The sequence below is a fragment of the Amaranthus tricolor genome, chromosome 15 (assembly GCF_026212465.1).
Source record: "Amaranthus tricolor cultivar Red isolate AtriRed21 chromosome 15, ASM2621246v1, whole genome shotgun sequence".
Classification (NCBI taxonomy): domain Eukaryota; kingdom Viridiplantae; phylum Streptophyta; class Magnoliopsida; order Caryophyllales; family Amaranthaceae; genus Amaranthus; species Amaranthus tricolor.
Window position 1 is genome coordinate 547,619 of NC_080061.1, and position 67,289 is coordinate 614,907.

The 67,289-nt window shown below is 31.5% G+C and overlaps 7 protein-coding genes and 1 non-coding gene across 16 annotated transcripts; 3 read left to right on the top strand and 5 right to left on the bottom strand.

Moving 5' to 3' along the window:
* Positions 1–3,506: 3,506 nt before the first annotated feature.
* LOC130801575 (calcium-dependent protein kinase 1-like) lies at positions 3,507–9,681 on the bottom strand. 2 transcript variants are annotated; one of them, XM_057665449.1, is made up of 8 exons: positions 8,905–9,681; positions 6,103–6,246; positions 5,799–5,951; positions 5,467–5,582; positions 5,202–5,369; positions 4,868–4,995; positions 4,642–4,741; positions 3,507–4,015 (listed from the first exon to the last, which is right to left on the bottom strand). In XM_057665449.1, the coding sequence occupies exons 1-8, from the start codon at positions 9,560–9,562 to the stop codon at positions 3,932–3,934; spliced, it is 1,551 nt and encodes a 516-aa protein (XP_057521432.1). In that variant the 5' UTR covers positions 9,563–9,681; the 3' UTR covers positions 3,507–3,931. The 2 variants fall into 2 exon arrangements, with proteins under 2 accessions (XP_057521432.1, XP_057521433.1); XM_057665450.1 differs by lacking the exon at positions 5,799–5,951.
* A 1,168-nt stretch (positions 9,682–10,849) lies between these two features.
* LOC130801424 (aluminum-activated malate transporter 9-like) lies at positions 10,850–15,592 on the bottom strand. Of its 2 annotated transcripts, none has more exons than XM_057665284.1 (6): positions 15,246–15,592; positions 13,977–14,120; positions 13,210–13,479; positions 12,483–12,619; positions 12,242–12,388; positions 10,850–11,554 (listed from the first exon to the last, which is right to left on the bottom strand). In XM_057665284.1, exons 1-6 carry the CDS (start codon positions 15,553–15,555, stop codon positions 10,973–10,975), a joined length of 1,590 nt encoding a protein of 529 aa, XP_057521267.1. In that variant the 5' UTR covers positions 15,556–15,592; the 3' UTR covers positions 10,850–10,972. The 2 variants fall into 2 exon arrangements, with proteins under 2 accessions (XP_057521267.1, XP_057521266.1); XM_057665283.1 differs by having other exon boundaries at positions 13,210–13,494.
* A 2,130-nt stretch (positions 15,593–17,722) lies between these two features.
* TRNAG-UCC (transfer RNA glycine (anticodon UCC)) lies at positions 17,723–17,794 on the top strand. The gene has a single exon. It is a non-coding gene; the product is annotated as a tRNA-Gly (tRNA).
* A 1,279-nt stretch (positions 17,795–19,073) lies between these two features.
* LOC130801782 (uncharacterized) lies at positions 19,074–24,040 on the bottom strand. Its single transcript, XM_057665662.1, has 3 exons — positions 23,854–24,040; positions 23,255–23,340; positions 19,074–21,665 (listed from the first exon to the last, which is right to left on the bottom strand). The coding sequence occupies exon 3, from the start codon at positions 21,383–21,385 to the stop codon at positions 19,409–19,411; it is 1,977 nt and encodes a 658-aa protein (XP_057521645.1). The 5' UTR covers positions 21,386–21,665; positions 23,255–23,340; positions 23,854–24,040; the 3' UTR covers positions 19,074–19,408.
* Positions 24,041–31,707: 7,667 nt separating this feature from the next.
* LOC130801783 (GDT1-like protein 1, chloroplastic) lies at positions 31,708–42,436 on the bottom strand. 5 transcript variants are annotated; one of them, XM_057665664.1, is made up of 13 exons: positions 42,164–42,436; positions 40,761–40,845; positions 40,219–40,521; positions 39,694–39,747; positions 39,266–39,327; positions 38,929–38,997; positions 38,176–38,227; positions 37,988–38,062; positions 37,451–37,580; positions 36,783–36,853; positions 36,268–36,315; positions 36,108–36,177; positions 31,819–34,871 (listed from the first exon to the last, which is right to left on the bottom strand). In XM_057665664.1, exons 1-13 carry the CDS (start codon positions 42,292–42,294, stop codon positions 34,852–34,854), a joined length of 1,170 nt encoding a protein of 389 aa, XP_057521647.1. In that variant the 5' UTR covers positions 42,295–42,436; the 3' UTR covers positions 31,819–34,851. The 5 variants fall into 5 exon arrangements, with proteins under 5 accessions (XP_057521649.1, XP_057521647.1, XP_057521648.1 ...); XM_057665665.1 differs by having other exon boundaries at positions 31,823–34,921; XM_057665663.1 differs by lacking the exon at positions 31,819–34,871 and adding an exon at positions 34,940–35,774.
* Positions 42,437–44,252: 1,816 nt separating this feature from the next.
* Positions 44,253–45,030, top strand: LOC130801784 (dirigent protein). Its single transcript, XM_057665668.1, has one exon. It carries the CDS (start codon positions 44,286–44,288, stop codon positions 44,862–44,864), a length of 579 nt encoding a protein of 192 aa, XP_057521651.1. The 5' UTR covers positions 44,253–44,285; the 3' UTR covers positions 44,865–45,030.
* Positions 45,031–46,599: 1,569 nt separating this feature from the next.
* Positions 46,600–58,441, bottom strand: LOC130801706 (cation/H(+) antiporter 18-like). 2 transcript variants are annotated; one of them, XM_057665588.1, is made up of 4 exons: positions 58,279–58,441; positions 50,555–50,807; positions 48,211–49,212; positions 46,600–48,125 (listed from the first exon to the last, which is right to left on the bottom strand). In XM_057665588.1, exons 2-4 carry the CDS (start codon positions 50,744–50,746, stop codon positions 46,917–46,919), a joined length of 2,403 nt encoding a protein of 800 aa, XP_057521571.1. In that variant the 5' UTR covers positions 50,747–50,807; positions 58,279–58,441; the 3' UTR covers positions 46,600–46,916. The 2 variants fall into 2 exon arrangements, with proteins under 2 accessions (XP_057521571.1, XP_057521570.1); XM_057665587.1 differs by lacking the exon at positions 58,279–58,441 and having other exon boundaries at positions 46,601–48,125; positions 50,555–50,990.
* LOC130801708 (uncharacterized) lies at positions 52,445–55,826 on the top strand. 2 transcript variants are annotated; one of them, XM_057665590.1, is made up of 2 exons: positions 52,445–53,455; positions 55,373–55,826. In XM_057665590.1, the coding sequence occupies exons 1-2, from the start codon at positions 53,275–53,277 to the stop codon at positions 55,468–55,470; spliced, it is 279 nt and encodes a 92-aa protein (XP_057521573.1). In that variant the 5' UTR covers positions 52,445–53,274; the 3' UTR covers positions 55,471–55,826. The 2 variants fall into 2 exon arrangements, with proteins under 2 accessions (XP_057521573.1, XP_057521572.1); XM_057665589.1 differs by having other exon boundaries at positions 52,446–53,572; positions 55,373–55,823.
* Positions 58,442–67,289: the final 8,848 nt, after the last annotated feature.

Below are 67,289 nucleotides of genomic sequence, written 5' to 3' on the forward strand. Positions count from 1 at the left end.
TCATGATGCTTCTTCTTATTATTTCACGCCTGATACTTGCATATGCTTCCTCTACTGTGGGAAGAGGATCATGAAGAAGTAGGTCTCTTCTATCTTTGTCAAAGGATTCATCAATCCCTGCTAAAAATTGATACAACTTGTTTTGTTGTGTAATAATTTGGTTGTAAATGATGATGTCTTATGGATCTTTCATGGGATTTGGTTGTCTTCTGTCTATTTTCTTCCACGGTGTAATTAGTTTACTGTAGTAGGTTTCAAAGGGGTCATTCCCTTGCTGGATTTTGTTTGCCTTGACAATAAGATCAAAGATCTGTAAACCATCTCTTCCACTATTATACAGAGTCTCAATCCCTGACCACAAGGCCTAGGCTGTTGGAAAATCAAGAATTTGATTAACCAAGTCAGTGTTTATGTTCTCCAGTATCCACGAAATGACAATTGAGTCATATCGGGCCCATTGGTTGTACTCTGGGTCGTTTTTGGTTGGTGGATCAACGATGATGTATTTGAGCCGTTCACGACCACTAATGGCTGAGTGCATCAACCTGGACTATCTGGTATAATTTTGATTTGTCAATTTCTCAGATATTATGGGGGTTTGGGTGTTGGTTACAAGTTCGGTGGGCTGTTTGTTGGGGTTTAACTGTTGAAACAGTTGCAACAACTGTCCCATTGTTACGGGTTGGTCTGGTTCTATAATGGCTTTGGATTCGTTCTCCATTTTTGGTTTCTTGATTTTTGACACAGGTAAGGTAAAGGTAAATGATGAAGCCGCAAAAATGATTCAGAATCGTTGCTGCTCTAATACCATGAATTCAAGTAAAAAACACAAATTTTCTGTAATTCTGTATTTAATTATCTTAATTGGCTTAATTACAAGAGGTTATGAGCTGTTTTAATATATACATCAAGCTACCTAGGGTTTCTTAAAAAAGATTACACAATATGAAGTTCCCCTAATTACAATATTCTAGTTTCCATATTAAACTAAATATTCTAATTTCCTTATTCTAACAAATCCATTCATGAATTTTATAAAACTTAGCATGTCAACTTTCATGTAATACTATATTAAGATGGCTTCTTAAAGTACGTACAACTCTTATGTATGTGAGATTGCAGATGATATTTGCTATCAAGGGTCAATCGAAAGCAATCTCTTTGCTTTCACTAATAAGAGTTAGGTTTTGTACATCCGACCCCCCAAATCTCGTTTAGGTGGATGCCATTTACGGACATTGGAGTAATGGAATATTGGTTGTATAGCACTTAGCATTTCAACTTTTATGTACATTCCAACACTTTTTATATGTCATAGTTCTGATACCTCGGTTGATCACCCATTCATGTCTTCAATCACAACAACAACAACAATGCGGAATAATTCAAGCATTTCTAAGTAACCGGGGAGTTTCTCTATATCTTCAATCACAACAACAAAAACAACGATGTGAAAACATTAATCCTAGAAGATTAGGGTGGGCTAATAGATCAATCCCATAGTCGATCACATGAAATCTCCTTCTCCATTCATTTTAAATATTCTACCATTTCAACATGTAAATCAAAATCCAGTTTCTCTATGTCTTATAAAACAAAAATTGTCAATACAATGAAAACAAACTCACCATGCTTTAGACCCTTGTCATGAGCTTTAAGTCCTTGAAATGATGACAAAACTGTAAAAAACCAAGTATCAATTTGCTGACTTGGTGAAATGACATGGAAAAGTATCAAAACATTATTAAAAATCATATATACAAGCATCAGAAAACAAAAAGTTTCTAAGTTGTTACAAAATATTTAACATTTTTTATCACCAGAAAGACCGGGAGTAAACACACTAGCCCCCATAAAAGGAGAGTTGGCTGCACACAAACCCGATGAGATTCCATCCTAAAACAAATTGCTAATAGAAGGAGCACATCAAGCTTATATGTTATTCAAACTGTCTCTAATTCTTCTCGTAGGATTATGTGGTTTTTTTTCAACAATATTATAAAAAAGACCAAGCCATTACTTTAATTTCTTCATGATTTAGCATTGAGAATTAGGGTTTTAATGCATCAAATTTGAAACTTGAAAATGTAAGTTTGTAAAAACATCCTTCTGTGCTAAAAGATTTATAACTGTAATCTTTCTTAAAAAACCCATGTTCTATTATATATCAAAAAAAACCCATGTCCTGTAACACTACATGATTAGTGTTTTTTCAATCCAATTCACTAAGTAACATTTATCAAATCGAGATATTAGGGTCACTAATAAAAATAAAAAGGACTAAAAATTACATTAATTTCCCCATGATTTAGTATAGGGAATTAGGGTTGTATGGTGCATCAAATTAAAAGCTTGAAAATGTAAGTTTGTAAAATGAAATAATAGTCTCGAATAGACGCAATAGAAATGGAGGAAAACATACCATATTCAACGAAGAAGATGAAATTTATGATTTGCCTTTCAGAGAATGGAGTGCATTAAGCATATATGATGATGTTTGTTGATGGCTTGCTATAATTTGATCAACAAACAAATAAACAAGTGGAAAGTGAAAAATGGCAACTACTTTATTAAAATCTGTAGAATGTTGTGGCAACTGATCCAAATCTCCCGGGCTTTTCATTCCATGCTAGATTTTTACTTTGCATGGTGGAACCTTAAAAATGTACTAGCTTTTTTAAAAGCTCAAATTAAGAATTGAGTTTTATGTTGGTTAGAATAAGTATTCTTTGTTAAGTTAAAGATTTTGAGTTCCATGATTTTCTTTGGTTTATCTTGTGATAGAAAAAAGTTCTACTTTAATTTTTCGTTCCGCTTCTAAAATGTATTTAAGAATTAAATAAATTGATGATTATTTATTTGAACTATTTTTATGAGGGACCGTTTCTCAGTGAAATGATATCAAAATAAGAATTTCATATGCTAATATTTTTATGAGGGACCATTTTGTGTAATAGCATTTACAAAGGTTTTTGAGTTTATCAAGGCCAAAACATAAGTCGAGACAATTATAAAACTAAAATCATTACTACAATCATAATCAAAATCGTATATTTACACTATGATTCAACCTTACTTGAGTCGGATAAATCAATTGATTTGGTTATAATTAGAACAATTTTTGCTGGGAGATATGTGACTAATTAACATAAGTTATAATCTCCCAAGAGAGTAGGCCCTAGCCTTTGTTCAACAAGATCAGAGTGGAACTTTTTTTTAAATGATCTCAATAGTTATTCAAATTCATGAGCTACTTTAGTCCTTCAGATAATAATCTCGATTTATTTCTAATACATATATTTACTTTCTAAAGTTCCATTTCAAATCTTTACTCTATACTTTAAATTTGTTATATTACACCCATAAAGTCTTAAATACATTTTAAATTTGTTATATTACACCCATAAAGTCTTAAATACATTTTAAATTTATTATATTATACCCATAAAGCCTTAAATACATTTTAATGTAACTAATTATAAAAAAAATATTCTAAACAAAAAGTGATCTTAAAACGAGTGTTTATCGTGCCACAAAAGAGAACAAAAATATTTATTCATAAATAATGTAGTGTCTCAATTACAAACTTACAACATCCAATTCCTACAACATATCCACAATCATCCACGATCCATGTTCCAACCGTTGCTACAGCATACAAAAGCCCCAATTTCCTTTGGTTCATTAGAGAATATTTATAACCTTATACAAGAATTGTATGACAACAGACCACTAATTTACACCAGATGGATCTAAGTTGACCTGGATAATCCAAAGTTAGTACAATACCAAACATTTGTATACCTATATACAAACACAGAATCTGAATACATATACAAGATTTTACATAATAATTGGACTGCATTGGCTTTGTTAATCGAATAACAATCTAGTTGCCTTAAAATAAATCTCCATAGATCTGTCGTACGAATCATCTCCTCCGTCTGTTTGTAAGTACATCAGGGTTGCCTTTCTTCATCATGGCAACAAATTCGTCATAATTAATTTTACCATCCTGCATAGGATAGGAGAGAATTTTAGACCAAATTGCAAACGATGCCCTATATCATAGTCTCGGGCTCTCAAAAGCAGTGGCAAACGTATGTGGGGGGGCTTAAGGGTGCCCATACCCCACCAAAAAAAGGAGAGGGGAGCAATTTAGATCAAATTGCTAACGTTGTACCATGTCCATGCCCAAACCCCACCATACAATGTAAAACAAAGAAAACCGTATAAAATGTCGAACATTGAGAACCCCATGTAATGACGAAGCCAGAACTAAAGGTAATTAAGCGCGCTAAAAAAACCAGACTATAGTTGTTCGTAGGGCTAAAATTCATAAAAGTTCCTTGCAGTTATTATAGGGAAAACTCAAAATTTGAGGGGGCCGTGGCCGAATCTTGCACCCCTAGCTCCACCTGTACGGCCCCATAGTTAATTTTGTTTAATCATCATGACAATGGCGGTTTTGCGTTCATCTAATCATCATAGTTTATTTTAAGAACCCATAATTAAAATTTTGGGTTCACCACTTCTCAGAAGAGATAGCACATCAATGGAATGACAAAAGGTGTAAAAATGATGTATGATTTATCCACTGCATAAAGAAAAAGAAGAGGGGTCATAGACAAGAGATGGTACATTATCTGTATCAACTTCTGCAATTATCTCCCTTATTGTTTTGGCGTCACCCATATTATACTTTTTCAAGGCTTGCTCCAATTCTTCCATGGTAATGTACCTAAATGATGAGAAGCAAATAAGAAAGGCATCGTTTACTAATTAGGATACAAAAATGTTAAAACAGTCCTAAAAGAAAAGTAGACACATTAGCTCTATATATGTTTAGAAACCATTAGAAAGTTACCCGCTCTTATCCTCATCAAAATACTCAAAGGCTTTGTACAGATGATCCTCCTTCTCCATTCTATTCATGTGCATTGTAGCTGTAATGAACTCCAGGTAATCGATGGTTCCATTACCGTTGACATCAGCCTGTAAATAAACTCCTCATTTTCAACATAAGAAATACACTGCTACAATGTATTGCTTTTTTGTAACACAATGTCAAGGAACTTTTTCAACCGAAAGCGTAAGTTGATGGTTGCAGGCTTGTAGCCTCAAAATATTTATATACTCTTAATCGCCCCCTCACACGAGAGCTCTATGAGGTAGAATCAATGAAAATGCAAGGGGCATACCGCATCCATTAACTGCCTGACTTCAGACTCAGAAAGTCTAGTTCCGAGCTTTGGAAGACCGGCCTTTAACTCTTCAAAGGTAATAGTTCCACTATTGTCTGTATCCATAGATTTAAACATTTCCTTCAAACCCATAATTTCTTCTTCAGAAAGATTCTCGGCAATTACCTAAAAAGAAAAGAGAGTGTCGTATGTGCTCCCGAGAAATAAACCAGAAAAATAGAAGAGGAACTCTGAAGATGATGACAAGCCTTTGAAATCTTACCCTTAGTGCTACTTTTTTTAGTTTGTTCATTGCCCTAAACTGCTTCATTCTAGTCAAAACAGCAATATCAATTGGCTTATCAGGAGCTTCTCCATCCTCTTTCATCCATGGATGATCTGCAATGCATTCAGAGTTGAATGATAAGCCTAAAGCTTAAGCTGATAATTGTAGCACGAAAAAATGTTATAAACTCTAATACTTTCTCGAAAGAAAATTTGATAGGGACAATCTGAACAAAAGTGGACAATCCCAATTCATAACCTCCCTTGCAAGCTTCAAAATAGGTGTCTTGGAAGTTGGCATTCATGTTATAGAAAATCATATTTACGTACTTAAAGCATCATGAGCTGAAAGCCTCTCCTTAGGATCCTGTTGCAACATCTTCATCACGAGGTCTTTGGCAGGGTTAGATATAGAAGGCCATGGATCTGAACTGAAATCAAGACTGCCCCGCAGAATAGAATCAAAAATTTCCTGCTCATTCTCTTCCATTGAAAAGGAAAAAAATTGAAATGTTTATTACTAATCAAAAGACACAAAAGAAGCTATATGCAAAAGGCTTCCATCACCTAGAAAGTTATAAGTGAATATGTGAACAGAGAGCAGATACTCGTAATGAAGGACAAGAACATATACCTCCCCAAAATGGTGGAACTCCACTAAGGAGGATGTATAATATCACTCCAGCACTCCAAACATCAACCTCAGCACCATAGCTACGACGTAAAATCTCAGGAGCTACATAATATGCGCTTCCAACAAGGTCTCTAAAGACTTCTCCTGTATCCGAAAGTATGACATTCTTCAGAAACTTCTATTAGTAAGACATAATAAAAATATGAAAAAGCAGGAAACAATTTCGCCAGTGTTATATTGGCATCCAGTCAATAGCTTAGTACACAAATGGAGACTAGGCAGGAGTTTTTGATGCACAATTGGATTTTGGAAGATTACAATGCCAACAAGAACATATTCATGCGCCATAAATTGTAGTATAGAACTGCAACTTGAACAAAACCAAGAAGAGGGTAATTCCTCCTTAAGTCTTTCATTGACCTTGTTCTTAAACTCCTCCTATCGTACACCTAACGCCAACTAAATGAGTTACATACTAAAACTTATGGATACGAGAACTAGATTAGTTTAAAAAGGGTCAAGCTCGTGAATTTTATCAAAGGGACGGGTTGTTAATAAGTCGAGCCGTTTTGTGGTCCACTCGATCATCCCTGAGCGCCCTAAACAACAATTCATAAACGAAACCGACTCTCAAAAACGATGAAGTTCTGCTTCGAAAGCAATTCATGTAATGTGGTTCTTTGAGCATCAATGCACAAGATGGGGCAAGGGGGCAAAATAATGAAGTTGATTTGTTTGGCAACAATTTTAAATCAATCTGGTAATACTAACAGTTATAAATTGTTGGATAGATCTTTGACATAAATGCAAATTTAGTAGAACAATCTGTATTCAAGTAAAAAGACCTCCAAAATGATTGAAATTTGAGAATGCTTCTAGGCAATGAGTTAATTGCCGAAATAAGTATGGATTTCCATAATTGCCCAATGGCCAATATAATAGTCTTAATCATTGACTCCTTTCTGACAACTCACAACCATACATGTGCAAATACAGATTCTTTGGTAGGTTCACAATTAATTAAACTTTTTTCAAAAAAGTAACACAGTATCTTAGCTCAGAAAGTTCTAAAAACTCTTTTGTGACATAACTTACCATTAACAATTCCAGATATCAGAATCCAAACAATATCAATCAACATTAAGTTAACTTTCTAACACTTGTATGTTCCAATCAATACATTAAAAATCAAACACCTAAATTCCATCTTGACTACACTATTGAAATACAATGCAAACTTCACTCAACTACTCCCTCTTCCCCATGAGTATGCTACAGCACATCTTTACATAAATATTAAGAAAAATGGTGGGGGCATTAAGGAGCAAAAATTGATAAGAATTAATGAAAATGGTGAGACACTATTCAAAATAAAAATGTTACGAATTGGAAAAAAAGAGATAGATCAAATTATGAACTGTGGCATTTTCACGGGGACAAGGAGAGTATGACTCTTTCATTGACCGTCTTTCATACCACACGTACGCTCTTATAGGTTTAAATTAAGTATCATCTCCGGTATCTCATTTTTTACACATGGCCGACTCCATACGTTTGGGATTAAGATTTTGTTATTTTGTATACTTGAATCAATTTTGACAATTGATGATTGGATACTGATTTGCAAATAGTACTATAAACTCCTAAAGCCGAATTGGTAACGAGTTTAGGATTCGCTAATTCAATTAACTTATAAGTTAACCTGGTAATATACCAATATCCTTGCTAGCTTACTCATAATATTTACTATTAATAGAAATATTTCACAAATTTAGTTATTCACTTTTATTATTTTAGTGGTTTCTCTTCCAAAAAAATAGACTCACAACTCAAAAGCCAATAATTTCACTTTTTGGTGGCTTAAAAAGCAACTAATCAAAATTTATTTCTACTCCCTCCTTTTATATCATTACATTTTCTATACACAAAAAATGAATTCATGAACATAAAGAAGTTAAATATATTTATGTTGAATCTTTCTTATTAAATACATCTCCATATATAAATTTTCATATTATATTTTTGATAATTTTCTATAAAGCATGTCTATAAATATATTAAGATTTGAATTATACGTGAGAAAATACGCCAAAAATCACATAAAACTAGCACACTGATAAAAGAAGAGTACTACTCCCTCGTATTCACCTTAATAGTCTCATTTGATTTTTAACATTGTTCATCAATCACTCTAAACTTTATTTTATTCTTAATCTATAAGTTATAACATAGTCAGGTAAAAATAATTTTAATCATCCTCATTTTAATATTTAAATAATGTTTATGGTCCCCACATGTTTTCATTAACTTTTTAAAAACATATGTTTTCATTAATTGTGTTTTCTGATAACTTTCTTTTAATATTCTTTAATGCTTATAATTTCAACTTTTCCCACCCTAAATTTATTATTCGATAAAATAATAAATTTAATTTCTAAAAAAATTCTATTTCTCCAGATTTCCGCAATAAAAAGAGTATTAAGAAAAAATAAAGAGTTCTTAATAAATAAGTGAAGTTAACAAATAAAACTTACCTGGTAAGATTTGATAGAGGAGAATATTGTGTTTTTAATTAATCTTTTTAGTTTATTTTTGTGGTATTTATATATTATGTTGATTAGTTAGAAATTTTTTTGAAAAATCTGTCCTTAAAGTCAAATTCAAAGTGAACGAACACCAAAAGTCAACCATCAATTCAATAAATCCAACCAAACAAGACCTCTAGTTTTTCACGATCTATCAATTCACAAGTCACAACTCAGAAGTAGTTGTCATGAATAAATTTAAGAACATTAAACATACCAGGCTTAAAGAATACAGAAAGACCAAAATCAGTAGCTTTCAATGGCGAATCTTCATCCGAACTCAAAAACAAGAAATTCTCAGGTTTGAGATCTCTATGAATAACACCCATAGAATGACAATTATGCACAACAGTAACAATCTGTCTAAACAATTTAGCCGCTTCACGTTCGGAATAATGTCCTTTAGCAATAATCCGATCAAAAAGTTCTCCACCGCCACACAATTCCATAATCAAATTAACAGAATGACGATCTTCATACGCACCATGAAGTTCAACAATGTTTCTATGACCAGTAAGATGATGCATAATTTGAACTTCACGACGAACATCGTCAATATCATCTTGATTGATAAGTTTGTGATTTGCGATTGATTTACAAGCGAATTTTTGTTTCGATTTTTTGTGAGTAACTAAATAGGTTATACCGAATTGGCCACGACCTAATTGACGCCCGAATGTGTATGTGGATCGAATGTCTTCAAAGGGGCGACCCAGGACCCGGCCCGCATTGGAAGAAGAAGGTGGATGGTGTGACGGCTGTGGTTGTGGCCGCCGCGGCGGGTGAGGTGAAGAAGATGATGACATGGAGGAGGGAGAATGATCGTACGGGCGGAGATAAGAGGGAGTGGAAGGTAAGCCATTACAGTTTCCCATTTTTTAGTTGGGTCGGGTGGACTGATGAGAGAAAAGGAAGAGGAGAAAATGAGGACGGAAGGAAGAAGGAGACGCGGTTTTGGGTTCGAGTCTTGGGTGGACTTGTGTCTTGTTTGTTTTTAAATTTTAATACAATTATTAACATATAGGCATATAGCTTTCATATTTTATGACGGTTTTTCAAATGAAGACGTCTTAACAGAGTAAAAATTGATAAATTTTATGGAAGTTTTGTACGATTTTAAAAATTATAATATTTTTTAAATAATTTTATAATTTTTTAAATAATTTTATATTTTTAAACTGCTAACACATACTAAAAATATGATATTAAGGCTCCTAATTTTTCGAGACCCTGCACGGTCAAACATATAAAAAACACCCATGACCTCTTTGATATTTTGATGGTGGATGTTGAAGACAAATACTTCTATGAAGACATGGTCTAATTCAACATGGTCTATAGATCTATTTTAAGTAGATGGGTGATTTCTTATTTCTTACAAAATTGTCTTCAATGATAGGAAGTCAGTGAATTATAATTCAAAAACTTTAAATTGTAATTTATAAAAAACTGATTAAAAAATTTGTATTTTGGCTATTGGTGATTTTTGTTATATTATTACTATTTTGAAAAATCTTATTGAAAAGATTAAGGAGATAGAATATACTAATTTATGAAATTGTCCTTTAAATGGGATCGAACCAAAGGGTTTAGTTTGGCTTCAAATCCATGTAGTAACTTGGTCTTTTTATTAACTTGATCAATCTAATGAGTTACGATATAAATTGAGAATATGATTGCACTGTCATAATTTATAAGTGTATAAATTTTATATTTTTAGAGTCAATTTTAATCGCGAATAAATATAATAACCCACATTATTTCTACTTTCGAAAATATTGAAACAAAGTTCCCATAGAGTTGCCTCGAGGTATTCTCACTTGAATACAGAATTTCAAGGTTATGTCATTACTCATTACAAGGCAATATGAGTGCCCACCCTAGCAAGCTATATAATCAAAGAGTGACTTTGTTAAATGTTCGTAACAACTCGATGATTATCGATCACACTCAATACATATACATATCATTTTCACATATAAGAATGTATTCAACGGTAAAACTTTAATTTAAAATAGAAACATTACATACAATAAATAACATTATCATGAGATAGAACATTTGAATTATGCATATCCCATAGTTTTTTTGTGTTTCCTCTCTCAATAAATTTTCACTTTATTTCCTTGTAAACTTGTAAAATAACTTATCAAAATGCATATTTCAGACATCGTAAAAAATATTTTTTTGATACAAGATGTGAGCATAAATTACATATTATCTAGTTAGAATATTGCTAATTCTTTTCCATGTCATTATTCTCCACATATCAAAAACCCAAAAAATTAAATTGGATTGATTGCATATTGGTTGAATTTGGCCATCTTAGAGAGTTCATCAACTATTTCAACAAGATGACCTAATTTTGCCACAAATTCAACAAGCAAAGAAGCAAAAGCAGCAAGTGATAATGCTGAACTACTCTCCAATGTCTTCATATTATGAACTATTTTTTCATTTACTTCACAATAACCACTTTCAATTACTCCAATTTGATCTAAACCATGATTAACTTCAATAATTGGACAAGAGTGTAGTTTCTTTAATTGCTTCTTCATAATCATCTTATGGTAAGAGGATTTTAATGGGCCATTTTGGGCCATATTATCCATAACTAAACCATTAGGCTTGGTATTGGGCTGGATCTCTTCAATGAAAATGGGCTTTATGTTTAGGTACAAATGTTGATTTACAGCCCATTGTAGTCGGCCCGATAAGATATGTAATTGATAAAGAATTGATGTGCTTGTTTGAAGGCTTCTTTTAACATTGTTAATGTCTTGGCCCAATAATCTCAGTAATTTTGTTGCTTCATCTGTTAATTCTGTTATCTCTTTCTTGCATGATACTCGAAGTTTGTAAGGTGCCTATAAAATTTTCATTAACAAATTTGTTAGTATAATAAATTTAGGAATTTTATTATCTTTTTATAGATAGGTTTTACACATCATTCATGTTCTCTTTGCCTTAATCTTGATTTTGTTGGTTCTTTGCAAATGATTGTTAGTTGGAAGTTCTTTAATTGTTGATAATTTTAATCAACTAAGAGTATTGAAATAATTTGATAAAATATTTATTGGATAATTTTATCTTATTTAGTTTAGAAAAAGGACTGGGTGATCTAACCATCTCATGCTAGTGTATGTAAATTAATTGGTTGAAACAACTTAATGTTATAAATCAACTAAGTTGTTTTCTAAAGGTGTTCAAAACAGACGCGACAACCCGATATTCATTCGACCATGTAACCGAATTCGACTTGACCTGATTTCAAAATGAATTTAAAATTATATAAAAATCAATGCGGACACAAGATCCAATTTTAAACCGATTTGAAATACTTATCCGAAATCAATCCAATAACCCAAAAGAACACCTCTGAGTGCTTCCACTAGTAAGTCCAATATAAGTCAATCTAATTAGTTGATAAAGTTATCAAGTCAAATTAGTTACTCAATCAATATCAGTCAAATGTCAAACATTCTCATTAACCGATTTGTGAGCTTTTAAGCCAACTATTATTATAAAACTAATAAAAAGAAGAAATTGGAGACCTGTATTTCAGAGTGCAGAATTCCATGAATGGCCATAATTTCAGAAGCACAATGCCTTAAAATGGTACCAATTTTAACGTACTGAGGCCAAGGATACGAAAATTGATTAAATTTTCCATGCGGAGGCTCCCATTTTGCAGAATTTGCCTGCAAATTATAATTAATTGACAAAAAATCAATTTGATCCAAATTATCAGTAAATAAAAATAAATAAATTGAATATATAGTGAAAATAAGGTACCAAAGTTTGAAACTTGTTAGATGAAATCAAACTCCTGCATTTTTTATATGCAGGTTCATCTGGAAACTCATCTAGAACAGTTCTCGAGAATATTGTGTTGTCTGATCCATCAATTTCCATGGATTTTTTCACACATTCTGATCAAAAATATAAAAAAGAACACATTAGAAAATGATAAATACAATTTATCACCTGAACCATAATTAAAATTTCAATAATGTAGGAAAATGTGATCTTAAACTATAATACCAACAAAAATTTTTGTTTTGTAGTCTATAAAGAATCAAATTTTGTCTCAGTTGAAAAGTAAGTACCACTAAAACAACCTTAAAATAAAGAGCTTATATTCTCATAATATATACTTCTATTAGTTAGATTGATGCGTATCTCATGATGAGATCACCTTATACAACATTTTGGTCTAATAATTCTATACATATATGAATAAGGGTCAATAAGGTGATTTCTCTCGTATATTTATTTTATTTTAAAAAATAATAAATTCCAATTTAAATCAATAAATTTAGATAAAAGCTAATAAATTTTAGTTAGTAAAATATTTACTAGGCCCGACCACCATACGTGAATGATTAGCATTAGTATGATGTTGTCCACTTTTGTCCAAGCCCACACAAATTTGTCTTTATGCACCTTTCTAGAAGGTCTCGTAACAAGTATTTGTTAACACATTCTTAGGATGTATCCTTATAATGGAGGTGTTACGTACCTTTAAGTGAATCAGCCAGCACATAGAAACTATCAACCAATTCCTTGTGCAACTCCTCCCCTGCCCAAGCAGGACATACAAGCACATTCACCAAAATAGCTATGATTCCTCCGATTGCCACCGAGTAAAGGCGGTCCGTAGCCACCTTAATAGGGTGACCTATCCGGTAGCCGGAAGCTATGATTAAACAGAACGTGAACAATGTGACCCTGAAAGCGTACTCGTGTGGTACTAGTGATGGCCATATCTTCATGAATGAAGTAATTACTCCTACATCAAAACATCCTAAAACATATAAATATTATGTCCCGTATGAGAGGTTCTATTCATATTTAACAGCATAGGGTCCAAAAAATTTAGGGGGTTTAATATTAAATTACTTAGTATCGATACAAAGTTATTAGAAAAATATGATAATTTTTAAAATTGCACAAGACATTTAAATAATTTGTCAATTTTTACTCTACTTTTGATGTCATGTGTATGATATAATTTGGATATTTTTAGATGTATTTTATATATTATTTAGCTCCATTAAGTTTGTTTTATGTTGGTTTTTAACATATGAGCTATATCAGTAAATAGCTAGTAAACTTAAAAGGAATAAAGTCAAAAATAAATTTTTTATGCGAGAAAATGTATATATATTAGAAAATTAGTTATTCTATTTTATATTTTGTATTTAAAAAAAGTTGTTATTCTCCTTATATTTTTGTCTTCATATTTTAGCGTGTAATTATTACTACAAACTTTTATAAAGAACTTACCTATAATGAATATGCTAACACCTAGGATGATAGGGACACCGATTGAGCTTCCTGTGAATAGGGCGAGTTGAGCAATAGCCATGGCTAATATGCCAGCGAATGAGCTTCCTAAAGCTCGGTTGAACCCTTTACTAAATGTCGATCCTGAAGAAATTAATTTGTTTAAACATTCGTAAATGAGATATTTAATATGTTATATATTGCATAAAAATCAAATAATATGACTTTTAAATTGTGTGCATGATATTAAAGTAATGTATGAATTTAAATAAAAAAGTGATCTGGATATTTTCATAAAAAAAATTATAGCAAAATAAAAAAGATAAATTAAAGAAAAAATTACGTAATCTCTTAAAAACATAGAAAATGTTTTATAAGTGCATCATTTTCTATGGGCATTGCAACTAAAAATAATAATGATAAGTGAATATATATGCAAGTGTACCAAAATGTCCATATGAGAAGAAAAGTTTGTGTATTGGTCTCTTGGAAAGTCCCTCCATGCGTGCGTATAGTATTAGTATTAGTATTATAAAAATGTCTTTGACACTTAAAATTGTTTATATAAGAAAATTGTGCATTTAGTCAAAATAAAATGTTTGAAAAGAAAAAATGGCGCACTTTGAAAAAACTATGGAAGAGCGAGGCATCCATTTTCCATATGGATTGAAGTTATCTTATAGAATAATGGTTATGCATATAACTTGTTTTCATTTTTATGAGTTACCAAATCAATTACACTTTATCAACTAAATAAACCGATAATCACAAAGCAATGCATGCAGGGGCAGATACAAGATCGTTAAATGTTTTCAACTGACAACTTTAAATTATATATATACATCGAAATACTAATTTTTATATTATGAAATTGGTAAGAGCTTCTTTGTATGATAGCATTTACTTATATTCAAACCTTATTATGTGCATGTTTTTTAAAGGATTTAAAAGCAATTATTCATTTATTTTTATCATCAATATTAATTATTTTCTATCTGAATCTGTCCCTGAATTCATACATTAGCATGACAGATCCAAACATATCAATGTTTACTACAAGTTGACACTCTTAACTAGACTACCAACTCGACTGATTCTGAAATGAGATCATCTTTATTGGTCGGCTCATATATATATTTAGTGCGTTAAAGTAATTACTGAAGTATGATTTTAAAGTGACCAGTTATAAAAATAGACTAATTGTATGAGTTTGTTTAATAATGAGACGGTCACATACAAGAACAGCCGTAAATAAATAGTAGGACTTACCAACAGTATATTCGAACATTATAGCAGTAGTAAGAATTGCCCAAATGAGATTATTGCCACCAAAAAACTGATAAGTAGCTGGAATTAAAACAAGCAAAGAAACCAAAAACACTGCTAAACCTACTTTAAATGGAAATATCATTCTATTTATATCATCCACATAAAACTTCCACATATTCTTAAACCATTTTCCCTTAATTTCTACATTATTTTTTGGTTCTTTGGTGGTTGTATTTTTTGTATCTTTAAATTTAGTAGGAATATTAATTTCTATATGACCTATTTTTGAAGAACCCATTTCAACATGCATTCTCAAAATAAAGGAACAAATAATGTTAAAATGGCTAGAAATGGTATTTGTATTTGATGTAAATTATATTGTTACTACCAATTATATATAATGTTGGAATATCATTTATTTATATAAAAAAAATACATAAATAATGGAAAAGAATAAGAATAAAAAATAATAATCTGGATGCTTAATACTTGGACTGAAAAAGATAGTTTACGTCAGAAAATCTTAAATATTAAAATGATAAATATGGATTTAGAATTGGAATCCCAGCTTTTATTCTTGTAGAATAACAAAAACTAGTCCCTCAAAAAAAAAAAAAAAAACAAAAACTAGTTGTTAATGAATACTATGAGCTTAATTAGGATTCATGATGAGCTAAGAAAGTTACTTTAACACCAACCATTATCATTTTAATATTATATAAAAAGGACTTACATATATTATGAGAGTTATACCTTAATGTAATCACTTCGTAAATGTCCGACGGCGGGAGTCTTTATATAAACCCTCTGATTACGTTGTGTATTTAATTTTATCACAATATTTAGTCTCTTGAAACACGTATTTAAAGATAAATGTCTATTTACCGTATTTTTAATGTCTACTTACATTATTTTTAATGTTTATTTATCGTATTCTTAATGCCTACTTTTAATATCTTAAATGTTAACTTACATCATTCTTAATGTCTACTTATAATATTTGAAAAAATATATAGTGTGCCGGTTCAATTAGAGATGATCTCTCACAAGAATTTATGTTATCACACCCTTCACATAAGAACCCTTTAGATTAGGGGTGTGGATGCAAAATTTTCACTCCACATATATAGTGCTAAATATTCTACTTTGAAATGAGGGTGATTGGTGAATACATTTCAAACTCGTGATCTATCACTAAGCTAACTTTGATATCATATCAAAAAATCAATACAACTAGAAGCTTCCAGGATTATACTCTATCACTTTTCTTATTGGACTTTCTCTTTGGGCTTATTTATTCGGCATGTAGTATCTTCGTTGTTGCACATGAGGATTAATTCTAGATTATGATTTACATAAAGAATAGAAATCTTATAAAGTGAATGTCTAAACATATTACATAAGCAGAGAGCATTAGATTCCAAGGAATAAGTATTTAACATAATGTTCAAATATGCCTTGTATAATTCAAGATTTTTTGCCACATGACTTGTGCTTCATTATTTTATGTCAATCTTCTACATAGTACTCTAAATTCTGAAATTGCCTAATAACTAATATACACCTATAAGACTCTATATTTATTTAATTTTGCACTGTACTCCCTCCACACCAATATAATTGTCCCATTTGCTTGGGCACGATTATTAAAAGTGGTGTGGAGTCCATTAAAAGGTGGTAGTTGGGTAAGTAGTGAAGGGTAATTAGTGAAAGGTAAGTAGTGAAGGGTAGTTGGGTAAATAAGGTATATGGGGGTATATTCGTAATAACTTGTGTGAACAAAGATATTTAGGTAAGATTGACAAAAATAGAAATGTGACAATTGATATGATTTTGCCAAATAAGAAAATGTGACAATTAAAACGGTGTGGAGGAAGTATAATTTAAAAAGTTTTCATATACTTGAATTATATGGTGTAAAATTAAAGGGACAATGTATCATTGTCACATAGGTAGGAGTATATATATAGCTGATGGTTAATATTTAAGGGTGAATATTATGAAGTAGAATAGATTCAATTTGTGTAAAGCACTAATAATTCACATATAAAACCATAACATCAAAATAGATGTTCACTGGTCAAGTTATGGTTTATTTAGAATGACTAAATGAGAATTGGATTCTCAATTCAATAAATAATTTAAGTTATACCTGTAAATTTTTATCCAACTTAAAAATTCAATTAAATCTATTCTGATTAAAATTCAATTTATTCAACTTATTTTATTGAAATTCTATAATTTTAAAATTTATGTTAATTTTATCCTACTTTTTATACTCAACACATACTACCAATTTTACTACATTTATACGCACTATATATTTCTTCATATACTTTTAATAATATAAATGCAACAAAATAACCTATCATATACTTCAATTGGCTAAAATCCCGTCAAAAAATTTAAATGCTATATCTTCAATTAGGAATGAGTTCGTAGATTTGATATTATCAACACAGTCAATAAGCACAATAGCGTTTGTAGTCCAACGGTTAGGATAATTGCCTTCCAAGCAATAGACCCGGGTTCGACTCCCGGCAAACGCATGGTTATTCATTTGTTTTATAAATCCAGCTTCACACAGCAAAATAATGATTTTATAGAAATTGTTTGGTATAGCATTTGGCAACATGACATTAATAATTGTAGGGTTTAAAAAAATTAATGTCAAATTTTCAAAAACATAAATCTTCAATTTTACACTTTAATTACCTGTTATATATTGCATGATTATTTAATATTCGATAATAGTATTTTGTTTTGATTTAAATTTTAATTCTTGTCATTTCTATGTAATTTTTTGTTTGGTTTAAAATAAATTAATATAATTATGGTGTATGAGTATTGATGTCTCTTTCCACAACAAAAGCGTGTTCAATTATGTCAACAATGAAAGATCATTGAAATGTCAAATTGTAAGAAAATATAAACCTTCCATTCATTATCGCAAGTGTGCTTCCACCATCAATGGCTCTTATAAAATATTTCCATTTTTAGTGCGAAAGAAGAGATAATATCTTTCTTTGTTTCTACCATTCATTTTAGGGTCTACAATTTAACACATCAGCTCTTATAATTTGACAAATGCTAAACGTAACCTTTAGTTTACACAAGTTTCAAACAATCAAATAATTAAATAATTGATATCCTCAAATTTTATTTTTATACTTACTCTATTTCATTATATTTAATACATTTTCATCTTTTACGCAATTTAATAATACTTATTTTTAATTATTTATATTTTGAACTATTAACTAAAAATAAAAAAAATATTGATATTATTAAGTAAACTATTAGACTATTCAAATAAAATTTCACTTGACAATATCTCTTGTGCATAGCGGCAACATACATATTAAACTTAAAAGATAAACAGGTACTCGTTCATAAGAGAAAAATTGACTTCCGTAGTTTCCACCTTCCAGTAGTATAACTAATATACTTCACAAATTTAATATTTGGAAACCATAAATCGAGAGAATAAACAAGTTACCCCTATTAAGTAATAATGCTTTTCAACATAAAGTATATTTATAGGGGCCAACAAAATGCCAATATTTTTTAGAAAAAATAATGTATGATTGAAATCGAATATTGTGTTAAATACCAACTCTTTTGTTTGAATAAAATTGCTACATTTTCTTCTCGTGTATATTGTGGGAGACGGAAAAGCAACAGAAAACCTCCTTAAACTCATCACAGTCAGAGAAAAAAACTTGCAAAAGCAAATCATACATAATCCAGATCAAAATTCATATTCATGAAATTAAATAGAAAATCAAAATTGCTCAGAATTAAAACTAACCAAACGCATTAATCATATGCAAAATGTACAAAGTTTAAATGTTGTGTAACACAAAAGTTCATAAACTCGAAACATCTTTATTCTGAACCTTGCAGACCACTTTAGAACAACAATCCTATTTACAAGAGAACACACATAACTGGGGCGTATCAATAAACTAATCCTTCTCCTAGTCGTAAAATTTCGTAACAATGTAGCTTAGTCCAATTGACTCGGCAGGAGAGCTTTTCATCATCATCATCGTGATAGATATAACTTGAGGAAAACTTAATTATGAAATGTCGACAACATGTAGGAAAACGGCAAGAAACATGATAAATATAGGAGAACGAACCAAAGGATAAAAATGCGCCTACAACCAGCTCTGTTGATATTCCATTGCTTTGAACGGAAGGCCAGCGTGACTGCTACTGCTGCTGCTTGGGTGGGCGTTTGAGCTAGCAAGTAATGCCATCAAACCTCCACCATGAACTCTTCCTTCAGGGGTCGGAGGTGAGGAAGGGTCTCTCTCAACACACGGGGGGTGCGATTGCATTATATCACATGGAGTCCATCTCTCTCCTCCCATTGTGTCAACGTTCATTACTCCTGCTGGAATATCGATCATCTTACTTAGGTTGATGGAATTTGGGTCCTGCAATAAAGGACCCAAAGTGATGCCCCCATGCACCCGCTTGTCCTGAATCAATGCCCCATGCATTGTACATAGACCCGTTTTCCCTCTAGCAAAAGATCCACAAGAGCCATCTGCCTCGTTGCCAAACTGTGACCCGGGTTGTCCCCAAGCACATCTTTTGCCTCCTCCATGCGCCTTGCAGAAATCAGTGCTACCTTGAGCACTTTTGCCGCAGCCTTCCTGTTTGCACCTTTTACCCCCACCGTGACGAACACAGAAATCTGTCCTTCCCCTAGCACTTTTGGTGCAACCATTAATAGCACACCTCTTACCACCTCCATGAGCGACGCAGAAAGATGTCCCACCATGCACGCTCTTCGGGCATCCAGTATAAGAGCACCTTTTTCCTCCACCATGGCCCTTGCAAAAAGGCGTACTTCCCTCAGCACCTTTGGTACACCCTTCAATAGTGCACCGCTTTCCACCCCCATGCGCTTTGCAAAACATCGTGCTTCCTTGAGCACCCTTCGTGCATGCAGGATACTGACAACGACGACCTCCACCATGTGAGATGCACAAACCTGACAAGCCTTCAGCACTCCTTGTGCAATTCTCTCTTTGGCATCGCTTCCCACCACCGTGCCTAATACATAAACCAGACTTTCCTCGAGCAGCACGTGAACAACCCTCATGACCACATCGACGCCCACCACCATGTGCAATGCAGAAATCAGTGCGTCCTTCAGCACTCTTGGTACAACCAAGAAACTCGCATCGTCGTCCACCTCCATGTGCTTTGCAAAGGGCCGTTCTCCCTTCAGCTCCCTTGTTGCAGCCAGGCCTTTGACACCTTCTACCGCCACCATGTGCAATACAAAGGCCGGAAGCACCCCTAGCTCCCTTTCCACATCCAGTAAACTGACAAAGTTTAGAACTACCACGTTGCTGCTGAGGCCGCAGCATAATCCCGGAAGTACAAGTGACTGAGCTTTTAGGCACACTTAAAGTGCTTGCTGAGACATCTGGGTTGGAAGAGACCAGATTCAATGTTTTCGGAATGGGGTCCAAAAGAAAGGCCCCTCCTGCTCCAGGACAGAGGGATGCTGGTGATGATGCATTGTCTACTTTCCAGTGAGATGAAGCTGTTTCGTTATCCACAAATTTTGTTACCCCAACAGCCATTGGCACTACCTCACACTGAGGAGCATTTGCCCCTTCGAAGATGCTAGTGATGTCTGATTCAAGAGGGCTAGTAGAAAGACTCAATTCCAAGTCAAGGTTCAGCTGTGAACCTACTCTCTTAAGACTTGAGACAGCAGCTTTCTTGGGGCTAGGAGATTTGTCACTGGTAAGGTGTAAGGTGAAATCCAAATCAAGATCCATCGAGGACTCTGCTTCAGTTTCTTTCGCAGAGGAGATTGCAGTGCATGCAGTTGCAGAACTGCCTTTGCTATCTGACGAGCTTGATGAACGGTGCAGCCCCAAAGACAATGAAGGATCAACATAAAGGCCCATGTCTCCATTACTCGATCGCCACTTCCTCTTCACTCCTTTAGATGTGGGGAAATCAGGGGCATTTGATCCAATAGGTTGTAGCCGTAATATTGTATCTGCACGATTATTCAAACCAGAACCTCCTACTAGCAATGAATCGCCCAGATTCTTAAACGCATTGGATAAATAACCAGAACCAAAACCCTCGCTAGTGCCCATGAACCAACCAAAATTGCAACAATCACTCAACAATAATCTCAGCCACAGATATCAGTCCTTCCCCCGACTTCCGGGGTTTACCTATTAACTACAAAACCTAAACTAGGGTTAAAAATACCTAAGACTACACATACAACCCCCACTAACAAACCCTGAGGTATCACAGCGGTCCATAACTTCTTGGAGAAAGGAACTAAACCACTAGGAAATTGACAGCAAGATCAGAAACTAGGTCAAACCATGTAAATATCTTACACCAGTGACCGAGAAGCAAATCATCCTGTACAGAGCAAGAAAGAACAATCTTCAAATGAGCAGTAGCTAAATAATAACAAAAACAATACAAAATTTTATATCTCAATGCAACTAAGTGGCTCCCGACTAGGGGGCATGGAATTGGATGTATACAGCATTAACCTTTTAGTACTTATACCAAGTTGTTTTTTTATTGACCCTTGCTTGCAAACATCGACTTCATATAGATAAGAAGCACACCAAATACGTGATATAATGAGTCATTTTACTATGGTCTATTATACAATTTATATTCCGATATCAAAGAACTATAAGTTTTTGACTCCATCGACTGACTAGAGTGAAAACAATAAATCCATTAAAAAAACATTACATATATCCAAATCTACACACAAGGGCAATGAATATATAAGTTACTATGGTCCATTAACTATTTGACAGATAATCACATTATTTCAAACAAGTCTCTTGCCAATTTTAGCAATACAAAGTGTCTTCAAACGCAAATATACCAAGATACATTTCCAAAAAGTACAAAATGATAGGTCTGATTAAATGAGCATGTATCAAATGGAAATCAATTATTCCAACAATTTGACATTTTCATTCTCTAACTATGAGTTATTACGCTCTTGAAATGCTACATTCCCTAATTAGATGTGTAGTGTGTATCTTTAAAGGGAAAAGTGCCTAGTTCTACAAATTGCATTTATACTATGCAAGCGAAATGGCAGTTAAGTGCTTAATGAATGTACATTGTACTATAAAAAGAATAGGGATTTGACATAAAGCTGTTCTCAATCAAACTAGACCACAACTTGCATTTAAGATAACTATAGATGAAGAGTGAACCAATATCAGGGAAAATAAATTTCCACTTTCACATTTTCCGATTTCTAGATTCAAGGCAAAGAAGAAATTACAGCAGAACTTTGAAAAATATGGAGTAATTTCCTAAAGTTCTTAACCCAGCCAAAGAAACAATATCCGTGATGCAGTCAATCATGATGACAGACCACAAAGCAACTAAAATAAAACCTCTAACAAAGAATAGACTACACAAGATGCTCGTAGAGACCCATCACACAAGATATAAGTACAAAAATCTTCTTGAGGAAGGAAAAAAAGGAATACGAACTTCTCTAATAGAAAATGCTAACTCCAACCAGGTGCTATCTAAAAGAAAATCACCAAAAGCCACTAGAAAGTCAAACAGCATGGCAACAGCAAAATCCATCAATCATATATAACAGGAACCATGGTGATAATCCATACTTTATACTGTAGTTCCCTACATCATAAAACTACTCAAAAGTGATCTATTCAATACACAAACAACAAACTTAATTTTATTTTAGAAAATATTACACAAAATCAGAGCTCATACTGAGAAAAAAACACAACAGAAAATACCAAGTGTTGATGTGGGTGTAAAAGGACGAATCAAGATGTAAGAAAACCATTCGATGACAGAAAAACACAATAAATACAGTATTTCAATCACCAACCAAAACTTCAAATGGAAGAAAAACAGTAACACAGTAGCCCGCATCACTTATATAAATAAGGAGTATTTATTACTTCTAAATTCTAAGAGATAGAAATCACACAAACCTTAAATTAGCCGATTGTTGACAAATCAATCCAAGTTCAATTCAATCAGCAACAACAAATCAAAATTCAACTCAAATCCACCAGATCTGAAACGGATTTAAATAACTTCAGCAAAATTACATAAACAACAAAAGGTTCACAAAAAAATAACAATCAGGTATAATAAAAGATTATCTGATTATGTCAAATTACAAAATTGAAAAAAGAAGTTTTAATTTATAGATTTAAAGACGAAAAATAAAACAGTAAAATCAGCTGACAAAACTGAAATTTTCTATAGCAGCAGTAATGAGAAAAAAAAAGAAAAAAAAAAAAGTATTCACATCAAATTTCGTTCGTTCAAGATATAAATGCTAAATTCATAGCAAAAAATTTGAAAAATAATCAACAATCAAACAATCAGAAGAAATGGCACAAATCAAAAAAATTCAAAATTTTACGCAAATAAAACTCTTATTAGTAAAATCCGTAACACAAAAAATTATGAATTCAGATATCAAACTGACAAATCAAAATTGAGAACAAGCAAAATTTCAAAGTAAAAAGACAAAAAAATTAATATTCAAGACGAATGAAAAACGAAATATCTAATGATTAACCTGTAGAATTAGGTTGAATTCATCGGCAAAATGGAGAGAGAATGAAAAGAGGGGGAAATTAGGGTAAATGGCGCCGGCGGAAAAGAAGAGGTGTAGAGGAGGCGGAGAGGGAAAAAAAAAGGATATGGAGTAAATATTTTAGTGAGAGAGTTTTTTTTTTTTTTTTGAAATGTAGTGAGAGAGTTTTAGAGTGGACCGTATAAATTTAGTGGATCGTCGTATTTTTGCGTTTTTTTTCTTCTTTTTTCAGAAATTACATTACTTTCTATGCTAATCAACTAATCTATATATATCTTTTAAATACTTATTATATTCCCTTTTTTGAGACTATTATTTACGAAGTTTATTTTACATATTACGATTAATGTGTAAGAAAAAATATATTTGAGTGAAATTTTTTTAAATTGTCTAATTGCATATTTTTATAATATTGATATTGATAATAACTTTTTATACGTATAGTTTAATATATATAAATGATCAAAATAACGCATTGAATTGCATACAAAGTCAAATGTAACAAGTATAGCATAACGGAGAAATTACATTTACTAACAAACACCGAATTTTGCATCTTTTACTAAAAGATTTTTAAATTGATCACATGTAATATTATAAAAATATTATCATATATAGCGTAGAATTCTTATGTTTGTTTATATGATTGGTTAATAGAAGAAACTAGCTTGAATCTCATATTATAATTTAAAAATAATTAAATAATTTTTTAAATATAAACAAAATTAGTTTACATGTATGAATTTGTTATTTGTTAACTATAATAAATATAGAGAAAATAATGTTTAATATGTAAGAGAAATTAAACGTATCACTTTACATTTTCTTATGCATGTAATATAGAGTATTATAGTAATCACAATTTAATCTTTTGAATATCTACTTTTATGTATAATTTTGTATATATAATATAAATATATAATATATATTGTCTTAATTTTTTAAACTCATGAGTGTTTTTGTGTATTTTTGATGACTTAAGGGAAGATATTTCATAAATGATATTTTCAATAGATGTAGTAGTGTAGGAAAATTTTATTGATCGAGTAATTAAATAAAACATATGTATGACGATTGAGAATTCTTACATCTTCTGAAGATATAAAATATTTAATATGACATTATATATAACGTGACAACATTAAACATTTCTTTTTATATGAAAAACACATATTTTTTTATTTGAATCACGTATCATACAATATTAATAAAAGAGTTGAAAATGACAAATGACAAACCCTTATTATTTTTTCAAATGAATTTATTAAATAGGTTAGAATTGATTACTTGGCACTTTATTATCCTAAATTAACATGATATTTTTCATTATCTTATTAGCTGATATTTTTTAAAATATGCTAGTCAAACTTTAATATTCTTCTATAATTTGCTTACGTTATTAGTTGATATTTTTCCTTTTATATTCTTATATTAGTTTTAAAATAATCCTGTAAATTATTTGATTATTTGATTGATTGATGTTCTAGTATGGTATTTGTATAAATATGAATATTATTTTTATTAATTGAATTTAGTATACAATTGACTATTATAACCTGATCAATTAGGTGGAAAAATTTTCAACTATAACTTGACACATGTCAATAAGATTTATTTTTTTTGCTTCTCTTTTAGTATGTTAGTATAGATTATTATATAGAAGTATAGATACCATATAATAAGTTAAAATTCTCATTTGACACAACAATAATTTAAAAACTTATAACACAATGTAGTCTCAAATTAAAGAATCTAATAAATATTTAAGTAATGTTATTTTTTTGATGTAAAATTAAATTAATGGTTGAATAAAATTGTATTTTCTTTATATCAAAAAAGTATTAGTGATACAATTTTTTTATGTGATCCAGTAAATCAGTAAGGTTATAGAATTAAAGGCTCCATTAAGATTTACACTAATTTAATATAATATCTTTAAATTTTCAACTCATTAGTGTTTTTGTATATTTTTGATGACATAAGGGAAGATATTCACAAATGATATTATCAATAGATGTAGTAGTGTAGGATGCTAATTGAGTAATTAAATGAAACTTATGTATGACGATTAAGAATTTTAACACATTTCGAAGATATAAATTATTTAATATGACAATATATATACCGTGACAACATTCAACATTTCTTTTTTATATGAAAAACACATTTTTTTTTAATTTGAATCACTTATCATACAATATAATAAAAGAGTTGAAAAATAACAAATGACAAACTCTTAAAACTTTGTGAAATGAAACTAATTTCATAGGTTAGAATTGAATATTTGGCACTTAATTTTCCTTAATTGACATGATATTTTTCCTTATCTTATTAGCTACTATTTTTCAAAATATGCAAGTCAAGCTTTAATATTATTCCATTATTTCCTTATCTAATTAGCTGATATTTTTCGTTTTATATTCTTATATCATCTTTATAATATTGATTTAAATTATTTAATTGATTGATATTATTTTATGGTATATGTCTAAATATGAAATTTATGCTATTACTTGAATTTAATGATGGAATTCACTATTATAGCTTGATCATTTAGGGGGGAAAAATTTTCAACCATAGCTTGACACGTTGTCAATAAGATATTCTTTTGGTTTCTCTCTTTGTATATTAGTATAGATATAGATGACAATTTTTTTATTGCCATTTTTTATTGCTATTCACCATATATTGTCCTTTTTTTTATAGAATAGAATAATAATATAAACCAACTAGAATATGAACGTATATATTATAACATAAAGAATAATGAAATTTTTAAAAAAATACCCGTTTGTCATTTTGGAGGGAAAATAATAAACGTGAGAGTGACATGTGTCCTGCTGAATAACCTATTTAATATATAGTAATAGATAGATAATAGATATTTAATGAAAAATAAGAAATAATTACGTCCTTATTTTTGTAATTTGCATTGAAATTATTATTTGGTAAAAAATAAGTATCAATTATATTATTATTTGTGTAACTTGCATTGAAATCATAAGATAATTCTATTTTATGAATTAAATTTAACGCTTATTTATCATCCTAAGGATTCTATATATTATATCCAATTATAAAATTAGCATTGAGAAAGCCTAAAGATTGTATATACCATTTGACATCATAAAATTATAATCCAAAATCTCATATGATATTTCACTTCATATTTTAAAATTAAAGTTCTAACATTATTATTTTTCATAGTGCACAATCTAACTTATGTTATGCATAAGTTTGTCACTCAATTATCATCTAATTTAGACTACACTTTATTTTCTCCAACATCATTATACTCTTCCGTTTATAATGCTCGCACAATTTCGGTTTGACACAAGTATTAAATAAACAATTATTGATAACAAAATATCATTATTATCCTTAAATAATGTCAAAGTGTAAAGTTAATAAGATAAATTATAAATAAAGTAGAAATATATGTGACAATTTTTAAGTTACTTTTATGACATATATATTAATATAATAAATATTGTGAAACAAATAAAAAAAATTAGAAATGGAAAAATTACTTTACAACAATTAAAATTGACTAGATGCTCATTTTATCAGTTACAACATTTATTTTTTTATTAAGGATATTAATTATGATGAAGTCAAGTAAATGAATAAAATAAAGAGAAAGAAACATATATTGTCTAAATTATTATAGCTTATATATATATATATATATATATATATATATATATATATATATATATATATATATATATATTAAAAGCGATAAATGAATCTAGGGAACACCTAAGGACACCAATGAATTTATACTAAAATGAGTTGATGAGAACACTTTTAAGTTTATCATTTAATAATGTTTGCCTGATAATAAATTTAAATCTTAATGCATGCTCTAATAAAAATATTATTATTATTGATTTGACCGGTTGCAATTTCTATGTAACAAATTAGTTGTGTTTGATTTGACCAGCCAATCGAACAGTTGATCGGACATATGGAAACAATCATTTTTTAATCGGATTACATTCAATTCAAATCAAATTCGATTACTTGACAAATCAATGTCTTTTTTAAGAAAAATATTATCATTGACATTTTAAAAAAACTCTTATTGGTTTTTTAAAATCTTAAATTAATTTATATATCACTTTTAAGATTTCCAAAGACAAAATTTCCATTACTAATATAAAAATTGACCAAATAGTGGATTTCACCTAAAAAATTAACATAGATCGATATATTTGAAAAAATAGGACAAAATAATTAATTTGATCTAATTTTTCGTTTTCTTTAAGTCTGATTATTTTAATATGATGGGTGCTTCGGATCGACACTTAGTAAACGTTCAATATTTTTCAAATTTTAGCAGTTTGGTATGTTTAACCTTTTCCATCTGTCAAGATTTTGTTAGTTAGTCAAAGCCTATTTGGACCAATAGACTTCATGGGAAGTCCAACTTTCCAATAAATCAAGATTTCACCTACTAATACTAGCTAGTCTTCTCATAGACCATCTCTTTGAAAGACGTATCTCAGCTCAACTCATTAAATATTAATGTCTATTTATTATATTCTTCATGCCTACTTCATTATCTTTAATATCTACTTATTGTATTCTTAATGCCTATTTTCAATATGTTAAATGTCTAGTTATATCATTCTTAATACCTACTTACAGTGTTATAAAAAATATATAATAAGTCGACCAAATTAAAAATAACCTCACGATTTGTGAATACTTAAAGTAAAACTTCTCATTGACTTGTCAACTCATAAAGACCAATTTTTCTTGCTCTATAGAATCAAATGAATGTATTGTCTTTAATATATTTATTACTTCATGAAATTATTTTTCTTGGCAAGCCTAATCAATCGAGTTTTAGTTTATAAATTTTATTTTATATATATCATTCATTATTGATTATTCATTTTTAATTAATTAAACTCCCTCGTTTATAACGATAATGCCCATAATTCGCAATGTGTCAACATACGTAAAGGTTAATGCAGTGCTTTTGAGTTTGTTGTTCAACATCTAAAAAAAACCCTTGAAAAAGCCATTTTCAATTTGTCCCCTGATCAGTCGCGCGAACAACTCGAGCAGTCGAAACTGGAACCCATACCAGCTCTAAAAACCAATCTTTATTCGTAGATCAGAATTGATTTTGCCCACTTTCCCCGCCTACATTGTTCCTATAAGAGTGTGATCTTTTGGCAGCATTACCTGCCAGCTGCTCATCAACATATTCGTCTCAATGTCATATCCTGTTGATAGTGACCAAAAGCTTGGATGCATAAGCATTTGCATTTCCCTCCAACCATATTTTCTAGACTAGATCACTTCACTTTATTGTCTATTCCCACTTTGATGCCCACTGAGCAAGCATATACTTCTCCATTGAAAATTGAAATATCCCTTATTATAATTATAGTATAAAAGTAGAAAAGCAGATAAAAGTCGAAAATATATATTTTAGGAAAAAGTGATAGAAATATATAAATTAGATGAAAATATAAGTAAAATATATGAATGAAAATTAAAAGAATATGAATTATGACCAAAAATGAAATTAAAACACAATGAAAATATTTCAATGAGACAAAGGAAGCACTATTAAATATGTTTTAATGATTGACCTATTGGTGATACACTAGTATTTGCTATTAATAGTTGTTAAATTATTATTTTAACTACATTATCGTTAATAATTAAGTGAGATTATTAAGCAATTATTAAAAAAATAATTTCAATTTCTTTTTACAAAAGGCAACTTATGAAAATATTGAGATTTTTAATTTATACACTAGCTGATGCATAGATTTAATTGTCTTATTTTCTTCCTTTACAATAAAATAACTAGAATCATAAGATTACATTAATTATCTTTAATTTACAAATTGTTTATATATTTTTATTTTTGATTTGTTTCATTCCATTTTTAATCTTGATTGTTTCCATTCTCATTATATCCTACTACTTTCAAGCATAATACCATGACTAATTAACCTTGTATTATCTCACTACTAAATTTGTTGTGAAAGGGTAAAATGAGATATCTAACATATGCACCTGATGTGTAGTTAGAAAAACCAAATTAGCATTAGTAGTATTTTTATTTAAATCAAACTATTAAAAACTAATTAAAGAATTATAGGTTACTCTACTGGTTTAAGTCTTTGAGCATGTTTGGCAAATAATTGTTAGCTAGAGTTGTTGGCTGGTTTAATCGATATAAAATACTGACTGAAAATTTATAACTATTTAAGTCAATTATTATTGAGATATTTAGTAAATAATAATTATTGATTTTTGTTTGTTTATTAGAGTAAAAATAAGTCAAAATACTCGATAACACGTCATGATGGGGATCAAATCTTTTAGATCATAATTTAGGTAAAAAGTAGTAGCATTTATATATTTGAAGTAAGATCAAATCTTCACCACCCTAATATATAAATATTTTTTTGAGAATCCCTAATATAGAAATATTCATTCAAAATAAATAAAAGTTAAAAAAAAAAGGACTGCCTAACAAATTGAGAGACAAGGCAAGGGGTAACACCAACTGTAGAAGTGGCGAATCGAACTCGGCTACTCAATATTTAATTATTTTTTATTTAAAATATAAAAGGGAAGAAGACGGAGTTTTAAAGTTGGACCCACCAGACGTGATGCTTTTTGATTGCTCTGTTTTTAATTGTGCTTTTCTTTCTCTCTCATTAATTTAATTAGAAAAAAAAGATATAAAAAAAATTAATCAGCAGCGCCTCGTCACCGCTATTGGTGCTGCGTTAGCTTGCCCCAGTACTAGATTAATTTATTTATCCCCGCCGCCACAATAATCCAAATTATTCTCCACTTTTTTTTTGTACTACGCAATTTGACATTTCTATAGAGCACTCGTTTCGTTTCTACGCTGGGTTTATTTCTCAAACAATGACGTTTAGTCAAGAAATTAAGTTTATGATTAAGGGTTAATTTTGTATATTACTCCCTCCTATTCATCGGAGTCTCATTTGACTTTTTACGAATTTTAAGGAGAGTTAAAAGTGGGATCTTAAGGGTAGAAAAGAGAGTGGTATTATTGGTTTTTAATGTAAGGGAGGAAAATTAGTATGGATAATTGAGGGTATAATTGAAAATAGGATAAAGAAGGACATAAAAGTCAAAAATCCATATCAAAAATAGAAATGAGACAATTAAAGTGACTTGATCAAAAAAAGAAAATGAGATATATAAGCTGAATAGGAAGGAGTATAATGTAAGTTGGTAGATTTAGTTTTACTCACTCTTTTTTATTATGGGGATCTATTATTCTGAGAATCAATTTTGAGTAAGAGAATTTATATATAGGTTGCCGCATTTCTTCTCTCATTAGTCCCTAATCATAGTATTCTTATGGACGGTATACACTGGATATGATGATAGATTTTTTTTTATGAGTTAATGATGAAATAAAAGAAAAAGAACATGGATAAAAATAAGCATTTGCATATACTCTTTTTTTTTACCCTGAGTTTTACTCTGGTAGAATGATGCGGAGATTATGAAATTAAGTTTGACATATTATTTTCTTTCTTTTTGTGAGTTAATAATGAAATACAAGAGAAAATAAAAAGGAAAAAGAGTTAAAGTGACAAAGTTATATTTTAACATAGTAATAGACAAATTCAGCAGGACAATTTTATAGGGATGAAAGAAGTTTAGTATTTAAGAGTTTTAAATTACTTGCTATATTATCATTTTTAGTAAAAATAGCTGTATATATATCTATTTTGTCTCTAGTTTTTTCTTACCTTTATCTTATTAATTTTTACACCTATCTCTTTAGAGGATTATTGGTCTTTTTAACATAAAGACAAAAAATTTATAATTCTTGTTCAAAGCTCTTGTGTAGCGAATAAAACAGGATGAAGAAAACAATACTCTCTACAGGTATTTGGATAAGATTTTTGATGAAACTTGAAAGTCATGCTAAATATTAATTAAAATGTTGAGTAACTTCATTGTTATCCAATAAGTATATCTCACTCATAAAAGTTATGGTTAGATAAATACTAAACATTATCTTACTTATAAATGTTATAATTAGGTGGTAGAAAGGGGAGATGGTTGCCTTTTACAAAAGAAAGGTTTTCCGCAAAGAATATGCGTTGGAGATGCGGTCTTTTAGTACACGATCTTGTTAAAAGCATAAGGTACAAATACGAGAATTGAGCTCCATTGACCACACTTTTTTAAAGAAAACCCTTTTTAGCCATTACTCTTCTACTTTAATTGTTTCCAATTAAATTATGAATACTCCTCCTCTTGTGATATTGCAATATGGAAAATTACTCAATTAGTACAAAGAAATTTATAAATAATATTAAAAGAAAAATCGAGAAAAATGTGGATTAGATTAGATAAAAGTGGTAAGGATATTTACATAAAAAAATAACATGACAAAATATGGAAGAATAACTTCAAAAAGCAAGACAATTTCATATAAACGTAGAATTCTTTTATTATTATGCTGAGTCTTTTTTTTAGTGATGTTCAATACAAATCGTCATAAAATTAGAAAAAAAATTAAAATACATAATAAAAGTTAAAAAACTGATGAAGACATTTTCATAAAAAATAAACATAACTAAATACAAAAGGGATACAAAGAAAAATACGACTAAAAAATAGAAACATAAGGAATACTTGATTCCCGTTCATTTGAAAAGATATTAAACAATCTAACAAATAGCATAACCCGACCCCTAAATTCTCCCATTAAATTAATTTAATTAAAACACTAATAAGTAGTAATGAGACCACTCGAGTAAACTTTATTCCATTATAAGATCTATGCCCCCCTCCACTTTAGTTTCCCTAATCCCTAGTCCCTACGATTTCAACGACCAACTTATAGTTTCCCACTTTTTAGTCGTCCCAAATCCCCAAAGTGATTGGTGATCACATGCTTTTTTATAGAAAGTCATTTTTACTCAATTTAATTTATACTTTTTGTAATTCTACTGTAGGCTCTCTTCCCTTCCTGTTCTTCTATTTAGAATAATTTATTTTAAAGGGAGAAAAATCTATATAAATTTTTCGAGAGATATTTCATTCTAATTTTATTTTCTTCCTATTTTTCCGGTCATTTTTTATTTTCTTTTGATCCATTGGTTACACTTTCTTTTATTTAGAAGTGGTTTCATTCTAATTTTTTAATCACATTTACGATCTTTCTCATTCTATCTTAATTACTCAATTTTATCATCTATGCAATTCAATTCTCCTTTTTAATAATTTTACCAAAAAAACAAATAATGCTAATTGAGGCACACAAAAAATATATCGAATACTATAATATTTATGTAAAATTCGTCTTATTATATATTTTTTATTATTTATTTTTGTATCATTATGAAAAATATCAACTAAAAAGTGAAAATAAAAATCACCTTTTATTATTATCCACTTTCAGTTTTTAGTTTAAAAAAATAACTAAAAAAAATTATAACGAACGGATAGAAAAAACACGTCCTAGCTAATTAGCTACTTAAGTGAATTGATTCCTCTTGATCAAGTCTTGTTCAACAAAGAAATGAGAACTTAATTATAGAAATTGGAAAAGCTTATTCTCAGGTCATTTGATTTTAAAATCATTTACAATATTTTAGAAATATTTTAAAGATCTAATGGAACCGCTACGTATATATAATGTACTACAAAACCTTCAATTTCTTTTTGAAACAAGATTATATTCGTGCTAATGCACATATTACTTTAAAAAATGTAAACATAACTTTTTTTTATGTCATAAATAGTATAGGAAACAAATAAGGGAGATAAAAAATTTTCGGAGTTATAGGATATGTAGTTTGGCATATTAACTGGTAAATTAGTGGAAATATTCACAAAGAATCATTTTCAATTTCACTCTTAGAAAGATGAAGTCTGAAGGTAAATTGGTATTTATCTCTTCCCTCTCTCTCTCCATTAATTTTGAAGATAATCCTCATGACTCATAAGCTCTTAAAATTTTAACCTAAAAACCATAAAAAGCTGTTAAAATTCAAAATAATTATTTTTAGATACAAAAATAAGTTTTTTTTATATAAATTCTTTATAATGCTCATAAAATATCTCAAATTCGAATATCAAATTCCAGAAAAATTCAATAAAAAAAAATTAGAGAAACTAAAAACGATGGAATGAAATTGATGATTTTTATCTACAAAAAAGAAAAATATATAATCTACAAAATTTTTTAAGTTATAATTTTTATGTAGATTGGAGAGTAACATGAGAAAGGAAAGAGAAAGAGATGAATTGATAAGACAAAGAATATTTAAAATGAAAAGAAAGAAGACGGAGGAATGCACGTGATGAAGGAGTAGTTTGTTGGATTAATTACTCTAGAGTGGGGCAAGGTACTAAGTACCCCCATATTTGGGGTAAAATTTAACGGGCTCAAATAATTACTTTCAATCTAGCCCATTTAAATACCCTTAACTATTTAGTGGGCTACTATTTTTCCTATAATACTCCCAATCCAGGCAGACCCAAATAGTTTTTTTTACTGACTTTTGCCTTTTAATCCACTATTTCTCTTATAAACACTCAATAACCAACATACTTCTATAATTTATGTCGTAAATAAATTAATTTTATAAAATAAGATCATTCTTCATATCAATAAATATTTATAACATTCATATTTTATATAAAATCTATCTAGTTAATCAATAATTACAGTCAATAACTCACGCTAATAGCGTTATGTGTAGCAGAATTCATAACCCCAAGTTACATTTCTTTTATTGTGCACACTGCCAGACGGATGAATCTAGCATCAATATCTAATGAGCCTGTGGTCCCATCGTGAGACTTCTATGAAGTATATTATAGGAGAATTAGCGTAATTAAATAAACCCAAGTTCCACGAGACAGGTATTAATAACACACAGGAAAGTAGATCCACCAATTTTGGTCTCCTAATATTCGCCGTTCCCTTTTAATTTAGTTTTAGTGCATAATGCACTTCACTAAACAATCAAAAACACGTAATTGTGTCATAAGTGCTGTCTTCATCGCTCTGATGCAAACATTTTTTAGCAAATGAGTACTTTTGTATTCTTTAAGGCGAAAATGCAAAATCGAAGGAAAAGTGGAAATTATTGCCAGGAAAATTCACATGGTTAGAGCATAAATGATTCAAAAAAAAAAAATTAAATAAATAAAATTAGAATCATTATATAAATATTTATGTATTGATTCTAAATTTTTTTATAAAAGAAGATATAATATAGTTTGCAAATTATCTTATTCTAGTCATCATGCCATATTAAAGAACAAATAAATGTCCCAACAATATAAATACTCTTGGGCTTGTTTGCTACACTCCATTTGAGTTAAACCTATTTAATTCAGTTCAATCATTTTCACTTATCTCTATTTCGTTTAGTTCTACTAAAAAATATATTTTTATTCCAACATTTTGACCATTTTTCCATGTAGTTCAATTTAACTTCACCTGCTTAAGAATAATTCTGTTTAAACCAATTCAGTTCAATTCTAACACTCCTATGTAGTTACTATCAACCAAAGAGAACAAAGGAGCAAAAGCACATTTATAGGGACATGCCCCCTCCTCAACCTTTAAAAGTACAACTCTGTTTTAATTTGTTGGTTACACTTTAATAAAAAAAAAAATCTCAAAATCACGGTTTTGATCAAAGTTTAGCCAACAATTGAAATGGAAGAAGTAACATTTTCTATTGGTTTCATAACTTTTCTACAAGCTTTATTATATGGACTCTAGATTTTATGCAGGGAGTACTATGCACCACAGTGAGCAGGAAAAGAAGATACGAGTTGAGGATTAAACCTCGGATTCGGAAGAAGGAACTAATTAGTAACCAGTAAACCAGCAGTAACCACTACGCTACCTGTTCACTTATGTTAAATGAAACTCTTGTGAGATCATTTCATACAATTTCACTAATTCCAGGAACAATACAAACCCAGAAGCATGTATTAGCTACATCAGGCAAGAAAATTCAACATTTTAATAGAGATGATATCTAAGCTACAATCGTGAAAGATGAATCACTCAGTAAGATTACTATGAACAGATGAAGAGCCATGAGAAAAATAAATGAGCAATTGATCTTGAAATGAATAATTAACGTCAGAATCAGAAAGAGCCTATGTCGCCTTTTTACAAATTGGCAACATAAGGACCATTCCTTCTTAGAAATACAAGAACAGATGTGTCTAACCTTGAATTATCTCTACCAATGTTATACCGGCAAAAACCAGAAAAAGAACACCTCCAACGTATGAAATGACCTAAACATCAAATTTGAGAGTCATGTTACCTAGAGTGAGTTCCATTCTTGATAAAAGAAAAAATATATTAGAAATGGAAGAAATGCTCACTTTTTCGGACAAGAAGGTACCCAGCAATGATCCCCCAGCAACAGCAAGCTGCATTGAAGCTCCTCAATTAGTACTTGTAAGAGAATCGGCCAAAGATAGTATACTCATCAATCATGTGCACTTTTATAATAGTATATGTGAAGTTGTACATGATGTTTTGGTATCAAATCTTAATTGGAAATAAATTCTTTGTTATTCCAATAGTAATGTGTATATCTGAACTTCCAAATCTTTTGCCAAAATGGGAGCTTAGGTGGAAGTCTCTTAACAGTCAAACACGATATTGAATAAAAACTGCATGGGCCCTGTGAACTTATACCCAGATTCGGAACTCAAACCTTTCCTTTAATAAAATATGCAACTATTGACAGAAATGGGGAGAAAGCCACAGAGGCAACAATAAATCAAACTTCTGTCATTGGACAAGATTGCATCATATAAAGTTCGGTTAAGAACCAAAAGTGAAGACTTCAGGAATAGAAAATCTTGTTGTTGGGCAAGATTGAATATATTACCAAGGTTGCTACTCCATGACCAGCAAGAGCTCCACCTATGACTCCAAGTGGTGACGAGGCTGCAGCAAGCGCTGTGCAAAGTGTAAAAAATATCAGATAGAAGGTCTACAATGTAAGAGCCATTGCATATGGAGAAAAAGGTGAATGACAGTGCAATAACAGATGCATAACCATGAAGAACCCATAGTATAAAGCGGAAACTGTCGTTACTTTCGTATTCAGTGTCCAATTTCACAATATAAAAATGGACAAGCCACAAGTGAGCGTATAATCAGCTAGATTACACAAAAGGGAAAAGGCAATGTGTATCTGACAAAGCAAAGACTAAAGCAGAATGGTAAGCCTTTTCTCTAATGAGTTAGTATATGTGTATGTTTTGGGGATGGGGAGATAAGGCACACATAGACAGAACACACTCCAGGTAACCTTTCCGTATTGACATAATTTTACTATACTTTGAAGCCAGGAAATTACAAGAAGCAAAAGAGTAAAATTACATTTTTGCAACTGATATAAAGTGTAGAATGTCATTAAGATATTTGGATAAGATAAACGGTGATAGTATAGAATGTCAACACTCAGCAGAGATGCATATCTACAAACATACAAAACTAAAATGCCACAACTTCTCTGCAAATTTCCGAGTGAAGATCGAACAATAAACTCACCTATTGTTGAGAAGAATGATTTGTCACCCCATTCAGCAACAAAAACCAATACAAACGTACTAGCGATTGTGCTAGCAGCAGCTAGGATACCAGCTCCATTTCCAGAAAAATCAGAAACTGCCAGCTCAGCCTAATCAAATGGGCAACAAAACTCTTTAGAATTATGTTCCTTTAACATTTCGAAAGAAGTAACATAGTAAGAGCAAGAATATTAAGAACGCCTACAAAACTATAAGGGAAATGGAAAGGATAGTACATTAAGAAAAACATTTGTTAAAAAAGAGTGATACGGAACTTCATTAGGTTCAAAAAGTAATTCATGTTGTCTTCTATGTAATAAGGAGCTCAAATCAAAAAAACAGAAGATAATTTTACCACCCACAATTTTAATATTTTATCTGTTGAACTTCTCATCCTCAAGATATCTCTATGACGGCAACATGAACATGCCACCCAATTGACACAGATTAATTCATGTAGAATAAAAGTATTCCCAACTTGAAAAGTAGATCAGTCAAGCATTTGACAATTATCTACCTCTTTCTGTTCATCTTCAGCCTTCTGACTGTCGCTTGAGGTAGCATCAATAAGTGTGGTGACCCCAAAATACACCTGAAACATAAAATCATTACTCTATTCAGTTCTCCAGATGGCCCAAAGACAAACAAGTCATTCCCTATGTGCACTAAACAGCCTATTTTCAAGCCATAGCACACAGAACTTACAAGGAGACAGACTGCAGCAATGTCATCAATAGGCAAGTCACTTCCACCAAAACTGCAATTCAATCAATCATATTACATGTATGGAAAAGATTTAACAAAGTTCTCAGCATTGCAATTATCAATCTTCCTTTAGAGAATTTCAGAATGCATATCATCCAAGCAATAATTTCAGGAATACTTGCAACAACCATGAAAAAACTAGCCGCCTATAGTATCAATATGAATTTACAAAAGAATGATCACACATCAACATCACATTGTCCTAATCATAGCACAAACTATCAGCCACATCATAACCATATTGAATGGTTGTTGAGCATATTACGATTGCAATATAGACCGTGACAGCCGCCAAACCATTCATGTTAATTTAAAGGTGGTTTGCCGCTGTTATTGTGATCACAATCACAACTGTAATTTTGCACTATGGCCCCAACACGCCTAGCCCTAGGTGGGATAAGATGAGTGAAAATTGACAAGGCTTACCTCCTTTTAAAAACAAGCAGACTATTTCTAATTGACGATCAATTCCAAATACAATGTCCAGAGTCACTTAATTAAGAAGTGCAAATAAATAAACATGCATTCCTTTTTTTTTTTTTGTGCTTTAACCTGGTTTTTGAGGCTTTAAAATTGTGATTAGCGTTTACCAATAATAAGCCAAAGCATGCACAACAAATGGACAGCAGTAATTTCCTATAATACCTTTCTGAAAACTGATGGGTAAAATATTTAGTAATAACCTGAAATTACCTGAAAGGAATGACACCGTCAATATAGTGAAAAGTTCTTCCAAGTATCACAGATATAATAGTCATGATCCTGTTCAGATAAAAAAAATCAATGTGACTAAGAAGTAAGAACCCATATTCAAATGAAGAGACTTCAAATTCAAAATGCAGGAAACAAGTATTTTCTACATTTATGTGGCATATAATAGTGGATCTTATAATTTACATAAGTATCTGGAACCGTTCTACTATGCAAACAAATTCATGTAAAGGTACACCACACACCCATCATGATCACAACAGTGAACTACATGAGAGCAAAAAATACCATGGCACCATGAATTGATAAAACAACTTACGCAAGTGCACCAAAAGTGCCAGTGAAAACAATTGCCGCAGAATTTCTGGCAGCTAACAATGCCTGCGGCGGAATGAAAGAAGTGCATCAGGAACAGCAAAAATGATCAAAATTCGTGTAAAAATCGCAGAAAGATCAGCACAGAATATAGATGGCTTAGGGGTTAGTTTTACGATGCAATCAACATTTAGAGATGCTTGGCTCAATAACTTTTTTGCGATCACAAGTTGCTTCTTTTGAATCTTGCACCATTGAATACTGAATACTAAAACAAATTTTAAAATGCATAACACACAGAGCGTATTCTTCCGGAAACAAGAGACAACAAGTTCTAGCAGACACACATGAAGGGAATATATTAAATAGAATGTAGTAATAAAGGCAATGCCAATTTGAACAAAAAGCAATTCACAAATAATCAGTGCTTACTGCAATAAAGAAGGTTTTGTCTCCAAGTTCAGAAAAGAAGATCAACAAGAATGCCTGTACAACAGCAGAATAACATACATCAGCCAAATAGCCAAAATCCAACATGAGACATGAAATGGTCCACCTACTTCATACCAAGAAGCTATAAGGAGACTGTAGGAAACCATGACTAGTAAATAACAGATGGATGTTTAAAAGAACACTAAGCAATGTAAGCATTTAATTTTATTATGAAAATAATGAGAATACCATGAAAATATGGCAGGTATTCTCTTTTACTCCATATGAAGGGGTGGGAGGGGAGTGTTGTAAAAACAAGAAATCCACAGGATGGATTGTGAGGGATGTTACAGTTTGCAGGGCACAAATATAAGAAACTTTGATGATTTTGCAAAGAGTTAAGCACTTAAGCGTCGGGTTCAGATAAACCTGATAGACTGACACTATGAATCCAGAAGATAGTCCAGCCTAACATGAACTTAGCATGAATGCAAATTGCAAAAGTTGCAGGGAGATTTTCCTAACTGAAGTGAAACCTGTGCTAATGTCACTAAGGTCCCCAAAGAAGTTATCGGACTGCAAGTTATCCATAAAACTCGATGTAGCGCTTGCATTTTGAACACCCTGGAATGTGAGTATCCCAAAGAGAAAGACAAACTTTAGTAACTGCTGAGTTCTTTTATCGAGACTTGATGTGTCCATAGCAGCAACAATGTCATCTGCTCTACACATATTTAAAGTAGATGGATATGAAGCACCAAAATCATGAACATCCTTGAGCATGTTTGCAGCTTTGAGCTGATTATCATTTTCATCAGGCCTGCGCTCCTGCAAAAAACCATACATTACAAATGGAACATGTAGAATGATTGCAAATCCATTCAATGCATGTATACAGTTAAAGGAGTAAAGGTAAAGAAAACATGATAGTCATTTAAAATCTAGACAAGGAAACTAACAGCGCAATACAGTGTGAATATGTGATGATACTTAATTATATGAGAATACCAGACATAATATAAAAATTTACACGACAAAGCAGGAATAAGTATGACGAAGAAAGTTACAAGTTTACTGGACCCTTCCCACACTTTTTGTGCAAAAAGTCGAAAATCTTCTTCTCGCATAGAGTTGTACCTCTTGCTTAGTGCCCTACAAGAAAGTATCTGAAGTTTAGCCCTAAGAAATTGAAGGTACAAAAGTCATCCTCTAAAATGTTCAAAAGTGATACTGAAAGTAAATCGAAAGAGGAGGAGCTAGGACAATAACATTTTATCTCACAACTCTTTTAAGAACTCACAAATGAGCTTCAAGTCTCATCTAATTTTGTTATCTTTCTCACTTTTTACTCGAATCCCTCCAGGATCCAAATTTGTGTCAACTCAACCTTATTATGATAATTGATACTCAAATTTGTTAAAATGCTAATGAAAAAATTATCACACCCAAAGCAACAGTTGTCGTGCTAAACATATTAATCCAAACACATAAGATTTTACATTTCTTAAGTGCACACGTTTGAACATTGAGGCTCCATATCAAAGGATATAAGATATATTAATGGTGAGTTATGATAAGCATGTCTCCATTCTCCAAAAGTATTTTTCCCCCTTTTATTTTCAGTTGAACGTTTCCTTCTTCACAAAGTTATGTTTCCAGCAAAATGTTCCGCTTCAACTTTGTGCTAGAATTAGCTAGACAATCAATCCAACCATAGTGCAAAATATGGACCTCATATGTCATGGTCATTGAAGGTTTCCAGCTTACCACAAGCACAATATAAGTAGTTACAGTCGCAATACTATTCACATTAACTGCGAAAGTGGTCTGCAAACGATATCAGAAGATTTGGCACTATAGTTTTTGGTAATAGATCAACTGACGTGCTACCTATTTTCAAGCAACAAGTAACACCTAACTCGAATCATTTTCAATTACAGTTATGACTGAAGTTAATCATCAACTTCACCCACTAGTATCACCGAACTTATCGATTCCAGTGACAGATAGATAAGAAAAATAGCTTAAAATGTTCACAATTAATTTCTCAAAATCAAAAACATTCACTTCAATAATATTTAAAGCAAATGCCTAAATCTTGAAATTACAAAAATTGAAACCTCATTGAGAAAATGAGAGAAAAATTAAGCAAACAACCTCGATTGTATAGCGCAGGGAATTCGACAACATAATTCGAAAGAAGTGAGAGAGTAATTACAAAATCATTATCAACCACAGTTATCGTCAAAGTCCTAACTCATCAATTTCAGCGACTAATATCACATAATTTTCTAAATTACCAATTCCAGTGAGATATAAGAAAATCAGCTTAAAATGTCAACATTTATTTCACAAATTCAAAGTAACATCAACTTCATATTCAAAAAAAAAAATTCAAAGGCATGATTCATGAAATTTAAAACATTATAATCTCAAATGGAAAATGAGAAAAAACAAGTAAGCGAAAAACCTCGATTGTAAAGCGCAGGGAATTCGACGACGTAAGGAGAAAGAAGTAAGAGAATAATCGAATAATCTTCCTCCGTAATTGGATGCTGTAAAACATCCAAAAAGCGTTTGAGGAGATGTCGAGAGCATCATCGTCGTCGTTCGGAAACCTCAATCGGCTTACAGAGAGAAAATAGTTAGGGTGTGGACCAAAAGTGAGTGTGTGGCTCCTCCATATCCAGAGCTTCCAAAATTGAGATCATTGTTGATAGCGTTTGAGTGGATTGGGACGTTTTTCGCGGTTACCCCTTTTTTGTTAGTCGAAATCTAATTTATACTCTATGTTTTGAGTAGAGGCCCAATGTGAAATGAATTTTGGCCCAGAGATCAAGGCCTTAATTTGTGCTTTCCAATAGATCCATTAAACAGCCCGTTTGTATGAGACCGTCTTAACACTAAACGAGTTCATATAAAAGGCCCATTAGTAAAAAAACATTAAAAAAAAAATTAAATTCCCACTTGAACAGGAAGTGTTTTTTTTATTGATTTGGGCTAACTCAATTAAAGTCGTTTTACAGTGAGACGACCCAATAAAGATTTAGTGTTAAAATAAATGCACATATAAGTCGGTCTTATTTTGGAAAGTGCTTTATATGTAGGTTAGGTAGACCAATAATATAAATTATTAGCATATAACTTCTTATTTTGAGGTTGTCTCACTAAGAGATGATTTCTCATAAAAATAACTCTACCTATAACGCTATAAATGCTATTATATGTGCAGCTAAGTTTATAGAAATTTTCGTATATGACCACTAATTTTGATTTGAACCTTAGTATGCAATTTTTTAAAAAGTGTTTTATAACAATTAATATTATTTGAATTTAATTCTGACACTATTTGATTTTGTTATAATTCCGCTACAATTCAAAACTATGAACATTAATTTATGGTGGGTGCATAATATAATTGTCCATTGAAAGTTTAAATCCAAAGTTTGTTAATGAATTAGTGGCACATTATTTTTCTTTCTTATCTGAAAGGATATCCTTCAGCAACCGGCCTGTTGGAAGCTTTGCTTAAACATGAAGCACAAAAATTTGTTTCTCCTACTTATGGAATAAGGGTATGCAAGAACAAATAGGATTTCTATTTCGGAAAATAATTCCTTGGCTATTTATGTGATGAAGACTTTTAGGCAACCTTACCTACTCATAATGGGTATTTTTATTTTTTCGAATTTTGGTAAAAGTTTGAGCTTTAAGTAATACTTTTAGAGTCATTAATATTAGATTTTTCATTAAATTTTAGGTTATGACTCAAAATTTTACAATCTATTTACTTAAAGCTATTTTTAGCCAACTATTTTAAGAAAAATCCCATTTATATTTTCAATATAAACTATATATTTTTACTTAAGATATGTAATAGAGATAAAATAAGTCTATTTAATAAGTCTATTTATAATTATGAATTATAATTTTGCTAGTAAAAATCTTAGTCATGCTTGACAACTCCATAATATGAGACTAAAAAATTCTACGTTATAGTCCTTTAGAGTCTGGTCTCATGAATTTGTTGCAATTCTTCTAACGGCCCATTTGGTTAGTGGTACTAAATCACGCTAATAAGAATGATTTATAGTGTAAAATCTCATCAAAAGTTTCATATAATTCTCATGGTAATGGAACTTTAAGCACAAAAAAGTTTTTTTATTTACAAATTTTCATTGTACCACTTAATACCACCTCTTCCAATGGTAATGCATTGGAATGAATTTTATGAAGAAAATGAGATGATTAAAATTGGACAAGCACGGTCATTAAGATAATTAAGAGATTTTTCAACTAAAATGACACTTGTTTTTCATTCCCATTACTACAGTTTATTACCACTTACCAAACGGGCTGTAAAGATAATCACACCCAAAAGGGGTTGTAACAAACTTGATGAGATGGGATGAATATATATAATATACTTCTATTACAAATTCTTATATGAAACGGTCTCGCCATAAAATGCGTCTCATTTATAGATTGAATAGCTAATGATTTGTATTAACCCCTTTCTATATATATAACCATGTCTTCCTATGATGCTCCACACCTTATGCTAGTACTTGCATTTTATTACATCTAAAAAAATGTCCCAAAATTTTCTCACATTTTCCTTTTTGTTCTTCTTACTCCTTTCATCACCAAATCACTCATATGCTCAAAAACACACCAAAAAGCACGCAAAAAACCCTAGAATCCCATGCAAGACCATGGTATTCTATTTCCATGACGTACTCTACAACGGCAAAAATTCGAAAAACGCGACTTCAGCCATTGTAGGAGCTCCTGCATGGGCTAACACAACCATTATAGCAGGGCAAAGTCATTTTGGAGATCTCATAATTTTCGACGATCCGATAACTATTACTAATGATTTTCATTCAGATCCTATTGGACGTGCACAAGGGTTTTACGTGTATGACAAGAAAGATGTATTTACTGCTTGGTTAGGGTTTTCTTTTGTGTTTAATTCTACTCAAAATAAAGGGTCTTTGAACTTTGCTGGGGCTGATCCTTTAATGAATAAAACTAGGGATATTTCTATTATTGGAGGAACTGGTGATTTTTTTATGGCTAGAGGTATTGCTACTTTGATGACTGATGCTTTTGAAGGCGATGTTTATTTTAGACTTCGTGTTGATATTAAGCTCTTTGAATGTTGGTAATTTTTTTCGGGTTTTGATCATATTATTTGTTTTTTTTTTTTAAAGATTTTGTCTCGCTTTTTATGTGTTTATTGATGATAAAGTCAAAAATTTATAATTTTTGATTTTGAATAATGATGAATTATAGTGAAAGGACTTGTCAAGTTATGTGTGAATCAGACTCGGCCTACCAAATTATGCTTAAGTGTAAGTTTTAAAAGAAATCATTTAATGACATTAAGTGTTAAAATGTACTCCCTCTTATTCATCTTATTTTTCCCATTTATTTTTGAGATACTATTTATTTATCACCCTTAAATTGCATTTTATTATTAATCTATAAGTTAAAACATAGTCACGTGAGATCTTATTTGATTCGATTTGATGTAAAGATTATTAATATCAATTTTTTATAATTTTTAATTATACATAACTCGATATATTAAGGATTGAATACGTGCATTGAATAGAGTGCATAAAGTAAATAGGATACTTAAGAATTAAGATGAATAGAATGGAGTATTATTATTCGTGCATCAAATTTCCTACATTCATTTTTTTTCAAGAAATATTTAGTTATGACTCTATTTTTTGTCACAGCCAACCACTTCTAATTATTGGAAATATTTACCGAGGATCTCATATATCATTAATGATCTAAAATAATAGTTACATAACATATTTATCACAAATTGCTATAAGAATATAAGTTTTTTGTTTGAGGTCATATCACAGAAAGTTTGCTTCACTAAGAATATATTTATCAGTTTAAATTGCATCGACATGCTTGCATGCTTTGAGGAGAGTTGCAAGTAAGAACAAACAGAGATGGTAAAAAATGTTGTATGACAATAATTTGGTACCTCCTCTGTTTCATATTACTTGCACCAAACTAATTTTTACACTATTTATTATTCTATGGTAAGTTATATATTTTGGCTACTATACAAGAAAAAACCATAGTCATGTTAGATCTTGTTTTATTCGTCTCATCGCATATTTTCATAACATTAATTTTTTTTATAATTTTTAATTATGTATAATTCTAGATATAAACGATCCGAAAAACGTATTGAATTGCGAAAAATGTATTTGGTCTAAGTATTTTGTAACAGAGTTAGAACAAAGATAATGCAAACATATCAAGTGTCATAAATTTTCAATCCTCAAAAATATTCTTTCTTTCTTAATCTAAATCTAATGACTCTTTACATAGAGAAAATTTGAAATGAATAAGATAAATAATCAATAAAATGAACGAAATAAGATAAGTTTTAACTTATTTTCAAAAGTAAGCGTGCAATTCTCAAACCTTTGGTTTGGGGCTATTCGCAGTTGATAACTGCGAACAGGTAAAAAAAACAAACAAGTTGTTCCCAGTTACTAACTACGAACAGCTTTGATTTTTTTTTTTGACCTGTTAACTGCGAACAGCTACTTCACTTTTTTTTGACTTGTGCGTATTTATTGAGCATGCTGTTCGAACAGGTCAAAAAAGTCAAAGCTGTTCCCAGTTAGTACATTTAGTTTTTTTTTTTTGACCTGTTCACAATTATTAACTGCGAACAACCCTAAATTACAGATTTAAAAATTGCACGCTTACTTTTGAAAATAAGTTGAAAGTTATCTTATTTCATTCATTTTGTTGTTAATTTATCTTAATCATTTCAAATTTTCTTACATAGAAAGGCAGGCCCATAAAATTTGTTCCCCCACATATGTGAATTTATTTCTTTAGTAAAGCATGATAGAAAATATTAATACTAATTTGATTCAAGAATGAGGAAAATGTAATATGAGGCATTGAAGAACATTATTTACTATTCCGAGCAAAACATATGTTGCCACAACTAAATCTTGTGAAAAGCCCAAGCTTAACTTCAGCTTAGTGACTTACCCATTCTTATACAGAAATGCCTTAAAGTTTAGGAGATTTTCATATAAGCCAATCTTGATAACTTAGCAGAATGGCTAATTTTATCTACATATTTTTTTTCTACTTTTCTGTATTAAAGAAAAGACACCAAGCAAACGAATGTGTTCTTAAGTAAAAAGTTATTCGACTAAACTCTATCAATCAGTTTCAGTCCCGTCAGTTGATGCCTCTTCCTCTTCTAGTGACACTGGCCTTAAACCACCACCGTATTGATGAAGAACTAAGACCGAAGCATTTGTTGAGACCTCTTGAGAGATTAAAAACCCGCCAACTGGTCCTAATTCAGGAAACTCGGTCACTACATTAAGACCGAAATTAGCAGCTACCATACCTTCAGGTGATCGTCCAACCAAAACCATATTACAACGGCTAAATTCCTTAACTATTTGAATAGTTTCGGAACTTGTTTTCACTACTCTTTCCTCGTACTTAATTGACCCGTCCTTTGTCACCTTTTGGGTAATAGCATCAATGATCTCCTTGTCTGTTGTTTTTGAGTCTCCGGGGCTAGGGCTATTCATATCAATAGCCACAAGTTCCCTTCCTTCCATGTTTGGATCAGCTTTAAAATGAACCACAATTAGGGTGATCCCCGGATGTTCAGACATCCGTTGACCAAGAGCCAATGCCTCACGATCATCAGGCCCACCAAAGAAAAACACGGTGATGGTAGAGTCGACATTGCTAGCTGACACTTGTGAGGATCCACCAAGCCCTCGGTCTACTAGAATACCAACCGAGCAAGAAGCATTTTGTAGAACTTTCTTGTTGATGACTCTGTATTCGTGCCTTGTAGTTTCTAATGACCCGTCGATCTTCTGGTGTTTGTGGAAGGGGAGAATAATAAGAGCAGCCCTTTTGCTCTCAGCACTAGCACATATATCCTCATGCATGTTAGAAAAATGAGATATTGCAGTCATGGGTCTGATTTGGACATGACTGAGCTGCCCATACGCCTCAAAGGCCACCACAACTTGGTCTGAATCTGATTGCATCGTCTTATTCCAAAAAGGAAGTCCATTGTTTCGAGCTTTATGGACCATTCGAATTGCAGAAGACCTTTCAGAGAGTTCCATGAGATGCATTGCGTAAACTGCCAGCCCTTCTCGCTTCTTTATTCCCCGAGTAGCCTCAATTAGGTTGATCATTGTGGGGATGTTCCTTCCACTATGGAAGCAAGCCATGATTCGAAGTTGAGAGCTTGGATCTTTTCTTTGCACTGTCCTTATCTTATATGTGCGCCCTTTCTTTGCTGGCTTATACACCGCCATAACAATTGGCGTTGTCATAAATGTGGTGACTAAGGCCATTAGAACCATAATTGCAAAAGTTTGATCATTTAGCACCTATGAAAGATTAACCAAAAGTTAATTAGAGATTAATCAAAATTAGAACATGCGAATAAAACGACTAAGTTATAATTTTTATTACCTTTCGATCTTTACCAATATTCAGGACAATTAGCTCAACTAAACCTTTGCTGTTCATTAGAACCCCAAGAGCAATCGACTCATCAAGAGGCACTTTACAGAAGCGAGAAACTACAACAGTTCCGACAACCTTGCCAAAACAGGCAGTTAGTATAACAAGAAGTAGAAGCCCCCATGACTGAGCCCCTTGAATGGTGGCAACGTTTGTTTTAAGGCCACTAGAAGCGAAGTACAAAGGAAGAAGGAGGCCGGACACCAGATCCTCGACCTTTTCTACCAAGGCACCGGCAAATGGCCCATCCTTTGGGGCTAAAATTCCAAGAACAAATGCTCCAAAAAGGGCATGGATTCCAATAGTATCGGTCACAAACCCGGCTGCCAAAACTGCAGCTAAAGTAGCACAAATGTAAATTTCCTCCACTGGCTCACCGTCAGAACAATGTCGAGTCATCCACTTAAAGACACGAGGGACAACCAGAATACACAAACCAACGAAAGCTGCACCACACAGGAACACCCACAAGGAAATCAAAGGTGATGTGTCAGTCCCGGAGAGCGCTATAGCTAGAGCGAGGAGAATCCAGGCCGCCACATCATTAACTGCAGCAGCTGACATGGCCATACGACCCACATCAGTTGTAAGAAGCTTGAGCTCTGCTAAGATACGAGCTAGGACAGGAAAAGCGGTGATAGAGAGGGCAACCCCCATGAACACAATGAAGGGAGCTTGGCTAACACCTTTTGAAATGGTTGCCTGAAGAACAAAAGATGAACCGATTCCCATAGCAAATGGCAAACAAATTCCTGCAAGAGCAATACTCATTGCTTTCTTCCCTGTCCGACGTAATGCTTTTGGATCCAATTCTAGACCTACTAAGAACAGGAAGAATATGAGGCCAAGGTTGGCTAGTGTGTCCAATACCGGAAGGCTCTTGGGTGGGAATATTGTCTGAAGGAACGACTTGCTACGACCAAAGGCAGATGGGCCTAGTAGCACCCCTCCCTGTTAAACCAAAAGATGCACAACATTGAAGTCTCCACTAACATTTTTAGATACATACTTCACGTAAACATTCAAGATCACAATCATACAATTTCGCAGTAAAGAACAATAAATCTTCATTCATCATGGCAACAATCAGAATAATCGTAATAAGACAGTTCAAAATATTCAGATTCAGTTGAAGTTACCTCATTTAAAAACGATCATCCTAATGTCAACATATTACTCCTATTTGATAATGTTTGGATGATTTAATCGATGAATTAAAGATGATGTGCGTACTTTATAACTCATATTATAATTCTCATTTTTTTTAACTTATTTCAAAATTAATATACAAACACTAGCATGTAGAAGAATAAAGTATAAAATTTATCGTCTAACTTATGTTTTCAGAAAACTTTACAAAAAACAAGTTGACCTTAAGCATATATAAGCAAAGGAGCCTGCTTTCTGCAAAGAATCTTACGGCATGCAGTATTCTAATAGGATAGTATATTAGTACTTCATTAAAAGGTTAATTGAACAGTTGTCACTCTAAAGCCACTCCCTATAATTGATCAAGTTTGTCTTTCAACTTTCCAAGGCTTGTTTTAATACTGCCAAATGCTAGGATGAAAATATTCTTAGGAAGACACTTCAGTGGAATCTTGGAAATAGTACAACCTAAGGCTTTTACAATCAAACACTTATAAGGATTCAATATTAGCCGTCACTTATGGAAAAGCAATAGATTCTTCATTATTACTTTTGTCCCACCATTTTGCTCCATAGTCATTTATTAGGGAAATCAAGAAATATACGGCAAAAACAAATCTTTTAGGGTAGTGGGAAAGATGGATGGATGAGATGAAAAGATAAGTTGAATGTGTGGATAAAAATTAAAGATAAAATGTGGGTCATGACCAAAAATATAAATGAAACAAATCTGATGAGACTGACAAAAAAGCAAAGTGGGCCAAATTTCACAAAAGGCACCAACGTCTAGCTGAAGTCATGAATTAAGGTTATGATGTGAAGAGCATTGTACTAAGTTCTAGACCTTAAATCTATAAATCCTATGTTAGACAAGTGCATAACAAACAGAACATGTTTTCCTAGTACGTATTGTGTAAGATGCACAAAAATACTCAAAACGATTCTTTATGAACGAGTTTTGGAGCGACTAACCACGTTCTATAGACTATAATCAACAAAAATCCCGTTTCATACATACACAAGGTTTTCCATTTCACATTAGGCAGCAAATCAGAAGTTCAGAAATACTGTTAGGTGCTAACTACTCATCAACAAACATCTTATAATTATTATTAGAAATAAATAACAGAAAAGAAATACTTACAATAATCTCTGCGATCACACGAGGCTGCCTCAAAGGTTTAAGCAAGAAGGCCAAGGTACGAGTAAGAACAATAACCAGGATTATTTGTACGATGACAAGAGGCAGGGCGAAATCAAGAGGGTTCTCTCCTTGGAAAACACCGGTGGAGGTAGCCGCCATTGGCTTTGGACAAGTAGTGCCATTGGTAGCCATTTTGAGACAGAATTATGATCAGAGGAGATAACAGAAAATAGCAAAGATCCTCTTTAATGCCCTGTTTATAGGAAGAAATAGTTGGTCACCCAGAATGTTTATGTACAATTTCAAATACAATGAACTATTATTAATGCTTTGAATACTTGGTTTATATAAGCTTAAAGAGTTCCATAAAATGTGGAAAGAAAAACTTCAAAGCAATATTAAGCACGAGAAAACAGATAATAGTTGTTAATGCAAGAAAAGGTAGTTAATGACTCTTCTTCTCTTAAGGTTTTTTTTCTATAAAAAAATCTTGTCCTAAAAGTTCAATACAAGCTAAGATCATGTGATCACAGCCAACAATTTAAAACTGTCTTCTCTTATCTAGTTATCTTTACTTTTTTTACCACTAGCAATAAAACTCATTTTCCCTGTGACTGAATCTTAGCTTCTAGGATTTTTTTCATGTAATGCATTCATAAAACTGTAAGCAAAATAAAAAAAAATAAAATCAAATATTCAAATTAATCTTTAATATAGGATAGAGATGGTAGAAAATCTAAATGAATGATGAAAATGATTTATTAGTCCATGTTGATAAATTTGTTATCAGGCTTGTACACTACAAGACTCACATAAAAGGAGGATTGTCTACATACAAACCCGATGGAGTTCCTTCCCAAAACCAATTGGTATTAGGAGGACTGGAAGAGTAACCCATCAAGTATATATCTTAATCAACCTCTCTCTCTATAATTTTTCGATATGGGTTATTTTTCCAACACATGTAGCTAATCCCAATCTTTTGGATTAAGACATTGACATTGATAATATAGATTTTTTTATAATTGGATTATCTAGATGCATTATTAAGAACAATTCCATGGCTCTGCTGTCCGAGTCTTCACTTCACCTCAAGAACTCGTATAGGACCCTTGACATTCGAACACAAATAAAAACACTTAAAAACTTCGATTTGGATCGAAAACTAAGGATTTTTTTACATTAAATACCCAATTAGCCACTTAGGTACATATCCGTGTCGAACAAAGACATACGAGTCTTAGTAACATAGCCATGTATTATAATCCAAAAATCAATTGAAAATGCTGAAATTCATCCCATTATAAACTTGCGTATTTGAACCCAATCCGCCCCTGTTTGGCTTGTTTAAGTGCAAACCAAGTTAGGGCCATACAAGCCCGAACTTATTTTGATTAGCAAACCACTTAGGGACGGAGTAAAAATACATTAATTTTGAAGGCCATATCTACTTTATATTTTTTCATAAATTTGGGGCCTAAAAATAAGTAAATAGACCAAGTCAAAAGGTAGTGTAAACAAAATGTCGATTAGTAATTGAGGCCTCTTAATTTAGGAGCTCTATACGATTGGACACCTTACACATACTCGGAATCACCCTAACCAGTATCAAGCCATCCAGAAGGCAAATTTGGAGTTAAGTCAAGGTTCCCTCGCCATTGGCAAGGCTAGCATGAGCAACAAAACAACTATCTGTAGTCAAATAAATACACCCATAGGAGTATACTTCTTATAAGAATTGAATAAGCTTTTGTGAGGGAAAGCAAGTGCCAAATACATTGCATCATCATCCACGCCCTATTTCTTTTTATTTTAATTTATTATGAGTCAACTACAAAGAAAATTAACACGGTTGCAATTTCAAACTCGTGATCTAGTTCTCCAATTCTCCATCAACTACACATACTCCCAACCTAAGGTTCCATCAAATTTGCCCAACTTGTCATTTTAATCATCCCACCAAATTTACTTTATTTTTATATTGGACCATGATTCACACTTTTTAGTTGATTCTCATCTATACATTTAACTTACTATTCATTTCAACATTACATTTCTCTCACTTTTCCATCAAATATCATTTTATTATATATTCTATCATGCTACTTATATAACAATCCTTCAATCAAAATGGTGGATGCAGTCTATACCACTACAAATACAATACTAAACATTCCACCTAAAATGAAAGATCAATCCTTCAAAAACCACTCGTCAGCTGTCGTGTTCCTTATAGAAGTACTACTATAAAATACTCTCTCTGAACCAATTTAGTTGTCACATTTCCTTATTTGGCAAATTCATATCAATTGTCACATTTCTTTTTTTGTCAATCTTTTTCTTACCTAAATACCCTTAGTTCACACACGTAATTACAAATATACCCCCGTATACCCTACTTACCCATACTAATTAATTAAATAACCCTTCACTAATAATCTTAATCATTCCCACCCTTTTTAATACCAATAACTGAAACCCTTACTCTCCCTCTCTCATCTTCATCTTCAACGTCCTCCCTCATCTTCATCTTCTTCAATGATCTTCATCTTCATCCTCATTCTTACTGTTTAACTTTTATCATCTTCATCTTCATTTTTTTTTCCACCATCTTCCTTCCCCTCTCTCTTCTCGTTTTACTGATGTTCGTTTGAAATCCTAATAATTTTAGGGGTTTTTAAGATCTGGGTTTGTTCTTTACTTTTCTAGGTTTTTCGAACATGGCGTCACTAAGCTCTTGTCTTTCTTGGCTGTCATCATCACAAGAAAGTGATCCTACGATTGGAACTCCTAACCCATGGTTCGACTTCTACAATCGCCTACCTCCGTCTCCTATGACTTCTGTTGAAATGGATCCTAACTGGGGAAGAAGTATAACTTCTAAAGATGAAGAAATGCAGGGTATGTTTGATTTACAACTAGATGTATACATTGAGAACTTGTTTCCCTCCTCAGATGAAGAATCAATGGATGATGATGATTTGGTGTCTGATTTTGATGTTCAAGGCCCATTTTCTCGTATGGATACATCTTTCCTCTATGACTAATGATGATTTTGTTTATGTGGTTTTTATGGTATGCATGTCTATGTTGGTGTTCTGTTTTTGTCGCCCTATGATTTTTTTTTGGTAAACAGTTGATTATAGCTACAAAATCCCTAAATCCACCTATTGTGCCACCAATCTAAGGTTTTCAGTTCATAATTCACCTATTGTTGCTGGAATATCTGTTGCATTTCTTGCTTCTGCTGATATTATTGTTTGTGGTGTTGCTGTTGGCTCTGTGGTTGCTGTTCTGTGTGGTGTTGCTGTTGGTTCTGTGGATGCTGTTGGTAAATGATGTTGACGGAAAAATGGTTCATTTTTGATCCCCAAGTAAAATAAAATGACCTCAAATGTAGTTTCATCCACCTTTGTGTCCAGATAACGTATTGCCTCGTAAATAATTTCCTTTTGTACCCCCAGTCTCCCTTCCCTTGCAAATTATGATTTGTTCATGTGTAGAATGTCATAATCTATACCACCTAGGTTCTTAATAACCTCAACTTTACATGCTTGTAGTGTGATCCATACATACTTCAATGCATTTGGATGTAGATTGTCAAATGCTGCACTCACTGCCTTTACTAACTGTGCATAGTTGTATGCTGATTTTTGATGCTGTAACGATTGTATTGACCTAAAGAACCCTAAGTCAAGCACATTCATATCTGAGGAGTTAGGAGGTTGTTGCACTAAGTGGAAGCTAAATCCATCAAGTGTTGCCACCTCTCTAAACACTACATCATCATCTAAAATGTGTGGCTTAGCATTGTCCTCTTGAATGAATATCGTTTTGCTTAAATGTGGTGGCCATTTACTTCTAATTGTTGGTAGTATCTTGTGCACAATCATATCTCTTGTGTGTACTTTAGTGATTGATTGTATTGGTTTGGTCTCTGGCTCTCCTCTCTTCCTGTTTTTTGAACTTCTTTGTGCTGCCACTTCATGTGTAAAAGGAAATATGCCTATCTTTCCATCAAAAATCATCTCACCTTCACTAGAAAAGATTAGTCTTGCAACGGCACACATAAACATGACCTTGGGCACAAATCTTTTAGATTGGATTTCTCTATGTGGCTCTATTTCATCTGGAGTCGGATAAAATGTTTGTTGTATCCTTGATTATTCTTTTTTTGATCCCGAATCTGTCTCCATATCCTTCCTACTATCCTTCTATGCACATCGTACTTCTTGGCAATTTCATTGATGACCCCTTGTGCTGGCTTCCCTTTAATGTTTAGTGATAATAAAAGCTCATGCATTGTTTGACTCCTACAAAAATGATCTAGCTCTGTTTTTTTAACCATGGTTGTACTTCAATGTTGGTTGGTGGAAATTAATTTGAGTTGATGACTTCTTTATTTAATGCTTTTATTATATAGATGCAATGATCTTGGTGTTTTGAGGTGTTATATTGGCGCTATTTTTTTTTTAAAGTTGGCGCCCATCTAAAATTTTGGGTTTGAAGTCTTTGGATCTCACTGATGTGCTTCATGTTACTCGGCTCCTTTGACTTTTGATGATTGACGGGTTTTTTTTTTTTTGAGTTGGCGCCAATCTAAAAGTTTGGGTTTGAAGTCTTCGGATCTCACTGATGTGCTTCCTGTAATGTTACTTGGCTCCTCTGTCTGTTGATAATTGGTGGGTTTATGTGGATTCTAGTTTCATTGATGGCTCCCTTTTCAAAATCAAAACCTTTAGATTTTTTGTAGCTATTTAATTAATTTTGAACACTAAATGCATATCGTGTTTGTTTTTTTTTTTTAAAAATCTGAAGTCAACGAAAGATTTAACATCCGCATGCGCATGTGGCGAGAGGGTTGCTCGTTTTCAGTTGTCATTCAAAAAGCGTTGAAGAAATCAAGGAAGAATTGAAGACTTAGTTTATTTTATGATTTTGATGGTTTTTGTAATTTATTTGATGTAATTTTTTGTAATTTAAATTAAGTAGGTTAATGGTTTGTTAATTATAACAATCTCGGAAACGTATTAATGTCTATGAATTCTATTGGAAATGTGAAACCCAATTTTCCCTCTAAAATTCAATTCTATCTACTTTATTAAGCAAAAAGAGAAAATCATTAATAATTAATCCAATCACTTAAAAATACTCAACTACCACCTTTTTAATAGACCCCACACCACCCTTAATAACCGTGTCCAAGCAAATGGGAAAACTAAATTGATTTGAAGGGAGTATTTGTTTGACCTCACTTACTATATCTAGAATATTCTTTATGTGCTGTAAAATAAGAAACTACTTAAAAATCCAACTCATTTCCTACTCAGGTTCCTTAGAAATATGTCTAGATTAGTAAGTTGAAATCCTGATTAAAATCTAACTGTAACTAGTATATACCAAAATATAGAATTTATTATTTCCATATTATGAAGGTGGTCGTGCAATGTCTAATGTTTTCGGTTCAAATAAATATCATTTTTCTTATAAAAAATCTTAAAATCAAATTTCATTTAGCTCTCCCTTATATAATATATATATATATATATATATATATATATATATATATATATATATATAATAAAATAAATTGACTTACCATTTTTTTTTTCTATTTTCTAAATCTGATGATTATTATACTTCCATTTATCAAATCCTTTACCATCAATCATCTTGGGAGAGCCCATTTATCTCTATCCAATATTTTCCGTCTTTGACTTTTTTCTATCGGCCATATTTAATGACAAGAAAACCTATAATAAAATACTATTCTATTGTATAAATTTTGACAATAAATTTGATAATTAAATTTAATAGAATATATCTTTTAAAATAGATAACATAATAATATTTTAAAAAATATTTTAAATAAAATTTCAAATAGTTACGAGTTTTATTGTCTAAACTATACACCTAGTGCATAGGTTAAAAAAACCAAAAATAATATTATTTTATAAGTTAAAAAATTATACTCTAAAAAAGATGTATTATTCTTTTTTCGAAGATTGTTTGTCATTTTTAATAAAAATTAAAATGTAATTAAAACCTGACAAACAACATACTTCTTCGGATTGTTTTACTTGCATTCAAACACCTTTTTACGCATTTCAATGGATTTATTCAATTGTTTATATTTAGAGTTATACACAACTAAAATTTATAAAAAATTGATATTATAAAAATATATGACTAAACGTATCAAAAACAAAATCCCACATTACAATATTTTTTTCTTGTATAATAGCCGCAATATATAAAATATCATACAATAAAGAACGATACTAAATTGAGTTTGAATACAAGTAATAAAAATCGGAGATAGTATTATATTTAACAAAGCCAAATCCGCAAAAAAATTTAGGATAATGCATTTAACACAAGTTCAGATTAAAATGTAACATTTCCGTTCTCGATCCATAGAAGTACTATATATCCAGAATGTCTGACATGTAAGTATAATATTTGATTTTCGAATTCAATTTTATCTTATAGTATGTGTCAAATTCTCACCAAATAAAAAGTAGCCCCTCTAATTTTTTTAAGTTGTCTCATTTAATTTTAGTACACTATCTAATGTCCTAATTTAATTTTAAATATCTTTAATTGTGTATAATTAAAAATTATAAAAATTGATATTAATAAAATTTACAGAGACAAATCAAACAAGATTTTACTTATCTATAGTTTGACGTCTTAATTAGGAATAAAATACAAATTAAGAGTGATCGATAAATAATATTAGAAAACTAAATCGAACAATTTAAAAGAATTTGAGGGAGTATATGTTAGTATGTTACATAATAATACTCTCTCCTATTCATAGAGAATCAGATATTTTTTTTATTGAGCCAATTTACTGAAAAATTCTCATTTTTACTTTTTTTTTTATTCTTTTTTACTCTTTTATCCTTACTATAACATCACAATAACATATTAATATTAATGCAAAAAAAGAGTTTTCCACCTATTTTTAAGTGGTCTCCCACCCCTCTTTGATTTTGGTGCAAAATTTAAATGTCCCTTTCTCTATAAAAAGGAGGAAGACCCCCTCTTTAATTTTGGTGTAAAACTCAAATGTCCCCTCACTATGAACCGGAGGAAGTAATAATTTGGTAAAGAAGATCCAAACACATTCAATGCCAAAAAAAAAAAAAAAAAAGTTTTCTGAATTTATCATCAAATATCATCAATACTTAAATTTCAATACATAGGGCTATGAATACCTTAAAAGCGACACGTAATGGTTAGCACACTTTACTACTATTTGTTTTTTCCGCAACTCACGATTCGTCAATCGCAGCCTCCTCTATGCATGATCAAGAGATTAACAGATGCATTCCTTTGTATTGGCCGAATTCTCTCGACTCTCCAACTTCCCATATTTACTAATTATTATTAATTTATTATACAAAATAAAGATAAAAAATGTTATAAAATCAACAAATCTTTCAGCGCAAAAGAAAATTTAAAAGTTTAAAAAAATTAAAAATTAAAATGTCGCACAATGAAATTTCAAGTTACCTTACACCAGCGACATTTGGTACTGAAATTTCAACGATATAAAATGCGAAAATTAATCAAAAAGAAAAAAATTACTGTATGTGAAAATTCAATCATCAACCATCATTCATCATTCATCATACATCAATGGTGATTCACCATTACTAAACTTCATTTCTAACATTTATTTAATAAAAGAAATAAAAAAGATAGAGAAAATAAACCTGGAAATTTAAGTCGATTCAATCTGACTTGTGTTATTAACATCCATAAACCTTCCTTAATTGTAATTTTGAATAATAAATAATTGATTGAATCTGAGAGAAAATAAAGAGAGAAAGTGTTGGATGAGGGAAGAGTAAATCGATTTAAGAATTCAACACTGAAGAAATAAAACGAGAGGAAAACAGATTTAAGTTTAAATAGAATTTCGTAGTGTGTAATTTTACTTTTTTGCCCCTCTTTGACAGTCTTTTTTTCGTTTCTTTTCCTTGTTTTGTTAATTGCATTTGGCTAACAACAATCACTAAAATAGCGTATATATTTGGATATGAAAGAGTCGTATACTCGTATATTTATAAAAGCTATAAATAAACAATATATCAAATATAATCATATACTCATTTATGTGTTTGAATTCAACATAATTAAAGATGTTCTTTTAGTTTGTAGTTGAATAATAAAATAAAAAAATTAAGTGCATCGAAAAAATACGCAAAAGAAATAAAAACATATAATTAATTTGTGAATGAAATTAAAATACGTAAAAGTCTTGGACAGACATATATAATGTATAATTTCATTTGAAGAGTAAAATCAAGTAATTTAAGTAAAAAAATAAAAAAATATTCCATCAAACTTAATTCACACTATTTTAACACAGACCAAGTCCAATTACAAAGAACCTGAAATCATATCTAAAATAGAATCATTTACAAGTAAAGGTACATACCAAAATAAGAAATATGTATTAGAGATATTCTCACTATCCCTCTTATTTGGCATTTATTGTTTTTCGGGTCTAAATCAGTGAAAGGAAAAATTAGATTGAAAAATAAGATAAAAAAACAAATGAATGATAAAAATAAGTGGTCCAAATGAAGAAGGAGATTAAGTTTTTAGATGTGGCACCATTTCCCAAAAAAATGTAAAATTAATATAATAAACTAAAATGAAAAGTAGTGCAAATTGAAAGGGGCATAACAAGTAATATTGAAATACTTCTATATACTTCCTCTATTTTGAAATACTCATTATATTTTTATTATTGAAACTATTCAACGTTCAAGTTTATTTTATATATTGCGGCTAATGTGTAAGAAATTTATAATCAAGTGGAATCTTGTTTGAATTGTCTAATCGCATACTTTCATCATATTAACTTTTTATAATTTTTAGACATGCATAATTCAATATATAAATAATCAAAATAACGCATTGAATTGCGTAAAAAGTCAAATGTAGTAATTATAATCGAAACCAATAGTACCTTCATCAGATATTGTTATAGTATAGGAAAAAAGATTGAATTTTCTTATTAGTATCGTAATTTTAACAAAATGATAATACTTTTTATGAGACAAATATAGTAATATACTAATACTTATCAAATATTTATCACATAGTCATTATAAATCTCTGAGGTTTGGTTAAGCTTATAATTTGGGCTTTGATCAAAATTTGTGGCTTCTATTTTGTTCCTATTTTAAGTGGAACTAAAGTTACAATACAATTTACTCTCTCCCTATTTTTGCTCATCTTACCACTAGTAAGTAATAATAGAATTGCAATGTGAGGCTAAAACCTTTTTCAATAATTATTTATTTACAATTTTATTAGAACCAGGAGTACTTGCTATTGGTGATTTATATATATACATATAATGTCGTAGCCATAGTTATCAGAATCTCGATTCTGATCTACAATTCTACAATCTTACAATTTAAAAATAGGCGACCGATCCGAATCTTAGGTAGGATCTTAATGTGATAGAATAGTGCGATCCTACTTAGCTTAATGATATAGGTGGTAGGATGATAACATGATTCTACGATCCTACGATCCAATGATCCAATCCCACATGGGTATAGTTTCAATCGTAAAAATACTTTGTATAATACAGGTTTCATTCAGGTATAAATATAAATTTAAAATTATTATATCAATACCTTTATAAAATTCATGTTTTTCTTGATTTGCAGTTTAAAAATGATTGTAAAAAGGTTTTTTTTTTTCAAAACTTAATAGATGAAGTCAAATAAATTTTTACTTATACTTTAAAACATAAAAAAAGAACAAACATAATTGATATTCAGTAATCCAAAAGCACATTAATGCAAATTTGTAGGATTATATGATCTGATTCTACCAATTTCGATCCTACTCCCTCCACGAACTTAGGTAGAACCCCAATCCTAATAACTTTGGTGGTAGCTCCTGGTGAAATTGAAATCAGAAATTTCCCACTAGTTACAATTAAACGAAAGATTGAAAAAAATAAGATAAATAAACAATTTAATTCCGAATATAAGATTCGGGAAAACTTATGTCCCAAAATAAACTTCCGTACATCCAAGCCTAGCCTCGGGTAAGTCGCTGTTAGTAACAGCGAATGAGAAGAAAAAAAAAAATTAAAAGGCCCTAAGTTGCTGTTAGTAACAGCGACTTAAAAAAAAAAATTTTAAAAAAAATTTTTTTTTTTTTAAATTTTAATAGTACTGAACTTGAAGTCGCTGTATTTTTTTGTTTTTGGAGCAGCTCATTTTTTTACCTTCAAACAATTATTTAATAGCAGATGAACTAACTATATAAACTTGTTATTATTTGATTAATCTTCCGATGTGGGACTGTTTTCTGGAACACATCAAAATAAATGAAACCAAAAATTAGCTCACGAATAGAGCACCGATGTGGGACTGAGGTACTGAAGAGCACCGGGAGTGGTGAAGAGAAGCTCACGAAGAGCCCTCCTGTTAGGCTCTACATTCTCAACATTGATGTTTTACAAAAACCCACTTTGAATCAACAAAAAATAACTGGGTATGATGTTTTCTCATATACAAGTACTGAAATGAACGGTGGACATTTGTCCAAGTGATGATGTTCACTAATGGCTTAAAGTAATGACTACAAACCATACCTAAAAAGCCACAGAAGAAACCCATTGATAGTAAGATTGAAGAACCCATGAACACCATAGAAACCCATCAAAGTTTTGATGGTGGGAAAGAAGAACAAAAAATGGAGATCAATGGAGGAATTTTAGGGCCAAGAGAAAGATTGAAGAGACATAGAACAGAAGTAGCAGAACAAGTATGGATTCCTGACATGTGGGGGCAAGAAGATTTTCTCAAGGATTGGATTGATTGTACTTCATTTGATGCTAGCAGTGCATATTGATTGTCAATAATGGAGGGTTGCCAAACAAGGAAGACAAGTGGTTGTAGGAATTGGATTTTTGAGTTCATTTGTATTTGGTAATGTTGAGAATGTAGAGCCTAACAGGAGGGCTCTTCGTGAGCTTCTCTTCACCACTCCCGGTGCTCTTCAGTACCTTAGTCCCACATCGGTGCTCTATTCGTGAGCTAATTTTTGGTTTCATTTATTTTGATGTGTTTCAGAAAACAGTCCCACATCGGAAGATTAATCAAATAATAACAAGTTTATATAGTTAGTTCATCTGCTATTAAATAACTGTTTGAAGGTTAAAAAATGAGCTGCTTCAAAAACAAAAAAATACAGCGACTTCAAGTTCAGTACTATTAAAATTTAAAAAAAAAAAAAATTTTTTTTTTTAAGTCGCTGTTACTAACAGCGACTTAGGGCCTTTTAATTTTTTTTTTTTTTTCTCCTCATTCGCTGTTACTAACAGCGACTTACCCGAGGCTAGGCTTGGATGTACGGAAGCTTATTTTGGGACATAAGTTTTCCCGAATCTTATATTCGGAATTAAATTGTTTATTTATCTTATTTTTTTCAATCTTTCCAATTAAACAGGGGCATGGGCCAGGCTGGGCCGGGTCAGCATGGGCTGCCAACTATTGTATCAAGTCCAAGAGGAATTTAATTTTGGGCTTTAGGTGTATGGTGATTGGTGGGCATCTTACTGAAAGGCCTAGGCGGATGTCAAGGCGTGAACCTATGTCATGGCCATGGGATACCTCAATTCAGATGGGCCTAGACATCTAATATGTTGATGTCTGATAGTAGTAGGGGGTGTTTGGTATGAAATTTTAGAGTGTTGGAAACGGATTACGAAAATATAATTTCTGTTGAGATATAGTGTGAAAGGTAATTAATGAATATAGTGTGAAAGGTAATTAATGTATTTAATGCATTCAATGTAATTGTGGATGAACTTGCCTATAAATATGGAAGTTCACCATTGTAAAAACTACACCAATGAGTAAAAACATCTCTATCTTCTAACTTTTACTCATTCTACTTTCTCCTTATCTCTCTAATTAATATATTTATCTCTTTAAGTTTTAACACGTTATCAGCACCAGCTCTACCCTTAATCATCAAGAAGGTAATATTTTTAAAACCTAATTAAGCATTTTTCTTCATCGGTACCCACAAATGGACCAACAATCAAATGGTGTCAACATCACCATCCAAGGTGTTTCTAACACATTTTTATATTTTATAATTGAGCATAATTCCATACCCTTCACTACAAACCCAGCAAGGACTGATTTAAATCAGCTCCGACATAATAATCCCAATAACACTAATGGTCCACCAGTACCACTAACTCGTAATTCACATGTACGACCAACTAATAATCCACCGGTTCCACCAACTAATATTCCACCGATACGACCAACAAATAATTCATCAACACAACCAACTAATAATGCCCCAACAACAACAACTGAAAATAATCCATCACCAAGTAATAAAAGAACCAAAGATGATGAGGGAGAAACAAGTACTAAACGTTGCAAGATAAATTTAAATGACCCATAAAATAATTTATTGGACAATACGTCACCTTTACGGATGACAAGGACACTTTATTGCTTTTGTTATTATTTTATTTTATACCGCCTATATGGCTGGTTAACTTTTTTCTTTTTTACCGCCTAAATGGACGGTTAGTATTATTTATTTCTTTTGTTCTTTAAACCGCCTATATGGCTGGTTAATTGTTTTTCTTTTACCGCCTAAATGGACGGTTAGTATTATTTTTTTATTCTCGTATATTTATATGTGCATTTTTTTTATTTGCAGTATTTGCATCTATATCCATGTGCATTTTTTTATTTACCTCTTACTTTAAGTATTTCTTTTAAGTATACATAAATAATACGGTATATTGTATAATTTGGGATAACCCTCTATAAAATAGGATTACCCCAATTTTTTTACCACATACTCCTTATCCTTTCAACTGTACTCTTTACATCAAAAACCTTCCTTCTCCTTCTTCCTTCCACCGACAATGTACCACCATTACAAAAATAATCCATCTTCTTCCTCTTCCCATTCTTTGTCATATTTTCTTTTGTTTGTTAGTGCATTTTGTATGATAAATTATACTAATATATTATGTAAATGTTATTTCTTTTACCCTCTTTAGCATTTATTGTCTTTGATTTTTTTTCGTTCTTCTCCTTGTTATTATTATTATTATTATTCCTCTTGTTCTTGATTTATTCCTAAATTTATTATCTACAACAAATTCATAACAATAAACAAAGGGGGAGAAGACTATGAAATTAAAACATCATAATTTTTCTAATGGTTTATTATTATGAAAATATAAGAATTATTGCATCGTTATATACTTACAAAACAATTATATATTATGTAGCAAGTATGGCAGAAATTACCAAAAGGCTATTCAACATATTAGACTTAACTGGACAAAAATTCTTAGAATGGAAAGAAGATGCCATCATGAACTTAGAAGCTCAAGGGCTTGAACATACTGTATTGGAAGTAAAAGAAAATGATCAAATAGATGGAACTCAAGCTACCAAAATAAAGGTGGCTACAAATCAAGAAAAGGCCAAAGCCTTAGTCCTCTTGAGGCATCATATTCACGATAGCCTTAAATCTGAATATTTATTTATAAAAGATCCCAAAACATTGTGGGACTCTCTTGTTGAGAGATTTGATCACCACAAAAGGGTGCTTCTTCCACAAGCTAGCCATGAGTGGAAGAATTTAAGATTTTCTGATTTTAAGACTCTTAGTGAGTACAATTCAACATTATACCGAATTGCATCAATATTGAAATATTGTGAGCACCCGGTGACTGATGCAGAAATGATTGAACTCACATTATCTACTTTTCATCCATCAAACATTATTCTGCAACAACAATATAGAGAAAGAAATTTTAAAAGATATTCAGATTTGAGTGTAGTACTCTCATTGGCTGAACAGCACAATGATCTCGTCTGGAAAAATCATAATATGAGACCTATTGGATCTCAAGCTATCCGTGAGACACACTCTACTAAAACACATGTGCCTGAAGCACATGCTGTTGAAAATAAAGGCCGTGGAAATTATTATAACCGTGGTAGAGGACGCGGAAACTTCCGAGGAAGAGGACGAGGACGAGGTCGTGGAAATTTTTATGGACAAGGTAGAAAGTTTCAAGGATCCGGTAGAGGCCATTTTCCCCAAAATTATCAAAATGATCATTACAATAATAATTCTCGAAGGGGAAAACAAGTTGGCTATCACAATAGAAATAGCCATCAAGAAGGAAAAGAAAGTATTTGTTATAGATGTGGCATGACAGGGCATTGGTCACGTACATGTCGTACTGCCAAACATTTGGTTGAGCTGTATCTAGCCTCCCAAAAGAAAAAAGGAAAAGGTGTGGAAGCAAACTTTAATGAAGCAAGCACCTCAATGCCCAATGTCGATCCTTATAATAAAGCAACCACGTCGATACCTAATCTTGACCTTTCAGACTTCTATTTAGATGGCGATGAAAATGATAAAGAATACGAAGAAGATATTTGAATTTTTTTTCTTAATAATGTTGTGACACTTATTTAGTTATATTTCTTTTTATATGCAATCTCCTTTTTTTTTTATGTATTGATATCACCTTATGATAAATGAAATTTTATTTTAACTATTTATCTATTATGAAGATATGGATCAGTTTGAAAATGAAGTCAAATATCAATGCCTCCTAGATAGTGGAACAACTCACACTATACTAAAGCACAAAGAATATTTTTCTGAGTTGAAGATGGTGAAAGCAGATGTCACCACAATCTCTGGAACAACTACACTAATAGAGGGATATGGAAAAGCTCAAATAATACTTCCTAATGGAACAAAGCTAGTAATTAATGATGCTTTATATTCGAGTAAATCTCGAAGAAATTTCATAAGTTTCAAAGATGTACGCCAAAATGGTTATCATTTAGAAACAATGACCGAAAATCATACTGAATATTTATGCATCACATCTGAAAAATGCGGCAAGAAAAGCATTCATGAAAAATTACCAGCATACTCATCGGGATTATATCGCATTAATATAAAACCGGTTGAGATAAATATGGTGTCTAACCAGAAGTTAGATAATAAAGAAATGATAAATTTATGGCATGACCGATTGGGTCATCCTGGTGTGGGAATGATGCGAAAAATTATTGAAAATTCAATTGGGCATCCAATGAAGAAAATGAGAATTCCCCAACCAAATGAGTTATCATGTTCTGCATGCTCACAAGGGAAATTAATAATCAGACCATCTTTAAATAAAATTGCTACTGAAACTCCTAAATTTCTAGAAAGAATTCATGGAGATATATGTGGGCCAATTAATCCTGCTTCTGGGCCATTTAGATATTTTATAGTATTGATTGATGCCTCAACACGATGGTCACATGTAAGTCTCCTACAAACTAGAAATGTGGCATTTGCGAAATTACTTGCTCAAATCATTCGATTGAGAAATCAATTTCCAGATTATACAATTAAGCGAATAAGGCTTGACAATGCCGGAGAATTTACATCTCAAACTTTTAATGATTATTGCACATCAATTGGAATTGACGTAGAACATCCAGTAGCTCATGTTCATACTCAAAATGGTCTGGCTGAATCATTGATTAAAAGACTCCAATTAATAGCAAGGCCATTATTAATGAGGTCGAAATTGCCATCATCTGCGTGGGGACATGCAATAATACATGCATCGTCATTGATAAGATTGAGACCAAGTGCTTATCATAAATATTCACCACAGCAATTAGTGCATGGTCGAGAACCAAATATATCACACTTGAAAATATTTGGATGTGCAGTATATGTCCCTATTGCGCCACCCCAACGTACAAAAATGGGTCCACAAATAAGGATGGGAATTTATGTTGGATTTGAATGCCCATCAATTATCAAATATTTAGAACCAATGACCGGTGACTTATTTAATGCTAGATTTGCAGATTGTCATTTTAATGAGACAATATTCCCATCCTTAGGGGGAGAGAAAGTGGACCCAAATAAGAAGGAAATAGATCTCACATGGAATGCAATGCATTTGAAAATATATGATCCAAAAACGAATGCTTCTGAACAAGAAGTTAGAAAAATTGTCCATAATCAATATATTGCAAACAGATTACCTGATGCATTTGTAGAAATAAAGCAAGTGACAAAATCATACATTCATGCCGCAAATATTCCGGCACGAATTGAAATTCCCACTGATGACAAAGCCACTGAAAATGAATCTATTGCACGCCGGAAGCGTGGAAGACCACTTGGTTCAAAGGATTTGAAACAAAGAAAATCCAAAAGGTTGAATGAAATGGCAAATGTTATCAATATTACTTCTTCAATGAATTGTAAAGAAACAAGTCTTGGAGATGAGGATGAAAATCTCAGAGAAGAAGAAAATAATAATATCAAAGATAACAATGAAATTTCGATTAATTACATTTCAACTAAAAGGCAAATAAATCGAAAGAATGTTATTGTTAATGATGCACTTGCTCATTCAATCGCCACCGAAATAACACTTGATGAAAATGATATAGAACCAAGAACGATACAAGAATGTCGGCGTAGGAATGATTGGCCGAAATGGAAAGATGCTATTCAAGCGGAATTAAAGTCACTTGAAAAACGAGAAGTTTTTGGACAAATTACACAAACACCAAACGGTATAAAACCGGTCGGCTATAAATGGGTGTTTGTAAGAAAAAGAAATGAAAAAGATGAAGTGGTCAGATATAAGGCACGACTTGTA

Coding starts and splice junctions, on each gene's coding strand:
- LOC130801706 (XM_057665588.1), bottom strand. CDS start 50,746: ATGGCTACCAATGGCACTACTTGTCCAAAGCCAATGGCGGCTACCTCC. Junction 49,213..50,554: donor GTGTGATCGCAGAGATTATT/GTAAGTATTTCT, acceptor TTGGTTTAACAG/GGAGGGGTGCTACTAGGCCC. Junction 48,126..48,210: donor ATATTGGTAAAGATCGAAAG/GTAATAAAAATT, acceptor AATCTTTCATAG/GTGCTAAATGATCAAACTTT.
- LOC130801575 (XM_057665449.1), bottom strand. CDS start 9,562: ATGGGAAACTGTAATGGCTTACCTTCCACTCCCTCTTATCTCCGCCCG. Junction 5,583..5,798: donor TTCAGCTCATGATGCTTTAA/GTACGTAAATAT, acceptor AATGCATTGCAG/ATCATCCATGGATGAAAGAG. Junction 5,370..5,466: donor TAAAAAAAGTAGCACTAAGG/GTAAGATTTCAA, acceptor TTTTCTTTTTAG/GTAATTGCCGAGAATCTTTC.
- LOC130801782 (XM_057665662.1), bottom strand. CDS start 21,385: ATGGGCACTAGCGAGGGTTTTGGTTCTGGTTATTTATCCAATGCGTTT.
- LOC130801708 (XM_057665589.1), top strand. CDS start 53,275: ATGGCGTCACTAAGCTCTTGTCTTTCTTGGCTGTCATCATCACAAGAA. Junction 53,573..55,372: donor TGTTCAAGGCCCATTTTCTC/GTATGGATACAT, acceptor AAAAATCTGAAG/TCAACGAAAGATTTAACATC.
- LOC130801783 (XM_057665663.1), bottom strand. CDS start 42,294: ATGATGCTCTCGACATCTCCTCAAACGCTTTTTGGATGTTTTACAGCA. Junction 38,998..39,265: donor GGCACTTTTGGTGCACTTGC/GTAAGTTGTTTT, acceptor TTATCTGAACAG/GATCATGACTATTATATCTG. Junction 36,316..36,782: donor GTCATGGAGTAGCAACCTTG/GTAATATATTCA, acceptor GCTTCAATGCAG/CTTGCTGTTGCTGGGGGATC.
- LOC130801784 (XM_057665668.1), top strand. CDS start 44,286: ATGTCCCAAAATTTTCTCACATTTTCCTTTTTGTTCTTCTTACTCCTT.
- LOC130801424 (XM_057665283.1), bottom strand. CDS start 15,555: ATGCATGTTGAAATGGGTTCTTCAAAAATAGGTCATATAGAAATTAAT. Junction 14,121..15,245: donor AATGTTCGAATATACTGTTG/GTAAGTCCTACT, acceptor TAATTTCTTCAG/GATCGACATTTAGTAAAGGG. Junction 13,495..13,976: donor TGTTAGCATATTCATTATAG/GTAAGTTCTTTA, acceptor TATATGTTTTAG/GATGTTTTGATGTAGGAGTA.